The following is a 69298-nucleotide window of genomic DNA, read 5'->3' as shown; positions in this document are numbered from 1 at the left end:
CCCACCCCCCCCCCCCCCCACCCCCCCCCCCCCCCACCCCCCCCCCCCCCCACCCCCCCCCCCCCCCACCCCCCCCCCCCCCCACCCCCCCCCCCCCCCACCCCCCCCCCCCCCCACCCCCCCCCCCCCCCACCCCCCCCCCCCCCCACCCCCCCCCCCCCCCACCCCCCCCCCCCCCCACCCCCCCCCCCCCCCACCCCCCCCCCCCCCCACCCCCCCCCCCCCCCACCCCCCCCCCCCCCCACCCCCCCCCCCCCCCACCCCCCCCCCCCCCCACCCCCCCCCCCCCCCACCCCCCCCCCCCCCCACCCCCCCCCCCCCCCACCCCCCCCCCCCCCCACCCCCCCCCCCCCCCACCCCCCCCCCCCCCCACCCCCCCCCCCCCCCACCCCCCCCCCCCCCCACCCCCCCCCCCCCCCACCCCCCCCCCCCCCCACCCCCCCCCCCCCCCACCCCCCCCCCCCCCCACCCCCCCCCCCCCCCACCCCCCCCCCCCCCCACCCCCCCCCCCCCCCACCCCCCCCCCCCCCCACCCCCCCCCCCCCCCACCCCCCCCCCCCCCCACCCCCCCCCCCCCCCACCCCCCCCCCCCCCCACCCCCCCCCCCCCCCACCCCCCCCCCCCCCCACCCCCCCCCCCCCCCACCCCCCCCCCCCCCCACCCCCCCCCCCCCCCACCCCCCCCCCCCCCCACCCCCCCCCCCCCCCACCCCCCCCCCCCCCCACCCCCCCCCCCCCCCACCCCCCCCCCCCCCCACCCCCCCCCCCCCCCACCCCCCCCCCCCCCCACCCCCCCCCCCCCCCACCCCCCCCCCCCCCCACCCCCCCCCCCCCCCACCCCCCCCCCCCCCCACCCCCCCCCCCCCCCACCCCCCCCCCCCCCCACCCCCCCCCCCCCCCACCCCCCCCCCCCCCCACCCCCCCCCCCCCCCACCCCCCCCCCCCCCCACCCCCCCCCCCCCCCACCCCCCCCCCCCCCCACCCCCCCCCCCCCCCACCCCCCCCCCCCCCCACCCCCCCCCCCCCCCACCCCCCCCCCCCCCCACCCCCCCCCCCCCCCACCCCCCCCCCCCCCCACCCCCCCCCCCCCCCACCCCCCCCCCCCCCCACCCCCCCCCCCCCCCACCCCCCCCCCCCCCCACCCCCCCCCCCCCCCACCCCCCCCCCCCCCCACCCCCCCCCCCCCCCACCCCCCCCCCCCCCCACCCCCCCCCCCCCCCACCCCCCCCCCCCCCCACCCCCCCCCCCCCCCACCCCCCCCCCCCCCCACCCCCCCCCCCCCCCACCCCCCCCCCCCCCCACCCCCCCCCCCCCCCACCCCCCCCCCCCCCCACCCCCCCCCCCCCCCACCCCCCCCCCCCCCCACCCCCCCCCCCCCCCACCCCCCCCCCCCCCCACCCCCCCCCCCCCCCACCCCCCCCCCCCCCCACCCCCCCCCCCCCCCACCCCCCCCCCCCCCCACCCCCCCCCCCCCCCACCCCCCCCCCCCCCCACCCCCCCCCCCCCCCACCCCCCCCCCCCCCCACCCCCCCCCCCCCCCACCCCCCCCCCCCCCCACCCCCCCCCCCCCCCACCCCCCCCCCCCCCCACCCCCCCCCCCCCCCACCCCCCCCCCCCCCCACCCCCCCCCCCCCCCACCCCCCCCCCCCCCCACCCCCCCCCCCCCCCACCCCCCCCCCCCCCCACCCCCCCCCCCCCCCACCCCCCCCCCCCCCCACCCCCCCCCCCCCCCACCCCCCCCCCCCCCCACCCCCCCCCCCCCCCACCCCCCCCCCCCCCCACCCCCCCCCCCCCCCACCCCCCCCCCCCCCCACCCCCCCCCCCCCCCACCCCCCCCCCCCCCCACCCCCCCCCCCCCCCACCCCCCCCCCCCCCCACCCCCCCCCCCCCCCACCCCCCCCCCCCCCCACCCCCCCCCCCCCCCACCCCCCCCCCCCCCCACCCCCCCCCCCCCCCACCCCCCCCCCCCCCCACCCCCCCCCCCCCCCACCCCCCCCCCCCCCCACCCCCCCCCCCCCCCACCCCCCCCCCCCCCCACCCCCCCCCCCCCCCACCCCCCCCCCCCCCCACCCCCCCCCCCCCCCACCCCCCCCCCCCCCCACCCCCCCCCCCCCCCACCCCCCCCCCCCCCCACCCCCCCCCCCCCCCACCCCCCCCCCCCCCCACCCCCCCCCCCCCCCACCCCCCCCCCCCCCCACCCCCCCCCCCCCCCACCCCCCCCCCCCCCCACCCCCCCCCCCCCCCACCCCCCCCCCCCCCCACCCCCCCCCCCCCCCACCCCCCCCCCCCCCCACCCCCCCCCCCCCCCACCCCCCCCCCCCCCCACCCCCCCCCCCCCCCACCCCCCCCCCCCCCCACCCCCCCCCCCCCCCACCCCCCCCCCCCCCCACCCCCCCCCCCCCCCACCCCCCCCCCCCCCCACCCCCCCCCCCCCCCACCCCCCCCCCCCCCCACCCCCCCCCCCCCCCACCCCCCCCCCCCCCCACCCCCCCCCCCCCCCACCCCCCCCCCCCCCCACCCCCCCCCCCCCCCACCCCCCCCCCCCCCCACCCCCCCCCCCCCCCACCCCCCCCCCCCCCCACCCCCCCCCCCCCCCACCCCCCCCCCCCCCCACCCCCCCCCCCCCCCACCCCCCCCCCCCCCCACCCCCCCCCCCCCCCACCCCCCCCCCCCCCCACCCCCCCCCCCCCCCACCCCCCCCCCCCCCCACCCCCCCCCCCCCCCACCCCCCCCCCCCCCCACCCCCCCCCCCCCCCACCCCCCCCCCCCCCCACCCCCCCCCCCCCCCACCCCCCCCCCCCCCCACCCCCCCCCCCCCCCACCCCCCCCCCCCCCCACCCCCCCCCCCCCCCACCCCCCCCCCCCCCCACCCCCCCCCCCCCCCACCCCCCCCCCCCCCCACCCCCCCCCCCCCCCACCCCCCCCCCCCCCCACCCCCCCCCCCCCCCACCCCCCCCCCCCCCCACCCCCCCCCCCCCCCACCCCCCCCCCCCCCCACCCCCCCCCCCCCCCACCCCCCCCCCCCCCCACCCCCCCCCCCCCCCACCCCCCCCCCCCCCCACCCCCCCCCCCCCCCACCCCCCCCCCCCCCCACCCCCCCCCCCCCCCACCCCCCCCCCCCCCCACCCCCCCCCCCCCCCACCCCCCCCCCCCCCCACCCCCCCCCCCCCCCACCCCCCCCCCCCCCCACCCCCCCCCCCCCCCACCCCCCCCCCCCCCCACCCCCCCCCCCCCCCACCCCCCCCCCCCCCCACCCCCCCCCCCCCCCACCCCCCCCCCCCCCCACCCCCCCCCCCCCCCACCCCCCCCCCCCCCCACCCCCCCCCCCCCCCACCCCCCCCCCCCCCCACCCCCCCCCCCCCCCACCCCCCCCCCCCCCCACCCCCCCCCCCCCCCACCCCCCCCCCCCCCCACCCCCCCCCCCCCCCACCCCCCCCCCCCCCCACCCCCCCCCCCCCCCACCCCCCCCCCCCCCCACCCCCCCCCCCCCCCACCCCCCCCCCCCCCCACCCCCCCCCCCCCCCACCCCCCCCCCCCCCCACCCCCCCCCCCCCCCACCCCCCCCCCCCCCCACCCCCCCCCCCCCCCACCCCCCCCCCCCCCCACCCCCCCCCCCCCCCACCCCCCCCCCCCCCCACCCCCCCCCCCCCCCACCCCCCCCCCCCCCCACCCCCCCCCCCCCCCACCCCCCCCCCCCCCCACCCCCCCCCCCCCCCACCCCCCCCCCCCCCCACCCCCCCCCCCCCCCACCCCCCCCCCCCCCCACCCCCCCCCCCCCCCACCCCCCCCCCCCCCCACCCCCCCCCCCCCCCACCCCCCCCCCCCCCCACCCCCCCCCCCCCCCACCCCCCCCCCCCCCCACCCCCCCCCCCCCCCACCCCCCCCCCCCCCCACCCCCCCCCCCCCCCACCCCCCCCCCCCCCCACCCCCCCCCCCCCCCACCCCCCCCCCCCCCCACCCCCCCCCCCCCCCACCCCCCCCCCCCCCCACCCCCCCCCCCCCCCACCCCCCCCCCCCCCCACCCCCCCCCCCCCCCACCCCCCCCCCCCCCCACCCCCCCCCCCCCCCACCCCCCCCCCCCCCCACCCCCCCCCCCCCCCACCCCCCCCCCCCCCCACCCCCCCCCCCCCCCACCCCCCCCCCCCCCCACCCCCCCCCCCCCCCACCCCCCCCCCCCCCCACCCCCCCCCCCCCCCACCCCCCCCCCCCCCCACCCCCCCCCCCCCCCACCCCCCCCCCCCCCCACCCCCCCCCCCCCCCACCCCCCCCCCCCCCCACCCCCCCCCCCCCCCACCCCCCCCCCCCCCCACCCCCCCCCCCCCCCACCCCCCCCCCCCCCCACCCCCCCCCCCCCCCACCCCCCCCCCCCCCCACCCCCCCCCCCCCCCACCCCCCCCCCCCCCCACCCCCCCCCCCCCCCACCCCCCCCCCCCCCCACCCCCCCCCCCCCCCACCCCCCCCCCCCCCCACCCCCCCCCCCCCCCACCCCCCCCCCCCCCCACCCCCCCCCCCCCCCACCCCCCCCCCCCCCCACCCCCCCCCCCCCCCACCCCCCCCCCCCCCCACCCCCCCCCCCCCCCACCCCCCCCCCCCCCCACCCCCCCCCCCCCCCACCCCCCCCCCCCCCCACCCCCCCCCCCCCCCACCCCCCCCCCCCCCCACCCCCCCCCCCCCCCACCCCCCCCCCCCCCCACCCCCCCCCCCCCCCACCCCCCCCCCCCCCCACCCCCCCCCCCCCCCACCCCCCCCCCCCCCCACCCCCCCCCCCCCCCACCCCCCCCCCCCCCCACCCCCCCCCCCCCCCACCCCCCCCCCCCCCCACCCCCCCCCCCCCCCACCCCCCCCCCCCCCCACCCCCCCCCCCCCCCACCCCCCCCCCCCCCCACCCCCCCCCCCCCCCACCCCCCCCCCCCCCCACCCCCCCCCCCCCCCACCCCCCCCCCCCCCCACCCCCCCCCCCCCCCACCCCCCCCCCCCCCCACCCCCCCCCCCCCCCACCCCCCCCCCCCCCCACCCCCCCCCCCCCCCACCCCCCCCCCCCCCCACCCCCCCCCCCCCCCACCCCCCCCCCCCCCCACCCCCCCCCCCCCCCACCCCCCCCCCCCCCCACCCCCCCCCCCCCCCACCCCCCCCCCCCCCCACCCCCCCCCCCCCCCACCCCCCCCCCCCCCCACCCCCCCCCCCCCCCACCCCCCCCCCCCCCCACCCCCCCCCCCCCCCACCCCCCCCCCCCCCCACCCCCCCCCCCCCCCACCCCCCCCCCCCCCCACCCCCCCCCCCCCCCACCCCCCCCCCCCCCCACCCCCCCCCCCCCCCACCCCCCCCCCCCCCCACCCCCCCCCCCCCCCACCCCCCCCCCCCCCCACCCCCCCCCCCCCCCACCCCCCCCCCCCCCCACCCCCCCCCCCCCCCACCCCCCCCCCCCCCCACCCCCCCCCCCCCCCACCCCCCCCCCCCCCCACCCCCCCCCCCCCCCACCCCCCCCCCCCCCCACCCCCCCCCCCCCCCACCCCCCCCCCCCCCCACCCCCCCCCCCCCCCACCCCCCCCCCCCCCCACCCCCCCCCCCCCCCACCCCCCCCCCCCCCCACCCCCCCCCCCCCCCACCCCCCCCCCCCCCCACCCCCCCCCCCCCCCACCCCCCCCCCCCCCCACCCCCCCCCCCCCCCACCCCCCCCCCCCCCCACCCCCCCCCCCCCCCACCCCCCCCCCCCCCCACCCCCCCCCCCCCCCACCCCCCCCCCCCCCCACCCCCCCCCCCCCCCACCCCCCCCCCCCCCCACCCCCCCCCCCCCCCACCCCCCCCCCCCCCCACCCCCCCCCCCCCCCACCCCCCCCCCCCCCCACCCCCCCCCCCCCCCACCCCCCCCCCCCCCCACCCCCCCCCCCCCCCACCCCCCCCCCCCCCCACCCCCCCCCCCCCCCACCCCCCCCCCCCCCCACCCCCCCCCCCCCCCACCCCCCCCCCCCCCCACCCCCCCCCCCCCCCACCCCCCCCCCCCCCCACCCCCCCCCCCCCCCACCCCCCCCCCCCCCCACCCCCCCCCCCCCCCACCCCCCCCCCCCCCCACCCCCCCCCCCCCCCACCCCCCCCCCCCCCCACCCCCCCCCCCCCCCACCCCCCCCCCCCCCCACCCCCCCCCCCCCCCACCCCCCCCCCCCCCCACCCCCCCCCCCCCCCACCCCCCCCCCCCCCCACCCCCCCCCCCCCCCACCCCCCCCCCCCCCCACCCCCCCCCCCCCCCACCCCCCCCCCCCCCCACCCCCCCCCCCCCCCACCCCCCCCCCCCCCCACCCCCCCCCCCCCCCACCCCCCCCCCCCCCCACCCCCCCCCCCCCCCACCCCCCCCCCCCCCCACCCCCCCCCCCCCCCACCCCCCCCCCCCCCCACCCCCCCCCCCCCCCACCCCCCCCCCCCCCCACCCCCCCCCCCCCCCACCCCCCCCCCCCCCCACCCCCCCCCCCCCCCACCCCCCCCCCCCCCCACCCCCCCCCCCCCCCACCCCCCCCCCCCCCCACCCCCCCCCCCCCCCACCCCCCCCCCCCCCCACCCCCCCCCCCCCCCACCCCCCCCCCCCCCCACCCCCCCCCCCCCCCACCCCCCCCCCCCCCCACCCCCCCCCCCCCCCACCCCCCCCCCCCCCCACCCCCCCCCCCCCCCACCCCCCCCCCCCCCCACCCCCCCCCCCCCCCACCCCCCCCCCCCCCCACCCCCCCCCCCCCCCACCCCCCCCCCCCCCCACCCCCCCCCCCCCCCACCCCCCCCCCCCCCCACCCCCCCCCCCCCCCACCCCCCCCCCCCCCCACCCCCCCCCCCCCCCACCCCCCCCCCCCCCCACCCCCCCCCCCCCCCACCCCCCCCCCCCCCCACCCCCCCCCCCCCCCACCCCCCCCCCCCCCCACCCCCCCCCCCCCCCACCCCCCCCCCCCCCCACCCCCCCCCCCCCCCACCCCCCCCCCCCCCCACCCCCCCCCCCCCCCACCCCCCCCCCCCCCCACCCCCCCCCCCCCCCACCCCCCCCCCCCCCCACCCCCCCCCCCCCCCACCCCCCCCCCCCCCCACCCCCCCCCCCCCCCACCCCCCCCCCCCCCCACCCCCCCCCCCCCCCACCCCCCCCCCCCCCCACCCCCCCCCCCCCCCACCCCCCCCCCCCCCCACCCCCCCCCCCCCCCACCCCCCCCCCCCCCCACCCCCCCCCCCCCCCACCCCCCCCCCCCCCCACCCCCCCCCCCCCCCACCCCCCCCCCCCCCCACCCCCCCCCCCCCCCACCCCCCCCCCCCCCCACCCCCCCCCCCCCCCACCCCCCCCCCCCCCCACCCCCCCCCCCCCCCACCCCCCCCCCCCCCCACCCCCCCCCCCCCCCACCCCCCCCCCCCCCCACCCCCCCCCCCCCCCACCCCCCCCCCCCCCCACCCCCCCCCCCCCCCACCCCCCCCCCCCCCCACCCCCCCCCCCCCCCACCCCCCCCCCCCCCCACCCCCCCCCCCCCCCACCCCCCCCCCCCCCCACCCCCCCCCCCCCCCACCCCCCCCCCCCCCCACCCCCCCCCCCCCCCACCCCCCCCCCCCCCCACCCCCCCCCCCCCCCACCCCCCCCCCCCCCCACCCCCCCCCCCCCCCACCCCCCCCCCCCCCCACCCCCCCCCCCCCCCACCCCCCCCCCCCCCCACCCCCCCCCCCCCCCACCCCCCCCCCCCCCCACCCCCCCCCCCCCCCACCCCCCCCCCCCCCCACCCCCCCCCCCCCCCACCCCCCCCCCCCCCCACCCCCCCCCCCCCCCACCCCCCCCCCCCCCCACCCCCCCCCCCCCCCACCCCCCCCCCCCCCCACCCCCCCCCCCCCCCACCCCCCCCCCCCCCCACCCCCCCCCCCCCCCACCCCCCCCCCCCCCCACCCCCCCCCCCCCCCACCCCCCCCCCCCCCCACCCCCCCCCCCCCCCACCCCCCCCCCCCCCCACCCCCCCCCCCCCCCACCCCCCCCCCCCCCCACCCCCCCCCCCCCCCACCCCCCCCCCCCCCCACCCCCCCCCCCCCCCACCCCCCCCCCCCCCCACCCCCCCCCCCCCCCACCCCCCCCCCCCCCCACCCCCCCCCCCCCCCACCCCCCCCCCCCCCCACCCCCCCCCCCCCCCACCCCCCCCCCCCCCCACCCCCCCCCCCCCCCACCCCCCCCCCCCCCCACCCCCCCCCCCCCCCACCCCCCCCCCCCCCCACCCCCCCCCCCCCCCACCCCCCCCCCCCCCCACCCCCCCCCCCCCCCACCCCCCCCCCCCCCCACCCCCCCCCCCCCCCACCCCCCCCCCCCCCCACCCCCCCCCCCCCCCACCCCCCCCCCCCCCCACCCCCCCCCCCCCCCACCCCCCCCCCCCCCCACCCCCCCCCCCCCCCACCCCCCCCCCCCCCCACCCCCCCCCCCCCCCACCCCCCCCCCCCCCCACCCCCCCCCCCCCCCACCCCCCCCCCCCCCCACCCCCCCCCCCCCCCACCCCCCCCCCCCCCCACCCCCCCCCCCCCCCACCCCCCCCCCCCCCCACCCCCCCCCCCCCCCACCCCCCCCCCCCCCCACCCCCCCCCCCCCCCACCCCCCCCCCCCCCCACCCCCCCCCCCCCCCACCCCCCCCCCCCCCCACCCCCCCCCCCCCCCACCCCCCCCCCCCCCCACCCCCCCCCCCCCCCACCCCCCCCCCCCCCCACCCCCCCCCCCCCCCACCCCCCCCCCCCCCCACCCCCCCCCCCCCCCACCCCCCCCCCCCCCCACCCCCCCCCCCCCCCACCCCCCCCCCCCCCCACCCCCCCCCCCCCCCACCCCCCCCCCCCCCCACCCCCCCCCCCCCCCACCCCCCCCCCCCCCCACCCCCCCCCCCCCCCACCCCCCCCCCCCCCCACCCCCCCCCCCCCCCACCCCCCCCCCCCCCCACCCCCCCCCCCCCCCACCCCCCCCCCCCCCCACCCCCCCCCCCCCCCACCCCCCCCCCCCCCCACCCCCCCCCCCCCCCACCCCCCCCCCCCCCCACCCCCCCCCCCCCCCACCCCCCCCCCCCCCCACCCCCCCCCCCCCCCACCCCCCCCCCCCCCCACCCCCCCCCCCCCCCACCCCCCCCCCCCCCCACCCCCCCCCCCCCCCACCCCCCCCCCCCCCCACCCCCCCCCCCCCCCACCCCCCCCCCCCCCCACCCCCCCCCCCCCCCACCCCCCCCCCCCCCCACCCCCCCCCCCCCCCACCCCCCCCCCCCCCCACCCCCCCCCCCCCCCACCCCCCCCCCCCCCCACCCCCCCCCCCCCCCACCCCCCCCCCCCCCCACCCCCCCCCCCCCCCACCCCCCCCCCCCCCCACCCCCCCCCCCCCCCACCCCCCCCCCCCCCCACCCCCCCCCCCCCCCACCCCCCCCCCCCCCCACCCCCCCCCCCCCCCACCCCCCCCCCCCCCCACCCCCCCCCCCCCCCACCCCCCCCCCCCCCCACCCCCCCCCCCCCCCACCCCCCCCCCCCCCCACCCCCCCCCCCCCCCACCCCCCCCCCCCCCCACCCCCCCCCCCCCCCACCCCCCCCCCCCCCCACCCCCCCCCCCCCCCACCCCCCCCCCCCCCCACCCCCCCCCCCCCCCACCCCCCCCCCCCCCCACCCCCCCCCCCCCCCACCCCCCCCCCCCCCCACCCCCCCCCCCCCCCACCCCCCCCCCCCCCCACCCCCCCCCCCCCCCACCCCCCCCCCCCCCCACCCCCCCCCCCCCCCACCCCCCCCCCCCCCCACCCCCCCCCCCCCCCACCCCCCCCCCCCCCCACCCCCCCCCCCCCCCACCCCCCCCCCCCCCCACCCCCCCCCCCCCCCACCCCCCCCCCCCCCCACCCCCCCCCCCCCCCACCCCCCCCCCCCCCCACCCCCCCCCCCCCCCACCCCCCCCCCCCCCCACCCCCCCCCCCCCCCACCCCCCCCCCCCCCCACCCCCCCCCCCCCCCACCCCCCCCCCCCCCCACCCCCCCCCCCCCCCACCCCCCCCCCCCCCCACCCCCCCCCCCCCCCACCCCCCCCCCCCCCCACCCCCCCCCCCCCCCACCCCCCCCCCCCCCCACCCCCCCCCCCCCCCACCCCCCCCCCCCCCCACCCCCCCCCCCCCCCACCCCCCCCCCCCCCCACCCCCCCCCCCCCCCACCCCCCCCCCCCCCCACCCCCCCCCCCCCCCACCCCCCCCCCCCCCCACCCCCCCCCCCCCCCACCCCCCCCCCCCCCCACCCCCCCCCCCCCCCACCCCCCCCCCCCCCCACCCCCCCCCCCCCCCACCCCCCCCCCCCCCCACCCCCCCCCCCCCCCACCCCCCCCCCCCCCCACCCCCCCCCCCCCCCACCCCCCCCCCCCCCCACCCCCCCCCCCCCCCACCCCCCCCCCCCCCCACCCCCCCCCCCCCCCACCCCCCCCCCCCCCCACCCCCCCCCCCCCCCACCCCCCCCCCCCCCCACCCCCCCCCCCCCCCACCCCCCCCCCCCCCCACCCCCCCCCCCCCCCACCCCCCCCCCCCCCCACCCCCCCCCCCCCCCACCCCCCCCCCCCCCCACCCCCCCCCCCCCCCACCCCCCCCCCCCCCCACCCCCCCCCCCCCCCACCCCCCCCCCCCCCCACCCCCCCCCCCCCCCACCCCCCCCCCCCCCCACCCCCCCCCCCCCCCACCCCCCCCCCCCCCCACCCCCCCCCCCCCCCACCCCCCCCCCCCCCCACCCCCCCCCCCCCCCACCCCCCCCCCCCCCCACCCCCCCCCCCCCCCACCCCCCCCCCCCCCCACCCCCCCCCCCCCCCACCCCCCCCCCCCCCCACCCCCCCCCCCCCCCACCCCCCCCCCCCCCCACCCCCCCCCCCCCCCACCCCCCCCCCCCCCCACCCCCCCCCCCCCCCACCCCCCCCCCCCCCCACCCCCCCCCCCCCCCACCCCCCCCCCCCCCCACCCCCCCCCCCCCCCACCCCCCCCCCCCCCCACCCCCCCCCCCCCCCACCCCCCCCCCCCCCCACCCCCCCCCCCCCCCACCCCCCCCCCCCCCCACCCCCCCCCCCCCCCACCCCCCCCCCCCCCCACCCCCCCCCCCCCCCACCCCCCCCCCCCCCCACCCCCCCCCCCCCCCACCCCCCCCCCCCCCCACCCCCCCCCCCCCCCACCCCCCCCCCCCCCCACCCCCCCCCCCCCCCACCCCCCCCCCCCCCCACCCCCCCCCCCCCCCACCCCCCCCCCCCCCCACCCCCCCCCCCCCCCACCCCCCCCCCCCCCCACCCCCCCCCCCCCCCACCCCCCCCCCCCCCCACCCCCCCCCCCCCCCACCCCCCCCCCCCCCCACCCCCCCCCCCCCCCACCCCCCCCCCCCCCCACCCCCCCCCCCCCCCACCCCCCCCCCCCCCCACCCCCCCCCCCCCCCACCCCCCCCCCCCCCCACCCCCCCCCCCCCCCACCCCCCCCCCCCCCCACCCCCCCCCCCCCCCACCCCCCCCCCCCCCCACCCCCCCCCCCCCCCACCCCCCCCCCCCCCCACCCCCCCCCCCCCCCACCCCCCCCCCCCCCCACCCCCCCCCCCCCCCACCCCCCCCCCCCCCCACCCCCCCCCCCCCCCACCCCCCCCCCCCCCCACCCCCCCCCCCCCCCACCCCCCCCCCCCCCCACCCCCCCCCCCCCCCACCCCCCCCCCCCCCCACCCCCCCCCCCCCCCACCCCCCCCCCCCCCCACCCCCCCCCCCCCCCACCCCCCCCCCCCCCCACCCCCCCCCCCCCCCACCCCCCCCCCCCCCCACCCCCCCCCCCCCCCACCCCCCCCCCCCCCCACCCCCCCCCCCCCCCACCCCCCCCCCCCCCCACCCCCCCCCCCCCCCACCCCCCCCCCCCCCCACCCCCCCCCCCCCCCACCCCCCCCCCCCCCCACCCCCCCCCCCCCCCACCCCCCCCCCCCCCCACCCCCCCCCCCCCCCACCCCCCCCCCCCCCCACCCCCCCCCCCCCCCACCCCCCCCCCCCCCCACCCCCCCCCCCCCCCACCCCCCCCCCCCCCCACCCCCCCCCCCCCCCACCCCCCCCCCCCCCCACCCCCCCCCCCCCCCACCCCCCCCCCCCCCCACCCCCCCCCCCCCCCACCCCCCCCCCCCCCCACCCCCCCCCCCCCCCACCCCCCCCCCCCCCCACCCCCCCCCCCCCCCACCCCCCCCCCCCCCCACCCCCCCCCCCCCCCACCCCCCCCCCCCCCCACCCCCCCCCCCCCCCACCCCCCCCCCCCCCCACCCCCCCCCCCCCCCACCCCCCCCCCCCCCCACCCCCCCCCCCCCCCACCCCCCCCCCCCCCCACCCCCCCCCCCCCCCACCCCCCCCCCCCCCCACCCCCCCCCCCCCCCACCCCCCCCCCCCCCCACCCCCCCCCCCCCCCACCCCCCCCCCCCCCCACCCCCCCCCCCCCCCACCCCCCCCCCCCCCCACCCCCCCCCCCCCCCACCCCCCCCCCCCCCCACCCCCCCCCCCCCCCACCCCCCCCCCCCCCCACCCCCCCCCCCCCCCACCCCCCCCCCCCCCCACCCCCCCCCCCCCCCACCCCCCCCCCCCCCCACCCCCCCCCCCCCCCACCCCCCCCCCCCCCCACCCCCCCCCCCCCCCACCCCCCCCCCCCCCCACCCCCCCCCCCCCCCACCCCCCCCCCCCCCCACCCCCCCCCCCCCCCACCCCCCCCCCCCCCCACCCCCCCCCCCCCCCACCCCCCCCCCCCCCCACCCCCCCCCCCCCCCACCCCCCCCCCCCCCCACCCCCCCCCCCCCCCACCCCCCCCCCCCCCCACCCCCCCCCCCCCCCACCCCCCCCCCCCCCCACCCCCCCCCCCCCCCACCCCCCCCCCCCCCCACCCCCCCCCCCCCCCACCCCCCCCCCCCCCCACCCCCCCCCCCCCCCACCCCCCCCCCCCCCCACCCCCCCCCCCCCCCACCCCCCCCCCCCCCCACCCCCCCCCCCCCCCACCCCCCCCCCCCCCCACCCCCCCCCCCCCCCACCCCCCCCCCCCCCCACCCCCCCCCCCCCCCACCCCCCCCCCCCCCCACCCCCCCCCCCCCCCACCCCCCCCCCCCCCCACCCCCCCCCCCCCCCACCCCCCCCCCCCCCCACCCCCCCCCCCCCCCACCCCCCCCCCCCCCCACCCCCCCCCCCCCCCACCCCCCCCCCCCCCCACCCCCCCCCCCCCCCACCCCCCCCCCCCCCCACCCCCCCCCCCCCCCACCCCCCCCCCCCCCCACCCCCCCCCCCCCCCACCCCCCCCCCCCCCCACCCCCCCCCCCCCCCACCCCCCCCCCCCCCCACCCCCCCCCCCCCCCACCCCCCCCCCCCCCCACCCCCCCCCCCCCCCACCCCCCCCCCCCCCCACCCCCCCCCCCCCCCACCCCCCCCCCCCCCCACCCCCCCCCCCCCCCACCCCCCCCCCCCCCCACCCCCCCCCCCCCCCACCCCCCCCCCCCCCCACCCCCCCCCCCCCCCACCCCCCCCCCCCCCCACCCCCCCCCCCCCCCACCCCCCCCCCCCCCCACCCCCCCCCCCCCCCACCCCCCCCCCCCCCCACCCCCCCCCCCCCCCACCCCCCCCCCCCCCCACCCCCCCCCCCCCCCACCCCCCCCCCCCCCCACCCCCCCCCCCCCCCACCCCCCCCCCCCCCCACCCCCCCCCCCCCCCACCCCCCCCCCCCCCCACCCCCCCCCCCCCCCACCCCCCCCCCCCCCCACCCCCCCCCCCCCCCACCCCCCCCCCCCCCCACCCCCCCCCCCCCCCACCCCCCCCCCCCCCCACCCCCCCCCCCCCCCACCCCCCCCCCCCCCCACCCCCCCCCCCCCCCACCCCCCCCCCCCCCCACCCCCCCCCCCCCCCACCCCCCCCCCCCCCCACCCCCCCCCCCCCCCACCCCCCCCCCCCCCCACCCCCCCCCCCCCCCACCCCCCCCCCCCCCCACCCCCCCCCCCCCCCACCCCCCCCCCCCCCCACCCCCCCCCCCCCCCACCCCCCCCCCCCCCCACCCCCCCCCCCCCCCACCCCCCCCCCCCCCCACCCCCCCCCCCCCCCACCCCCCCCCCCCCCCACCCCCCCCCCCCCCCACCCCCCCCCCCCCCCACCCCCCCCCCCCCCCACCCCCCCCCCCCCCCACCCCCCCCCCCCCCCACCCCCCCCCCCCCCCACCCCCCCCCCCCCCCACCCCCCCCCCCCCCCACCCCCCCCCCCCCCCACCCCCCCCCCCCCCCACCCCCCCCCCCCCCCACCCCCCCCCCCCCCCACCCCCCCCCCCCCCCACCCCCCCCCCCCCCCACCCCCCCCCCCCCCCACCCCCCCCCCCCCCCACCCCCCCCCCCCCCCACCCCCCCCCCCCCCCACCCCCCCCCCCCCCCACCCCCCCCCCCCCCCACCCCCCCCCCCCCCCACCCCCCCCCCCCCCCACCCCCCCCCCCCCCCACCCCCCCCCCCCCCCACCCCCCCCCCCCCCCACCCCCCCCCCCCCCCACCCCCCCCCCCCCCCACCCCCCCCCCCCCCCACCCCCCCCCCCCCCCACCCCCCCCCCCCCCCACCCCCCCCCCCCCCCACCCCCCCCCCCCCCCACCCCCCCCCCCCCCCACCCCCCCCCCCCCCCACCCCCCCCCCCCCCCACCCCCCCCCCCCCCCACCCCCCCCCCCCCCCACCCCCCCCCCCCCCCACCCCCCCCCCCCCCCACCCCCCCCCCCCCCCACCCCCCCCCCCCCCCACCCCCCCCCCCCCCCACCCCCCCCCCCCCCCACCCCCCCCCCCCCCCACCCCCCCCCCCCCCCACCCCCCCCCCCCCCCACCCCCCCCCCCCCCCACCCCCCCCCCCCCCCACCCCCCCCCCCCCCCACCCCCCCCCCCCCCCACCCCCCCCCCCCCCCACCCCCCCCCCCCCCCACCCCCCCCCCCCCCCACCCCCCCCCCCCCCCACCCCCCCCCCCCCCCACCCCCCCCCCCCCCCACCCCCCCCCCCCCCCACCCCCCCCCCCCCCCACCCCCCCCCCCCCCCACCCCCCCCCCCCCCCACCCCCCCCCCCCCCCACCCCCCCCCCCCCCCACCCCCCCCCCCCCCCACCCCCCCCCCCCCCCACCCCCCCCCCCCCCCACCCCCCCCCCCCCCCACCCCCCCCCCCCCCCACCCCCCCCCCCCCCCACCCCCCCCCCCCCCCACCCCCCCCCCCCCCCACCCCCCCCCCCCCCCACCCCCCCCCCCCCCCACCCCCCCCCCCCCCCACCCCCCCCCCCCCCCACCCCCCCCCCCCCCCACCCCCCCCCCCCCCCACCCCCCCCCCCCCCCACCCCCCCCCCCCCCCACCCCCCCCCCCCCCCACCCCCCCCCCCCCCCACCCCCCCCCCCCCCCACCCCCCCCCCCCCCCACCCCCCCCCCCCCCCACCCCCCCCCCCCCCCACCCCCCCCCCCCCCCACCCCCCCCCCCCCCCACCCCCCCCCCCCCCCACCCCCCCCCCCCCCCACCCCCCCCCCCCCCCACCCCCCCCCCCCCCCACCCCCCCCCCCCCCCACCCCCCCCCCCCCCCACCCCCCCCCCCCCCCACCCCCCCCCCCCCCCACCCCCCCCCCCCCCCACCCCCCCCCCCCCCCACCCCCCCCCCCCCCCACCCCCCCCCCCCCCCACCCCCCCCCCCCCCCACCCCCCCCCCCCCCCACCCCCCCCCCCCCCCACCCCCCCCCCCCCCCACCCCCCCCCCCCCCCACCCCCCCCCCCCCCCACCCCCCCCCCCCCCCACCCCCCCCCCCCCCCACCCCCCCCCCCCCCCACCCCCCCCCCCCCCCACCCCCCCCCCCCCCCACCCCCCCCCCCCCCCACCCCCCCCCCCCCCCACCCCCCCCCCCCCCCACCCCCCCCCCCCCCCACCCCCCCCCCCCCCCACCCCCCCCCCCCCCCACCCCCCCCCCCCCCCACCCCCCCCCCCCCCCACCCCCCCCCCCCCCCACCCCCCCCCCCCCCCACCCCCCCCCCCCCCCACCCCCCCCCCCCCCCACCCCCCCCCCCCCCCACCCCCCCCCCCCCCCACCCCCCCCCCCCCCCACCCCCCCCCCCCCCCACCCCCCCCCCCCCCCACCCCCCCCCCCCCCCACCCCCCCCCCCCCCCACCCCCCCCCCCCCCCACCCCCCCCCCCCCCCACCCCCCCCCCCCCCCACCCCCCCCCCCCCCCACCCCCCCCCCCCCCCACCCCCCCCCCCCCCCACCCCCCCCCCCCCCCACCCCCCCCCCCCCCCACCCCCCCCCCCCCCCACCCCCCCCCCCCCCCACCCCCCCCCCCCCCCACCCCCCCCCCCCCCCACCCCCCCCCCCCCCCACCCCCCCCCCCCCCCACCCCCCCCCCCCCCCACCCCCCCCCCCCCCCACCCCCCCCCCCCCCCACCCCCCCCCCCCCCCACCCCCCCCCCCCCCCACCCCCCCCCCCCCCCACCCCCCCCCCCCCCCACCCCCCCCCCCCCCCACCCCCCCCCCCCCCCACCCCCCCCCCCCCCCACCCCCCCCCCCCCCCACCCCCCCCCCCCCCCACCCCCCCCCCCCCCCACCCCCCCCCCCCCCCACCCCCCCCCCCCCCCACCCCCCCCCCCCCCCACCCCCCCCCCCCCCCACCCCCCCCCCCCCCCACCCCCCCCCCCCCCCACCCCCCCCCCCCCCCACCCCCCCCCCCCCCCACCCCCCCCCCCCCCCACCCCCCCCCCCCCCCACCCCCCCCCCCCCCCACCCCCCCCCCCCCCCACCCCCCCCCCCCCCCACCCCCCCCCCCCCCCACCCCCCCCCCCCCCCACCCCCCCCCCCCCCCACCCCCCCCCCCCCCCACCCCCCCCCCCCCCCACCCCCCCCCCCCCCCACCCCCCCCCCCCCCCACCCCCCCCCCCCCCCACCCCCCCCCCCCCCCACCCCCCCCCCCCCCCACCCCCCCCCCCCCCCACCCCCCCCCCCCCCCACCCCCCCCCCCCCCCACCCCCCCCCCCCCCCACCCCCCCCCCCCCCCACCCCCCCCCCCCCCCACCCCCCCCCCCCCCCACCCCCCCCCCCCCCCACCCCCCCCCCCCCCCACCCCCCCCCCCCCCCACCCCCCCCCCCCCCCACCCCCCCCCCCCCCCACCCCCCCCCCCCCCCACCCCCCCCCCCCCCCACCCCCCCCCCCCCCCACCCCCCCCCCCCCCCACCCCCCCCCCCCCCCACCCCCCCCCCCCCCCACCCCCCCCCCCCCCCACCCCCCCCCCCCCCCACCCCCCCCCCCCCCCACCCCCCCCCCCCCCCACCCCCCCCCCCCCCCACCCCCCCCCCCCCCCACCCCCCCCCCCCCCCACCCCCCCCCCCCCCCACCCCCCCCCCCCCCCACCCCCCCCCCCCCCCACCCCCCCCCCCCCCCACCCCCCCCCCCCCCCACCCCCCCCCCCCCCCACCCCCCCCCCCCCCCACCCCCCCCCCCCCCCACCCCCCCCCCCCCCCACCCCCCCCCCCCCCCACCCCCCCCCCCCCCCACCCCCCCCCCCCCCCACCCCCCCCCCCCCCCACCCCCCCCCCCCCCCACCCCCCCCCCCCCCCACCCCCCCCCCCCCCCACCCCCCCCCCCCCCCACCCCCCCCCCCCCCCACCCCCCCCCCCCCCCACCCCCCCCCCCCCCCACCCCCCCCCCCCCCCACCCCCCCCCCCCCCCACCCCCCCCCCCCCCCACCCCCCCCCCCCCCCACCCCCCCCCATGCCTTTGGGAGCTCACATGCAGGAGGTGAAAGCAAGGGCCTTCTGCGGCTGCTGCTGCTCCCGAGCACCTGGTCTGCTGAGGCATTTGCAATCTCAGATCAAAGGGGATCAAGATTGGTAGCCATAAACTGACTTCTCCTCCATAAATCTGTCCAAGCCCCTTTTAAAGCTATCCAGGTGAGTGGCCATCACCACCTCCTGTGGCAGCATATTCCAAACACCAATCACACGTTGCGTGAAGAAGTGTTTTCCTTTTATTAGTCCTAATTCTTCCCCCCAGCATTTTCAATGGATGCCCCCTGGTTCTAGTATTGTGAGAAAGAGAGAAAAATTTCTCTCTGTCAACATTTTCTACCCCAGGCATAATTTTATAGACTTCAATCATATCCCCCCTCAGACGTCTCCTCTCCAAACTAAAGAGTCCCAAACGCTGCAGCCTCTTCTCATAGGGAAGGTGCTCCAGTCCCTCAATCATCCTTGTTGCCCTTCTCTGCACTTTTTCTATCTCCTCAATATCCTTTTTGAGATGCGGCGACCAGAACTGGACACAGGACTCCAAGTGCGGTCGCACCACGGCTTTATATAATATGGCTGGCCACGGCAACGTCGTTCCAGTTACTACACAGCCACCCAAGTATTCCCTGCCAGAGGAATACAACCCCTTCCCAGTGCATACTCTCCCCTGACCTGCAACAGGTCTCCGCTGTGGTTGGCAAAAGCTAAAGGACTACCCAAATGTGTATAACAGGAATGGAATTCAGGGAAATACAGAACAGGTAGGGAAGAATACAAAACATATCACCTGCTGTGGCCCAGTGAGGTTCACTTCCTCACTGAAAGGTACTCAACATCACTGATTTATAGATTTTTCCTGCTGTTCATTGGAAGCAGAACCTGACCTGAATGGTTCAAGGTAGTCCCATCTCAGATTTTAAGCAGGGTCAGACCCTACCAAAAAAGCCCACAGTTTGCTATGCAGAGGCAGGCAATGGCAAACCACCTCTGACCTTCCCTTCCCTTGAAAACTCTACAGGGTCACCATAAGTCAGTGGCGACACGTCCGCACATGCCACCAGTTTTATCCTGAACTGAATGGTCCAGGCAAACCCGACATCATCAGATATCAGAAACAAAGCAGAGTCGGCTCTGATTAGCATTTGTGCCCAAACTGGCCACGCTGACCCTGGCGGCAATAAAGAGCTTACAACTTTAGCCACGCTGGGACCACAGTCCAGAAACCGTTCATAAACCGGAATGGGAAAGCTGATCAGCCGGAGCTGATCACACGGGCAAACTCTGCCTCCAGCTTACCAAAGTGCTTAATCTGCTTCTCGTACTTCTCCACAAACGTTTTGTGTTTCTTCTCTTTCTGCTCTTCGGATTCCTCTTGCTGCTCGGGCTTGACGTTGAAGACGCTCTGGAACGACAGTGAGGAGGCCGGTCAGTTCACGGCTGGGACTGCTGAGCGAGACAAATGATGGAACCAACCCCCCACCCCACCCCCGTTCCCACTGAGCTCTAGTGATCTGGAATCTTTATCACGGTCTCAGACCAGCACAAGGTCAAGAGAGCACACCCAATCGCAAGAAAGCAAAAGGCGTAAAGCTAAAAAAAAGAATGGGCACACAGAGACAATGAAACTAACAGATAAAGTACTGCAACGATAACTTTCAAATCTAAGCCTATTTTATGGCACGGACCATCCTACGGTGTATTTCAAGTGCTGCACAAAGCCTAGCAACATTGTATGTTGTATCAGAACTGGTAGCTGTGAGAAGCACAGAAGTATAAAATTGTCCCAGTAATCTCACAGCAGTGGTGAGATGAAGAAGAGTTTGGATTTATATCCCCCCTTTCTCTCATGTAAGGAGACTCAAGGTGGCTTACAAGCTCCTTTCCCTTCCTCTCCCTACAACAGACACCTTGTGAGGTAGGTGGGGCTGAGAGAATTCAGAGAGAACTGTGATTTGCCCAAGGTCACCCATCTGGAACGTAGGAGTGCAGAAACACATCCGGTTCACCAGATAAGCCTCTGCCACTCAGTGGAGGAGTGGGGAATCAAGGCAGTTCTCCAGATTAGAATCCATCTGCTCTTAACCATGACACCACGCTGTGCCCTGTCTCAGAAAAAGATGCTAGTACAGTCAGCTAAGGTGCAGCAATCAAGAAAATTGTGTGTTCCACGTTATAATATAGCCCCAAACAAATATGAGAATTATCATTCATTTTCACATGCTGCCTTTTCCACAACCATTATTTTGTGCATTATTAAACATGGTATTTTGGCGTATTTTTACTTTCAAAGTGATTATGGGAGCGGGGCTAGGTAGGCACTGTAGGACCCAGGCAGGTCTGGCATGTTGAGTTCCGTGGCGGAGGAATATACAAACCTACGAACATCTATTTCTGAGACAGACTGTAGTACATATATTTTTATAGTACTGACACTGGAGAAGCACATGTTCTAATAACCTTTTTCAGCCTGGGGGCCCCTTCAGAATTCTACCATAAAACGGCTGCCACAGTTTATGGCCAGTCATACAATGAAGATCTCGTGCAGGGTCGGGGTTGCTGCCGACATAACGTTTTAGAATATCTGCACAGAAGCCTGGCTGGGTAGGAGCCCCACCTGGGCCCGGACACTTTCTAAAACACCCAGTGACTCCAGGAAATGTGTCCGTGAGTGCCGTGATGCCCACAGGCACTGTGTTGGGAACCTGGTCGAGATGATCGGGAGTGCAGAGCTTAAAAGCAGCTAAGGGGTGGCATGCAAAGGAGGGGAGGGAGGGGGCCCGGCATCTGGACATGGCCCACCCACCCTAGCAGAGGGAGGGGGAAGGGAGGGAGGGGGAAGGGTGGCATGCAAGGGGTGGGGTGGCATGCAAAGGAGGGGAGGGAGGGGGCCCGGCATCTGGACATACTGCTGATTCATAAATGCGAGTTTCCTCCCTTAAGGAAAGGGGAGAGTTCTGAAAACGCAGGTGTTCATTTGCTGACGGCTTTGACCCCCAAGGTAATTTCGGAAGAGCGGCTCCACGACGGAAGTCCCTCTCTTCCACCATTGCTGCTTTCTCTGCTCCCTCCACCCCCATCTTTGCCTTGCCACTTTGCAACCCTGGCAGCAGAGCATTTTCCAGAAGGAGACAAGGTATTTCTACCTGCACCAATTCTTGCACAATTGAGTTACACCAGTTCAGGATTCAAAACCGCTCGGCTTAGGCAAGAGGCCTGCATTCAGCCGGAAGAGACTTGACATCGTTATTTGGCCAGCTGATCGTTCAAAGGAACAGCAGTGGCACAGTGGTTAAGAGCAGGTGCACTCTAATCTGGAGAACCAGGTTTGATTCCCCGCTCTGCCACTTGAGCTGTGGAGGCTTATCTGGGGAACCACATTAGCTTGTGCTTTCCAACACATGCCAGCTGGGTGACCTTGGGTGAGTCACAGTTCTTCGGAACTCTATCAGTCCCACCTACCTCACAGGGTGTTTGTTGTACGGGGGAGGGGGAGAAGGGAAAGGAGATTGCAAGCCCCTTTGAGTCTCCTTACAGGAGAGAAAGGGGAGGGGGATATAAATCCAAACTCTTCTTTATCCCAAACCGTATCTAAAACAACTCCATTTCAAAAATGAGTTGCAGAACAGCGTCCCAGGGGAGACAAGTATTCAAGAAAAGCAAAGGTCCTCCAAAGTTCATGCAGAGCTCCTGGTCTTTTGGATTTTGTCTCTTTCATTTATGAAAAGGTTTGCTCTGCTGATTCGTAAAATATTGCTGCTGTAACTGGTACACTAAGGCCCTTTCCGCACATGCAGAATAATGCACTTTCAATCCACTTTCACAATTGTTTGCAAGTGGATTTTGCCATTCCGCACAGTGAAATCCAGCTGAAAAGTGCATTGGAAGTGGACTGAAAGTGCATTATACTGCATGTGCGGAAGGGGCCTCATAGCTCCATTGGCATCAGACTTCAAAGCAAGGCCTTTTCAATACTGGCCCCACCACTATAGAACAATTTCCCCAGGAAGGTTGCACTTGGCCCTTTCACTTTTGACCTTTAGGAGGCAGCTGAAAACAATTTCATTTACAGTCCCGTTTGATTAAAGCAGCCCCAAATTTTGAACTTTTTTTTTGTTTTATGTGTATGCTATTTTTCGTATTTTCTCTTATGCTGCTGTAATCTGCTCTCTGTAAGAAGAAACATGGCTAACAAATACTCTAAATTGTTCAATAAATACAATCACCAAAACAGAAAAAGTCATTTGAATGCTATGGAGGGGCCTAGATCCAAACTCTGCAAGGGTGTTACAAAATCTCCAGTTCATTCACAACATTTGCTTTCGCAGCAGAGCAAGGGCCCAGCTCAATGCGGGGAGCCTGGTTCACCTTACTGAAGCCGTCTTTGCTGAGTGTGTCTACGTTCCATGGCATGGTCTTCTCCTTTTTCCTGAGCGTCTCGGCTTTTCCTTCCCAATTCTTCTCTTCTTTCTTGAGCTGCTGGGCTTCGGCCTGCAATCTCTGCAGTTCGCTCTTGGAACCCTCCGAGCTAGACAGCTCCAGCTCTTTCATCTTTTTCTGGCACTCGGCTAGTTTCCGTTTGCAATCCCGGCACCCCTTGTCCACCTCCTCCTTCTCCTTCTGGAACTGTTCCATCCTCTCCACCCGGGCCTGGAAAACAATCATTCAGACACAGATGTTCACCTGATCTCTCACGCACAGGTGGCAAACTCGCGCCCCTCCAGATGTTATGGACTACAGTTCCCATCATCCCATGCCAGCATCATGCTGGCAGGGGATGATGGGAGCTGTAGTCCATAACATTTGGAGGGCCGCGAGTTTGACAACTATGGATCAACACAGTCTACCTGAAGAATCCCCAACCTTTTTGACCCTGCGGACACCTTTGGAAATCTGGCACGGCGTGGTGAGTGCAACCACAAAATGGCTGCCACAAGGGCAGAGTTAGCCACAAAATGGATGCCACAACTTACCTTCAGTAACAGAGGGAATATTTTTGTGCTGTTGTAGCAGCTGCTGCCTAGCAAAGTTTTTAAAAAATCTGCACAGTCAGCCAACTCTCTAGCCCCAGTGGGAAAAAACCCGCCCATTTTCTACAAACACTCACTTGGCAGTGCGAAAGGTGTCAGAGGGCACCATGTTGGGGATGCCTGATCTACCTGAAAAAACTCAGCGTGCGGACCATCCTCTCTTGAATATATCCCATTCTTGCTGGGTTCACCTTGGCCTCTGAAGCGCCATCTCACCCTGCCTATATTAACAGCACAGCCCACGCGATATCTTTGATCAGCAGAAGGCAGCAAGCTCACTTCTAGTCGGGGATCAAGGAACGGTCCTGTTTACTAGACTCTCAACTCACGTCTCCCAAAATCCTTCACCACTAACGGCAACCCGGCCCTCTCTCAAGATCTCCCTTACGGGCAAACAATTCAGAGGGGGCCGGGGCTGCCAATCACGCAGAAAAAAAATACAGCCCAGGTGTTCTGTCAAAAAGGAGAGGCTGGATTTCCCCCTTGCAGCTGCCGGTTTACTGATCCGCAGAATATTTCTAAGCCCCCACCCCCAAATTTTTAACAAGTGGTCATCTATGGAAGCCGAGATGCACGCAGTGGACAGAAAAGGCAGCCAGGCAGATAGGAATGGCTGCTTGTAAAACCTAGAATAGCTATGCCCCCCATGAACGAGCCCCCCCGCTTCCTTTAGAACTGCCTTTCAGCTCATGCAGAGCGAAGGAAGCTGGGGCTTGTTTCCCCAAAGCAGAAAGGAATTCTGACTGGTGGCAAAGGACCCAGTTCAATTCACCCAGATTGCGCCAGCCGTCTCTCTGCACCAGTGCTTGGTGCACCTGCAGCCCTCCTCCCTCCATACAACCCTGTGAGCCTACGATGATGACGATGACTGTTATTATCATTTAATTTGGTTTAACATCCAACTGCCAGTTCTTTCGCTGGTTTTGGCCTTTCGTTACAATTCAAGCCTCACCCAGAGGACTAAGATGTTGTGATGTACCGGTGTAGTAGTTGTATTATTATTTAGAGTCACTATGCTGCCCCTCTCTGGTCAGGCAGACATTCATTGGCTACTCTACCACTTAGGATAGCTTTTTGAGCAGAGCCGGGGCTTTTCCCATCTGTGGAGGGGGGTTCCTGAAGAGGGGGGTGGGGGGCCTCCTCAGAGATCATCAGGAAAATAAATTCCACCTAAACATTAGGAAGAACTTCCTGACAGTGAGGGCTGTTCGACAGTGGAATGCACTGCCTCAGAGAGCGGTGGAGTCTCCTTCTTTGGAGAGGCTGGATGAAGATATGTCGGGAGTGCTTTGATTGTGTGTTCCTGCATGGCAGGGGATTGGACTTGATGGCCCTTGGGGTCTCTTCTGACTCTAGGATTCAGGAGGCGCTGCCAGGCATCTTGGAGATGCCATGGAGAGGGAGGGTCTGAATGGCCGGCATCTTTGTAAGGAGGGGAGATCTGCCGTTTTACTTTTGGTTTTGAACTGAAAATGTTTTCACTGTTACTGTGGACCACTTTGAACCACGAGGAAAGGGGGAATATAAATGTTTAAATAATAAATAACCCCTGCCCCACCTTCTGCAATTCAGCATCCAATTCGGACGCTGTCCTCCCTGCCTGACCATCTGGTGCCCACATGGTCCAAAACGTGTGCTTCTCAAGCAACGTCATAGAACGCAGCTGCTACAGTGGTCCTTTGGAAAGGTGTCATAAAGCTAAAGAGACTGGTGTTTGTTAAATGCTGCCCACACAAACGCAATATCCAGAAATGGACACGTGGACATTTTGGTCTCTTAGTCACTGCAAGAAACCAGTATGGAATTGCTGAACGAGAACTTATCAAGTCTGATTACATACAATGCGGACACCAGAGTCGTACTGCGTCTAAATGGTGCCCAAATATGACCAGCCCCCGTGCCCCACTTACGGCAGCCGGGGGGATGCTAAGCGGCAGGCAGGTGCCATGGCAGCAGGCCGGCTCCTGCCCTCCAGGGGCCAGCCTGCCGGCATGGTGCCCACCTGGGCCGCCCACCGCCAAGCCCCCCCCCCCCCTCGCCTCCCTGCAGGCCAGCTGCAGAGAGGCCTGGTGCAGGGACCCGGCCAGTGCCCGGCACCCCCCCCCCAACACAACGGCATGCGCCCGGGGACATGAGATACCCCATAGGCAGTACGCCCTTGATGGACACCATCGGGATTATTTAGGAAAAAATAGGTTTTACTGCAGGCATTTAGTGACCACAGCAATAAACACAGCTGTATCATAGGCAGTTTCTTGTGACCGGGTCACTCGGTTCTTGCGTCACGTGCACATACGGATTCTACACAGACATTCGTCAAACCTGTTGCTGCCCTGCGGAGTTCATCTTTTTCTATTTTTTTTTATTCTTCTCTGCTCCCGTAAATTTGTGTCCAGCAAGGACAACACTTTGTGAATCGAATGGCAGACTTCACAGAAACGCAATCCATAACAAAGCTACTAAAGGCTTTGAAATGCCATCGGACTTTTTATTGCATATTCTTTCAAGTAATATGCCCTGGCTGCAAAATTTACCTAGAGGTCTTTTGCAGTCCACAGAACTAAACCATGCCTGCAAAGGATGCCTACACTTTATCAGTGACTTACTATTCAGAGTGTGCAAAAATCCTCCCAGATAAGATTCAAGAGTGGTGCGTAAAAGGTTACCAAGAGCACCAGTTATCAGATTAAGCCCCGGGCGCATACATCGGTTCAGTCACATTTTAAACACCATTTTACAAAAGACCTGGGGGACAGAGACAAGCGACTAGAAGATCCTGGGCAGGAACTGTGATTTCACAAATCCTCCTAGCCTCTGAAAGGGGTAAAAGGACTCATATTCCTTCCTTCCCTGGAGTACAGGAAAGAATGCTGTCTGCACAAATGTAAGACTGTTACAGTGGAAGCAGGCAAAGAAAGCATCAGCCTGGGAGCAAAATGAAGTGACATTTCCTGGCGAAGGGACCCAGTCAAGGACACGCCAAAGCAAAGAGGCCGCTCTCTCTCAGTTCTCTCTAAACCTGTGCTTATAACACTGAGTCCAGGTTTGCACGCCTGAGAGAGGGAGATACCCCAACACCCAGGGAGAGAGATGCTCATGCTTTAATCCACCAGGCTAAATTCTCCAGCTTACTTAGGAGGTCAGAGCAGGTGATTCTCTCCTCTAACCTCACGGGCCATGAATAGTTTAAGCTGGGGCTTAAGCACAGTTAGCATCAGGCGGCCTTTGACATTTGGGGTCACCACCCTCGCTCTTTTCGTTCGCACCGCTTCTCAGAAACTGGCAAAGGTGTCGGTTTTGATCTGGAGATGGGCGGGGCTGCTAGTCTTCTGAACCAGCCTCCGTATCTCATACCTTCCGTAAGAAAAAAACCTTGGACTCATTTTGCATGTTTAAAACAAGGGTAAACAAAGAAGCCAAATAGTTTCCAGGCAGGTGCCATCTACTGTAACAGGAGGCAGGTTCTGTTTCTTGTTTGGCTGAACCCCAGAGGACAAGAGCAAGAATTTCAGAGGAAGCTTCTTCTGTGGGGGCAACTGCTCATGAGATAAAATCTGGCCTCTCATACTAACTCTCATACTGAAATATCTTGTTTCTGAAAGGTCTCCAAGTTCCCGGTTGCTTTTAGTCTGTTGCCAGCATGCAAAACAGCTAATCTCAAGGAAAAGATGAACAGGATGCGTTAGTTTTCCTTGCGTGAGTTTAGAACATATATAGATGAACAACCTGTTAAGAATATGGTAATGCAGAAATACTCCCATCCACAGCATGCCTGAACAGCACACTGAACTATTGGGCACCAATATTAGGTCTCTGAGACTAAGAACTTAAGGTAATAATCAGCTTTTTAACTCATCACACTTAAATTACATTCTGAAGGGCTGTGGAAATACACAATGGAGCCATACCTGCCTTTTCCACTTAGTTCTGCAAACCAGGTGGAATTCCCAGATTTGTAAGGGGAAAATACGACCCTTTTTTTTTGGAGGGGGGACGTTATCTGTGGTAAAATACCCTCCCCAACCTTACCTGAGATGCCTGTAAATGCAATTCAAAAAGGCAACATTTTGGGTTGCTGGCAAATCAGTCACGTTTTGGCCAAATGGCTTTCCTCGGTGGCCAAAATGAAAGCATCTAACTTCCAAAAGTTACTTCAAATGGCACCTGGGCACTCACACACAATTAGAATAGTCAATAAGCGATTGATATTTTGTCCCAGTATGTATTAAATTCTCAGAAGGATGACATAAGCCTGTTATAGCAAGGTTTTATTGTATCTCAGGCACCTTCTGCACACGCAAAATAATGAGTTTTCAAACCACTTTCACAACTGTTTGCAAGTGGATTTTGCCATTCCGCACAGCTTCAAAGAGCATTGAAAGCAGTTTGAAAGTGCATTATTTTGCATGTGCGGAATGAGCCTCAGTCATAAGATACCAACCATGAGTCTGGGGTAAACAATAAAGTACATTTGTCTGCCCAGAGACAAGAATTATCTAGCTGTAACTATTTCTGTTGTGTATGTATAAACTAATATTTGTAATGCAGGCTATTATGTTTTGAGAAATTTGAATGGGAACAGAGAGAAAAAGACATGCAGACTCAAAGTGGTTTAAACAATTCTCTTTGCTCCCATTTTACCCTTGCAAATGCAACCCTGTGGGGTAGGCTGGACTGAGGGCGTGTAACTGGCCCAATGCCACCCAGGAAGCTTCCACAGAAGACTGGGAATTCAAACCTGGTTCCCACAGATTCCAGTCTATCCATTATACCACACTGGTTCTTGCTCATAAGCCAAGACTGGCTCTTTAGATCAGTCTACAGTATAGGTGTCAAACTCGCGGCCCTCCTGATGTTATGGACTACAGTTCCCAACATCCTCTACCAGCATGATTCCATCGTTGAATTACTCTCACCATTTTAAAAATTCCTTCATGTCTAGTTGGGTATTAGAAACTTTAATTTTTTATTTACCACTTTGAAACATTTTTGTGCCTCCTTCCCACCTGATCAGGGTCTCCAGGGAGGCAAACATGACAACATTTGATCATTTTTTTAAAAGCATAAAGTATTTCAATAAGAACACAGACACACCAACAGAATCAGGGAAGAGGGCCAACAATGGGGAGCCTGCCAAACCAAAGGTCTTTGTCTGTCAAAAGGGGAAAGGGCAAGGAAAGAGCTTTCCTTTATCCATCACGGCAATTTCTTTCTAACTTACGGGGGGGGGGGGGGGGGATTTACATAAAAATTATTACTTGTGCCTAAACTGGGGAATATTTTATAATTTAATTATTTTAATTGTGATTTTGTACGTTTTTTTAAAAAATAATTTTAATTTTACTAGCTAAAGAAATAGCGAAAAAAGGAAAAGGTAAAAAATAAGCAAACAATAGAAAAATAATTATAATGAACACACATACATACTTATGGAATCAAAATCAAATATAGTTTATATCAGAATTAAGTATAAAATGGATCTGTACTTATACTTTATTGAAAAAGATAAACTAACATGAACAGGTATAATGGATAAGAACAACCACAACTGTCAATCATTGAGACAGCTAACTAATCTTAACTATATTCTTATTTTCTTTGGGGTGTTGTGGGCTTTCCGGGCTGTATGGCTTATTTTCTTTATTCACTCTTATTACATGCATGTGTGTGTGAATCTATGTTCCTGTATATGTGTCTACACACACAGAGATATGTAAACACGTATGTGTATGTATATACATGTACACGTATTATATACATATGTATACTTACATATACGCATACGTGTGCATATACATACACACATTAAAAATTAAGAGACAAATACATATAGTTATAGATACCTAAAAAACAACTATTACAAGATGGCCCAAGAAGCCAAAAAAAAAAAAAACTGCAAGGATTGTCATGCCCTTATAGAAAGCAGCGGTGCGACCGCACTTGGAGTCCTGTGTTCAGTTCTGGTCGCCACATCTCAAAAAGGATATCGAAGAGATAGAAAAAGTGCAGGGAAGGGCAACGAGGATGATTGAAGGATTGGAACACCTTCCTTATGAGGAGAGGCTGCAGCGTTTGGGACTCTTTCGTTTGGAGAGGAGACGTCTGAGGGGGGATATGATTGAAGTCTATAAAATTATGCATGGGGTAGAAAATGTTGACAGGGATAAATTTTTCTCTTTTTCTCACAATACTAGAACCAGGGGGCATCCATTGAAAATGCTGGGGGGAAGAATTAGGACTAATAAAGGGAAACACTTCTTCACGCAACGTGTGATTGGTGTTTGGAATATGCTTCCCCCCCCCCCACCCCCCCCCCCCCTTGCCCCCCCCCCCCCTACCACCCCCCCCCCCACCCACCCCCCCCCCCCCCCCCCCCCCCCCCCCCCCACCCCCCCCCCCCCCCACCCCCCCCCCCCCCCACCCCCCCCCCCCCCCACCCCCCCCCCCCCCCACCCCCCCCCCCCCCCACCCCCCCCCCCCCCCACCCCCCCCCCCCCCCACCCCCCCCCCCCCCCACCCCCCCCCCCCCCCACCCCCCCCCCCCCCCACCCCCCCCCCCCCCCACCCCCCCCCCCCCCCACCCCCCCCCCCCCCCACCCCCCCCCCCCCCCACCCCCCCCCCCCCCCACCCCCCCCCCCCCCCACCCCCCCCCCCCCCCACCCCCCCCCCCCCCCACCCCCCCCCCCCCCCACCCCCCCCCCCCCCCACCCCCCCCCCCCCCCACCCCCCCCCCCCCCCACCCCCCCCCCCCCCCACCCCCCCCCCCCCCCACCCCCCCCCCCCCCCACCCCCCCCCCCCCCCACCCCCCCCCCCCCCCACCCCCCCCCCCCCCCACCCCCCCCCCCCCCCACCCCCCCCCCCCCCCACCCCCCCCCCCCCCCACCCCCCCCCCCCCCCACCCCCCCCCCCCCCCACCCCCCCCCCCCCCCACCCCCCCCCCCCCCCACCCCCCCCCCCCCCCACCCCCCCCCCCCCCCACCCCCCCCCCCCCCCACCCCCCCCCCCCCCCACCCCCCCCCCCCCCCACCCCCCCCCCCCCCCACCCCCCCCCCCCCCCACCCCCCCCCCCCCCCACCCCCCCCCCCCCCCACCCCCCCCCCCCCCCACCCCCCCCCCCCCCCACCCCCCCCCCCCCCCACCCCCCCCCCCCCCCACCCCCCCCCCCCCCCACCCCCCCCCCCCCCCACCCCCCCCCCCCCCCACCCCCCCCCCCCCCCACCCCCCCCCCCCCCCACCCCCCCCCCCCCCCACCCCCCCCCCCCCCCACCCCCCCCCCCCCCCACCCCCCCCCCCCCCCACCCCCCCCCCCCCCCACCCCCCCCCCCCCCCACCCCCCCCCCCCCCCACCCCCCCCCCCCCCCACCCCCCCCCCCCCCCACCCCCCCCCCCCCCCACCCCCCCCCCCCCCCACCCCCCCCCCCCCCCACCCCCCCCCCCCCCCACCCCCCCCCCCCCCCACCCCCCCCCCCCCCCACCCCCCCCCCCCCCCACCCCCCCCCCCCCCCACCCCCCCCCCCCCCCACCCCCCCCCCCCCCCACCCCCCCCCCCCCCCACCCCCCCCCCCCCCCACCCCCCCCCCCCCCCACCCCCCCCCCCCCCCACCCCCCCCCCCCCCCACCCCCCCCCCCCCCCACCCCCCCCCCCCCCCACCCCCCCCCCCCCCCACCCCCCCCCCCCCCCACCCCCCCCCCCCCCCACCCCCCCCCCCCCCCACCCCCCCCCCCCCCCACCCCCCCCCCCCCCCACCCCCCCCCCCCCCCACCCCCCCCCCCCCCCACCCCCCCCCCCCCCCACCCCCCCCCCCCCCCACCCCCCCCCCCCCCCACCCCCCCCCCCCCCCACCCCCCCCCCCCCCCACCCCCCCCCCCCCCCACCCCCCCCCCCCCCCACCCCCCCCCCCCCCCACCCCCCCCCCCCCCCACCCCCCCCCCCCCCCACCCCCCCCCCCCCCCACCCCCCCCCCCCCCCACCCCCCCCCCCCCCCACCCCCCCCCCCCCCCACCCCCCCCCCCCCCCACCCCCCCCCCCCCCCACCCCCCCCCCCCCCCACCCCCCCCCCCCCCCACCCCCCCCCCCCCCCACCCCCCCCCCCCCCCACCCCCCCCCCCCCCCACCCCCCCCCCCCCCCACCCCCCCCCCCCCCCACCCCCCCCCCCCCCCACCCCCCCCCCCCCCCACCCCCCCCCCCCCCCACCCCCCCCCCCCCCCACCCCCCCCCCCCCCCACCCCCCCCCCCCCCCACCCCCCCCCCCCCCCACCCCCCCCCCCCCCCACCCCCCCCCCCCCCCACCCCCCCCCCCCCCCACCCCCCCCCCCCCCCACCCCCCCCCCCCCCCACCCCCCCCCCCCCCCACCCCCCCCCCCCCCCACCCCCCCCCCCCCCCACCCCCCCCCCCCCCCACCCCCCCCCCCCCCCACCCCCCCCCCCCCCCACCCCCCCCCCCCCCCACCCCCCCCCCCCCCCACCCCCCCCCCCCCCCACCCCCCCCCCCCCCCACCCCCCCCCCCCCCCACCCCCCCCCCCCCCCACCCCCCCCCCCCCCCACCCCCCCCCCCCCCCACCCCCCCCCCCCCCCACCCCCCCCCCCCCCCACCCCCCCCCCCCCCCACCCCCCCCCCCCCCCACCCCCCCCCCCCCCCACCCCCCCCCCCCCCCACCCCCCCCCCCCCCCACCCCCCCCCCCCCCCACCCCCCCCCCCCCCCACCCCCCCCCCCCCCCACCCCCCCCCCCCCCCACCCCCCCCCCCCCCCACCCCCCCCCCCCCCCACCCCCCCCCCCCCCCACCCCCCCCCCCCCCCACCCCCCCCCCCCCCCACCCCCCCCCCCCCCCACCCCCCCCCCCCCCCACCCCCCCCCCCCCCCACCCCCCCCCCCCCCCACCCCCCCCCCCCCCCACCCCCCCCCCCCCCCACCCCCCCCCCCCCCCACCCCCCCCCCCCCCCACCCCCCCCCCCCCCCACCCCCCCCCCCCCCCACCCCCCCCCCCCCCCACCCCCCCCCCCCCCCACCCCCCCCCCCCCCCACCCCCCCCCCCCCCCACCCCCCCCCCCCCCCACCCCCCCCCCCCCCCACCCCCCCCCCCCCCCACCCCCCCCCCCCCCCACCCCCCCCCCCCCCCACCCCCCCCCCCCCCCACCCCCCCCCCCCCCCACCCCCCCCCCCCCCCACCCCCCCCCCCCCCCACCCCCCCCCCCCCCCACCCCCCCCCCCCCCCACCCCCCCCCCCCCCCACCCCCCCCCCCCCCCACCCCCCCCCCCCCCCACCCCCCCCCCCCCCCACCCCCCCCCCCCCCCACCCCCCCCCCCCCCCACCCCCCCCCCCCCCCACCCCCCCCCCCCCCCACCCCCCCCCCCCCCCACCCCCCCCCCCCCCCACCCCCCCCCCCCCCCACCCCCCCCCCCCCCCACCCCCCCCCCCCCCCACCCCCCCCCCCCCCCACCCCCCCCCCCCCCCACCCCCCCCCCCCCCCACCCCCCCCCCCCCCCACCCCCCCCCCCCCCCACCCCCCCCCCCCCCCACCCCCCCCCCCCCCCACCCCCCCCCCCCCCCACCCCCCCCCCCCCCCACCCCCCCCCCCCCCCACCCCCCCCCCCCCCCACCCCCCCCCCCCCCCACCCCCCCCCCCCCCCACCCCCCCCCCCCCCCACCCCCCCCCCCCCCCACCCCCCCCCCCCCCCACCCCCCCCCCCCCCCACCCCCCCCCCCCCCCACCCCCCCCCCCCCCCACCCCCCCCCCCCCCCACCCCCCCCCCCCCCCACCCCCCCCCCCCCCCACCCCCCCCCCCCCCCACCCCCCCCCCCCCCCACCCCCCCCCCCCCCCACCCCCCCCCCCCCCCACCCCCCCCCCCCCCCACCCCCCCCCCCCCCCACCCCCCCCCCCCCCCACCCCCCCCCCCCCCCACCCCCCCCCCCCCCCACCCCCCCCCCCCCCCACCCCCCCCCCCCCCCACCCCCCCCCCCCCCCACCCCCCCCCCCCCCCACCCCCCCCCCCCCCCACCCCCCCCCCCCCCCACCCCCCCCCCCCCCCACCCCCCCCCCCCCCCACCCCCCCCCCCCCCCACCCCCCCCCCCCCCCACCCCCCCCCCCCCCCACCCCCCCCCCCCCCCACCCCCCCCCCCCCCCACCCCCCCCCCCCCCCACCCCCCCCCCCCCCCACCCCCCCCCCCCCCCACCCCCCCCCCCCCCCACCCCCCCCCCCCCCCACCCCCCCCCCCCCCCACCCCCCCCCCCCCCCACCCCCCCCCCCCCCCACCCCCCCCCCCCCCCACCCCCCCCCCCCCCCACCCCCCCCCCCCCCCACCCCCCCCCCCCCCCACCCCCCCCCCCCCCCACCCCCCCCCCCCCCCACCCCCCCCCCCCCCCACCCCCCCCCCCCCCCACCCCCCCCCCCCCCCACCCCCCCCCCCCCCCACCCCCCCCCCCCCCCACCCCCCCCCCCCCCCACCCCCCCCCCCCCCCACCCCCCCCCCCCCCCACCCCCCCCCCCCCCCACCCCCCCCCCCCCCCACCCCCCCCCCCCCCCACCCCCCCCCCCCCCCACCCCCCCCCCCCCCCACCCCCCCCCCCCCCCACCCCCCCCCCCCCCCACCCCCCCCCCCCCCCACCCCCCCCCCCCCCCACCCCCCCCCCCCCCCACCCCCCCCCCCCCCCACCCCCCCCCCCCCCCACCCCCCCCCCCCCCCACCCCCCCCCCCCCCCACCCCCCCCCCCCCCCACCCCCCCCCCCCCCCACCCCCCCCCCCCCCCACCCCCCCCCCCCCCCACCCCCCCCCCCCCCCACCCCCCCCCCCCCCCACCCCCCCCCCCCCCCACCCCCCCCCCCCCCCACCCCCCCCCCCCCCCACCCCCCCCCCCCCCCACCCCCCCCCCCCCCCCCCCCCCCCCCCCCCCACCCCCCCCCCCCCCCACCCCCCCCCCCCCCCACCCCCCCCCCCCCCCCCCCCCCCCCCCCCCCACCCCCGCCCCCCCCCCCCCCCCCCCCACACCACCCCCCCCCCCCCCCCCCCCCCCACCCCCCCCCCCCCCCCCCCCCCCCACCCCCCCCCCCCCCCCCCCCCCCCCACCCCACCCCCCCCCCCCCCCACCCCCCCCCCCCCCCACCCCCCCCCCCCCCCCCCCCCCCCCCCCACCAACCCCCCCCCCCCCCCCCACTCCCCCCACCACCACCCCACCCCCCCCCCCCACCACCGCCACCCCCCCCCCCACCCCTCCCCCCTCCCACCCCACCCCCCCCCCCTCCCCTGCCCCCCCCGCCACCCCCCCCCCCCCCCGCCCCCCCCCCCCCCCACCCCCCCCCCCACAGCATATTCCAAACACCAATCACACGTTGCGTGAAGAAGTGTTTCCTTTTGTTAGTCCTAATTCTTCCCCCCAGCATTTTCAATGAATGCCCCCTGGTTCTAGTATTGTGAGAAAGAGAGAAAAATTTCTCTCTGTCAACATTTTCTACCCCATGCATAATTTTATACACTTCAATCATATCCCCCCTCAGCCGTCTCCTCTCCAAACTAAAGAGTCCCAAACGCTGCAGCCTCTCCTCATAGGGAGGGTGCTCCAGTCCCTCAATCATCCTTGTTGCCCTTCTCTGCACTTTTTCTATCTCCTCAATATCCTTTTTGAGATGCGGCAACCAGAACTGGACACAGTACTCCAAGTGCGGTCGCACCACGGCTTTATATAAGGGCATGACAATCTTTGCAGTTTTATTCTCAATTCCTTTCCTAATTATCCCCAGCATAGAGTTTGCCTTTTTCACAGCTGCCATGCATTGAGTTGACATTCCCATGGAACTATCAACTAAGACGCCCAAATCCCTTTCCTGGTCTGTGACTGATAGCACTGACCCTTGTAGCTTGTATGTGAAGTTTGGATTTTTTGCCCCTATGTGCATCACTTTGCATTTTGCTACATTGAACTGCATTTGCCATTTCTTAGCCCACTCACCTAATTTATCAAGGTCCGCTTGGACTTCCCCTCTTATTCCTTCATTGCTGAGTTTTCTCAATAGTCTCTGGTGAGGAACTTTGTCAAAAGCCTTTTGGAAATCCAAGTAGACAATGTCCACTGGTTCCCCCTTATCCACATGCCTGTTTACACCCTCAAAGAACTCTAGTAAGTTTGTAAGACAGGACTTGCCTCTGCAAAAGCCATCCTGACTCTTTCTCAGCAGGTCTTGCTTTTCTACATGTTTTATAATTTTATCTTTAATGATAGATTCTACTAATTTACCAGGAACAGATGTCAAACTGACTGGCCTGTAATTTCCCGGGTCCCCCCTAGATCCTTTCTTAAAGATTGGTGTGACATTGGCCATCTTCCAGTCTTCAGGGATAGAGCCTGATTTCAGGGATAAGTTGCAAATTAAAGTGAGAAGATCAGCAATTTCATGCTTGAGCTCTTTAAGAACTCTTGGATGAATGCAATCTGGGCCTGGGGATTTGGTAGCATTTAGTTTATCAATGGCTGCCAGAACTTCTTCCTTGTCTACCACTATCTTCGCTAGTTCCTCAGATTCGCTTCCTAAGAAGCATGGTTCCAGGGTGCAGGAATTTTCTCACACCTCCTCTTGGGTGAAGACAGATGCAAAGAATTCCATTCCCAGTTTCTCTGCAATCTCCTCTGTCAATATTTAGTTAACACCCTTTGTTCCTTTGTCATCTAACGGGCTCTACCGCTTTCCTCTGTTAGCTAGTTTCCTCTACTTTTGATGTACTTGAAGAACTGTTTGTTGTTGGTCTTGATGTTCGCGAGCCATGCGCTTCCTCATAATCCTTTTTTTTGCCTCCCTTACAGCTAACTTAGTTTCTCTTTTGCCACCATTTGTGTTCCTCCTTACATTCTCTTATCAGTCAGGAACTGGACTTCCATTTTCTAAAAGACATTTTCTTTTTTTCTGATAATTTCCTCAAGCTCTCTTGTTAACCATGGTGGCTTTTTTTTTGACTGGGTGCTGCCTTTCCTAACCTGCTGAACACATTCCAGCTGAGCTTTTAAGACTGTGTTTTTAAATAACCTCCAAGCATCTTGGACAGTTTTGACTCTCTTGATTTTCCGTTTCAGCTTCCTGCACACTATCCCCCTCATCTTTGAGAAATTTCCCTTTCTGAAGGTGAATGTAACTACGTTAGTAGTTGTCACTTGTTCGCATGCAGAGATACTGAATCTGACAGCATTGTGGTCGCTGTTCCCTATCGGCTCAACAACACTGACTTCCTGCACCAGGTCCTGGGTCCCACATAGAATTAGATCTAGGATCACCTCTCCTCTGGTTGGTTCCACAACCATCTGTTCTAAGCCACAGTCATTTAGCATATCCAGGAATGCTCTCTCCTTACTATGACCTGAAAAACGATTGTCGCACTCAATGGATTTGCACCCAATCCCCTGGGGCCCAGTATCTGAAGAGGAAGTGTGTCTGTGGATAGAGGGCTCTCCCCTCCCCCCCCCACATATACACTAACCCCGTGATGGCGAACCTATGGCACGGGTGCCAGAGGCGGCATTCAGAGCCCTCCCTGTGGGCACGCGTGCCATCATCTCCCCCTTCCCCCCTCACCCAGCCAGAGAAACACATTGGGAGTCACGCTGCACAGGCTGGCCGTACACAAGGCGCTCTGCCGTCTGGGGCTGAGCTTCAGGGAAGTCCTCTTGAGTCGACCTGATTTGCTGTAAGTACCATCTACCACCCACAAATACCCACCCTCCCCCACAAAGCTTAGGAGACTGGAGGCTGGCACGCTTTTCTTGGCATGTAACTTTTGGGACCAAACTAAAACTTTGGGGGTAGGATTAAAAAGCAGCAGTCCGGGTAAGGGGCTTCCATTGGGAAGAGTGTGTCTGCCGAGAACAGGGCAGGCACAGTCTACCCTGATTGGAGTGAACTGTTTGTTAAGGGTCCCCCTCCCCTGGGAGAGAGAGTGATGGGGCTTTTTGTACCTGGGAGCCCAGGGCGGGGAGGGGAGATCTTGCAAGGTCCCTAGGCTCGTGACACCAATCCCGTTCCCACAGGATCAAAGCAAAAAGACAAAAGGCATTTCACACCGATAAAGAATCCATTTCAAAACATTCTCCATGCTTTTATTTTTCTGTTCCTGTTTCATTTTTGCTGGAAGTCAAGGGCTGTGATGACATGTGAAGGAAAAACCGCAGATCAGATGGCTGCTCCACAAATGTAGCTTTTCTGAAGTTATCCCACCCCTTGCACAGCATTCTTGCCTTCCTTGACTGCCTTTTTACTTCTGTTTTGTGTTGGGGGGTTTATTGGGTTTCGGAAAGTGAAAGTTTTACTTCGCTCTCCCCCCTGCATCCCTCCCCCTTCTCCTGCCAGGCCCCCAATGTGATAATAGTGTAATTATTTCAAGGAGATTATTAGCATTAAACTTCAGATCAGTTTTGGGGAAGCAGTGTAGGTAATCCTGTTAAGCGCTGTTAAACCCCACTGATTTTCATGGAAAGAACTGAAGCACGATCCTTTACCTGGGAGTAAGCTCGGTTGCTGGCAATGGGGCTTGCTTCTGAGTAAACTCTCCTAGGGTCGTGATTCACCCATTCAAAGCATTGCATGGTTGCTTCAAAGCAAAGCCACCGACTACCACCAAGCTTACTCCTGAGTAATGCGCACCTTGGAGCCAACCGTTTTATCCTAAATTAAAACCTCAGTATACAGGTTAAATTGCCGTGTTGGCACTTTGCGATAAATAAGTGGGTTTTGGGTTGCATTTTGGGCACTCGGTCTCGAAAAGGTTTGCCATCACTGCACTAACCTCCTTCTGAGGAGCCCAGACATGGATTCAACTGTGCCACCACCAGAAAGGACAGTACATTTTCTCCTCAGCAGGCGGAGCCAAACCATCAACTTTCCAGCCCCAGATTTGTAGCTGTCCTTCTCAAAGAGAGATCACCCCCTTCCCCCCGCTTCCCCCTGCTTCCCCAATCATCCAGAAGAAGAAGAAGAAGAGTTTGGATTTATATCCCCGCGTTCTCTCCTGCAGGAGACTCAAAGGTGCTTACAAGCTCCTTGCCCTTCCCCCCTCACAACAAACACCCTCTGAGGTAGGTGGGGCTGAGAGAGCTCCGAGAAGCTGTGACTAGCCCAAGGTCACCCAGCTGGCGTGTGTGGGAGTGCCCAGGCTAATCTGAATTGCCCAGAGAAGCCTCCACAGCTCAGGCGGCAGAGCGGAGAATCAAACCCGGTTCCTCCAGATTAGATACACAAGCTCTTAACCTCCTATGCCACTGCATTGGTGCAATTCTCCCAGGCTTCAGGTGGAGACGTAGCCAGCCTTTAGCTGCAAACAGCACAGTTGCGAGTGGGTTGCAGCAATACACTCCCCAGGAAGTGGGGCCTAGGGCTCTAGCCAATGGACAGCGAGGTGGCAGAAGTGCTGGGGTTGTGTGTGGCAGAAGTAGCAGGTGGGCCGCAGAAGCAGCAGACGAGCAATGGCTGGTGGGTGGGAGTGCAGGAGCCTCCTGGGGGAGGGCAATACCATGCTTAATAATGCAAAGAACGATGGTTTTGACAAAAAGCTGTGCGTCCAAATGAATTTTAATGTTCATAGACATTCAGGACTATTTTCTAATGCGGGGCACGCGACTTTTTCTTTTGCCGAAACACTACTTTTTAGTGTCTCTTTTACTGAATTTGTAACTATAATAAGTGACATTGCTTCAAAATTTGTAAATATAAAGAGACATTACTTAAAAAAACCCCACAAAAGCAAACATCTTGATTCAGAATAATTAATCATATATTATTATTATTATTATTATTATTATTATTATTATTATTATTATTATTATTATTATTATTATTATTATTATTATTATACACATAACAACACAGCACAAGTGTCTGGAATTCATCTCTGAATTATTATTATTATTATTATTATTATTATTATTATTATTATTATTATTATTATTATTATTATTATTATTATTATTATTAATTGTATTTATAAACCAATTCTCCCCCCAAAGGGCTCATAGGGAAGGTGAACAAAACAAATAGATAGAGCAATAGATAAAATCAGTAAATAATCATTAAATATGGCTCTATATGTTAAAATCAACCCCATTAAAATGCAGCATCCTAATCAAATATACTGATGGCGTCCTACTAGAAATCCCCTAACAAAAAGGGGGGAGGGGGAGGGGAGAGAGGGAACAGCAGGGTCCACAGATGATACAGTGAAAAGGGAGGAGGGGGGGGGCATCTACGCCTGGACTCCCAAGGGGTCTGGTGGAACAGTTCATTCTTGTGGCCCTGCGAAATTCATTAAGATCCCGCAGGGCCCGTGTAACCTCAGCTTGTGGGTTCTGTGGGGCAGTACTTGGAATGAGTTGCAACAACAATTTTTAAACAACAACATGGCTTTACTTTTCTTTACAATTAACACTCCTTAAAACATCAACATTTAACGCTACAATCTAAGGTCCCAGTCTAGGTTGCATTTCAAGTCCTTCTATTTACAGTCTACTGATATTGCCAAGTCCAAATCTTCTTTGCAAGTTGGCTGGCTCCTGAAGACTCCAAGGGCTTGATGAACAGGTTGCAACATGATGAAGGTCTCCAGGAGAACTCTCACCCATTACAACCACAAAAGAAAACCCTGAAACAATAAACTCCAACATTTACAACACAGCAAAACAACAACTACCTTCCCAGTAGTTCCCAAATAATATTGGGTAAATTACCTTAACAAGGTGTTAAGGGCTTATAGAAATCAAGGTCCGAGTCTGGTACCCTTGTCTTCTCCAAAGAGCTCTGAGTTCTGCAGCATTCTGCTTCCCTTCAGACTCCACCCCTTTCTGGGTCAACCCATTCTGGGCATGGGGGTTACACCCGCATAGCTGGAGGTAGAGCGTTCCACCAGGCAGGGGCCAGAGCTGTAAAAGCCCTGGCCCGGGTGGAGGCCAGCCGCATCATTGAGGGGCCAGGGATCACCAGCAAATTTGCCTCTGCTGAGCGCAGAGGCTGATTTGGGACATGTGGTGCAAGACGGTCCCAGGCCGCGCAAGGCCTTAAAGGTCAAAGCCAGCACCTTGAAAACGAATCGGAATTCAATCGGAATTCAGATTAATTAATTAATTAATTATTAATCAATCATATATTATGCACCAGGCCCCTCGGGGATAGGGTGGTATAAAAATCTAAATAATAATAATAATAATAATAATAATAATAATAATAATAATAATAATAATAATAATAATAATAATAATAATAATAATAATAAAAATAATAATGTGCTTACTGAATAACTTTCTTATATTAATTATAGCTGAAAAAAGAAATCTGAATGTTATTAAAATAATTAATCTTATACCAATGAAAATCTTAACATCAGTACTTGACCATTTACCAAATGACCTCCCATATTATCTATTTTTGAAACTGGATTTCTTCTAAATATGCAACCCATTGCTCCCATTGATTTCTAAAGCAATCATTACTTTCTAATTCATCGTAACCTGATAGTTTAGCTATTTTGACTAGATCCAAAACTTTTCTTTGCCAATCCAAAATTGAGGGTATTAGGGTGAGTGAGGAAAATGATATTCAGATACATCGGACTATATTTCCTGAAAAGAATTCCCCAGTCTTTCAGAATCAGGTGTTTTAGGGACCAGTTGATTCCCCCAAGAGGTGACAGCCAAGCCGTTGCATTTGCTGCCCAAGAAAATAAGTGCCTCGTGCCGGAAGAAGACACATGAGGGTACTGGGATCCGATTCAGAGCTCAATTTTGTGAGAAGGGCTGTCTTCTTGTGTTGCCAGTCATCCGTGCCTGACCAGCTTTGCTCTGGGATGAAGGCACCTGGAGACCAGCTGGGTCATTCTAGTGTCATCTTTCCAAAGATGAGAGAGAGAAGAAACATCTTTTCCCTCACAAGAGCTGTCCTTTGGCTGCCACAGGAGCAGCAGAGAATTCTCCTTGAAGAGACAGAAGGGGAGAGAGGAGGTTTTGCAACTTTGTTCGGCATAATGATCGGCACAGTGCGAGAGAGTTTGTAAAAGAACCCTGCTGGATCAGACAATTTGTCCATCTAGTCCAGCATCCTGTCTCATACAGAGTCCAGGTAAGAAGGCAAGGTAACAAGTTCAGGGTAGCAGGTACTGGAACAGATCCGGAGCAAAGCAACAGTAAAACCAGCAATATGCCTTGCTTCTGCAAGGAAGCAGCTGCTAGCCTATGTTGCTTCAAACTCTACTGGGACAGCTGACTACACACTCAGCTAAGTAGAGTCTGGAAGAAGAAGTTGGATTTATACTCCACCTTTCTCTCCTGTAAGGAGACTGAGGGTCACTATCCACTCACCATAAGCCGCGGGGTCACCTCTGTAAAAGCCACGGGGGTCCTGGACGCTCCCCACATCTCCGGCGCTCACTGCGCGGCTGCCAGGGATTTACCTCTCTCCCGCCTCCTGGCCGCGCGGCAAATTAGCTCCGCTAAAAACAGCAACTTTTTTAAAAACCCCGCGGGTGCCGCTGGGCCAGGGGAACCTCAGCTGTTTGCGCTACTGGGTTGATTCGCTGCCAGACGTATTCACGGCCAATCAGGGAATACAGGGAGCGCCATCTCATTAAGTGGGGGTGTCCCCGCCTAAAAGTGCGCCAGAGGGATGACGTAGACACATAAGTTGACACCCATTGCACTTTCGCTGAAATTGAGACGCAGTACACAAAATAAGACGCCTCAACATTGCTTTTTTTTCTTGCTCGAGCTCCATGGTTAAAGCGGGTTTGCAGCGCTCATTCAAGACATTGCCACCAACGGAGTGCGCTTTTCTTTCGCTTTACCGTCTCAACACATTTGCTTACATCTCGATCTCGCCGTAGAAGGTGTGCAGCGCCTTTCTGATGATCGCTCGCATCGCACGCATCGCACGGAACCAATCGCCAACCAAAAGCTGCCCAGCCAATCGAGACGGAGACCCCGCCGGGATGCACGCGGACGCACAAATTCTCCAGCCAACCGGAACGCTTCTATTCCCCCCCCATTTCCATGGAACTTCTGCTCTTTGCCGTCTCAGCGCACTTCCTGCGGTGGGGAACAAATGTCTCCGTGGTCAGAAGCCGCGGAGGTTTTTCACTGCGGGGTCACTGCGGCGTTGCGATTTGAAGAGGTAAGTGGATAGTGGTCCTGGAGGTGGCTTACAAGCCCCTTTCACTTCCTCTCACAGACACCTTGTGAGGCAGGTGGGGCTGAGAGAATCCTGAGAGAACTGTGACTAGCCCAAGGTCACACAGCAGGAATGTAGGAGTGCAGAAACACATCTGGTCCACCAGATAAGCCTCTGCCACTCAGGTGGAGGAGTGGGGAATCAAACCCAGTTCTCCAGATTAGAATCCACCTGCTCTTAACCACTACGCCATGCTGGCTCTCAAGTAGCTAGCAGAGATCCTGTTGTTACCCACTGCCCAGGTAACAAAGGAAAGTGATTTCAGTAAAAGGCAGTGAAAGGAGAGAACGCAGGAGCCAAGGTTCTTCGAAAGCAAGTGGATTCTTAATCGCTCATTCAAAGGTTCCCAAAGAAGGACCGCTTACATGACTGCGCGTTGACCCCTTTTATACAGATACAATAAAGCTAGGTAAAGGGGGCAGGTCCCTGTACCTTTTAAACAAAAGAAAACATTTGCAGTACAAAGAGAACAGCCTAGTTCAAATGTTATGAATGAAATCGGGAAGTCTCGCTACGGAGCGTCCTCTCGCATGTCATCTGTTCAACTGGGAACACCCAAACCCCACCCAGGAAATTCATTAGCCAACCATTCCCACCACAACCTGGTTGAGGAATCGTACCTAACCCTTGTCCTAGGGCAGTGATAGCGAACCTTGTCGAGACCGAGTGCCCAAATTGCAACTCAAAACCCACTTATTTGTCGCAAAGTGCCAACACGGCAATTTAACCTGAATACTGAGGTTTTAGTTTAGAAAAAAACGGTTGGCTCCGAGGTGTGCATTACTCAGGAATAAACTTGATGGTAGTTGGTGGCTTTGCTTTGAAGCAACCGTGCAACTCTTCCTACGGGTGAATCGTGACCCTAGGAGAGTTTACTCAGAAGCAAGCCCCGTTGCCAGCAAGCGAGCTTACTCTCAGGTAAAGGATCACACTTTAGTTCTTCACATGAAAATCAGTGGGGTTTAACAGCACTTAACAGGGGTACCTACACTGCTGTATCAATAGGTCTAGATTGAGGGATGTAATTGTACCTCTCTGTTCTGCATTGGTGAGACCTCACCTGTAATATTGTGTACAGTTCTGGGCACCGCAATTCAAGGAGGATATTGATAAGCTGGAACGGGTCCAGAGGAGGGAAACCAGAATGGTAAAAGGTCTGAATCCATGCCTTCCAAGGAGAGACTAGGGATGTTTAGTTTGGTGAAGAGAAGGTGAAGAGGTGACATGATAGCCATGTTTAGATATTCAAAGGGATGTCATGATGGTGAGGGAGCAAGCTTGTTTTCTGCTGCTCCAGAGACCAGGACCAGGAGTAAGGGGTTCAAGGTGAAGGAAAAGAGATTCCACCTAAGCATCAGGAAAGACTTCCTGACAGTCAGGGCTGTTCGACAGTGGAATGCACTGCCTCGGAGTGTGGCGGAGTCTCCTTCTTTGGAGGTTTTTAAACAGAGGCTGGATGAACATATGTCGGGAGTGCTTTGATTGTGTGTTCCTGCATTGCAAGGGGGTGGACTTGATGGCCCTTGGGGTCTCTTCCAACTCTGCGATTCTATGATTCTAGTGCAGTGATGGCGAACCTATGGCACGGGTGCTAGAGGTGGCACTCAGAACCCTCTCTGTGGGCACGCACACACAGAGTTTTGGCTCTTCGCGTGGGGCGTGGAAAATCACCCCCCTGAATTCCCCACCCCCACGCCAATATCTAGGGCTGGCCTCAACACCTGAGCACCCATGCGCACACCGTGGCACCAGGAACCCCATGGCGGGCTGGCCTGGTGCCGGGGTGTTCCTCGGGTGACTGCTGCCCGAGGTGGGGGGGGGCGCAGAGGAGGCAGAGATGCTAGAGAGGCACAGAGTGGTGTGTGCGGGACTTGCTGGAGGCTAGAGCAGGCTGGCCCCTGCTCAAGCGGGTGGGGCGGAGGAAGAGGGAGCCAACCAGTTTTTTTCTAAACTAAAACCTCAGCATTCAGGTTAAATTGCCAGGTTGGCACTTTGCGATAAATAACTGGGGTTTGGGTTGCAATTTGGGCACTCGGTCTCGAAAAGGTTCGCCATCACTGTTCTAGTGTAAACTGGATCATTCTCTGACCAAAAGGGATTGGCAGCCCAGTCGGGGGGGAGGGGGACAGATCTCCCTGTGGAGCCAGCGCAGCCTCGCACCACCACAGGAGCCCACCCCACTGCCACAAGGGACAAATGCACCAGCAGAGGGCCCCTCGGCCCCGCTGACACAAAAACTGGAAATCCTGACTGGGGTGGTGGTGGTGAGAGGGGCTGGGGGTGTTCCCAGGGTGGAGCCAATAGTCCACTCCCATCTGGGATTTGAAGCCATTTGCGCTGCGGCCCTGGCAGTGGACTTACACCACCCATGGGCCCGGCATCGGCCGCCTTCACAGTCTGGATTGGGTTGTTGTAAGTCTGCCAGGATGGTCCGATGTGGAACGGAGCTGAATACTTTAATTGCAATGTAATCTAGCAATCCAGCCGGTTCGCACCACTTCGGCAGAACCGGTGGTTAAAACGGTGCTTGTAAACAACCACTTGTGAAATTATTTGAATCCCACCACTGAATCTAGGCCAGGGGTAGGGAACCTTTAACACTCAAAGAGCCATTTGGACCCGTTTTCCACGGGAAAAGAAACACTTGGAGCCGCAAATAATTTTTGACATTTAAAATAAAGATAACACTATATATATTGGCCTACCTTTAATTCCGCTCATTCTGAGTAGCTTATTGATGCGGCCCTCCTGCTGGCCTGCAGGGCGGGCAAGGATGGGGCCAGCAGCTCGGCCTCGCCGGCCGCCGGGAAAGCCCCGCCCTGCTCAAACAGGGCGGGCGAGAGGGGAAGCCCGCGGTGTGGCCCAGCTGGCCGCGGGCAATTGGTGCGCCCGCCCTGCTGCCTGCAGGGCGGGCAAGGATGAAGCCGGCAGCTTGGCCTCGCCGGCCGCCGGGAAAGCACCCGCCCCGCTCGAACGGGGCGGGCAAGAGGGGAAACCCGCAGCGCAGCCCAGCTGGCCATGGGCAATTGGTGTGCCCGCCCTGCTGCCTGCAGGGCGGGCAAGGATGGGGCCAGCGGCTCGGCTCGTGGAGCCGCAGTGCAAGGGCAGAAGAAACACATGCGGCTCTCGAGCCGCCGGTTCCCTACCCCTGATCTAGGGTATCTGTAGGTGGCCTTGCCACCTTGCCTTTTAGGATTTCTATCACAGACACTTAACTACTGGACTCAAGTCTAGCAGTTCTACTGCAGACGAGCACAGCTTCCCTCGGGAAACGGAGAGAGAGACTCACATGAGCTGACAAAATCCTCAAGAGGAAAAGTCTGTGCTTGAACCAGACCTTTTTTGGTCATAAATTTCATCGGGCATTCTCCACCACCACCTTCGAACATTCTCTGGAGTTTGGATGTTCATATCAATTTGATTCCAGTGGGCTTTACGGGCACCTGACTCTCTGCCAGCTTGTAAACTGACAATTGGCTGTGGAGCATTCAGCAGATATTTGACATTAAAAATACACAGAGGAACATTTCAGGGAGGCCAATGCACTTTAGCTCCATCTAGCAGTTGTCTCGCCATGCCATTCGAGAAAGAATCCCATCCCAGAACAAGAAAGAGCACGGTTCGATTTAGTGAAAGAGAGCAAATGTTTTGGCTAGTGAAAGGCAAAGCTTAGCAGAGAAGGGCAACGAGGATGATTGAGGGACTGGAGCACCTTCCCTATGAGGAGAGGCTGCAGCGTTTGGGACTCTTTAGTTTGGAGAGGAGACGGCTGAGGGGGGATATGATTGAAGTCTATAAAATTATGCATAAGGTAGAAAATGTTGACAGAGATAAATTTTTCTCTCTTTCTCACAATACTAGAACCAGGGGGCATACATTGAAAATGTAGCTTTAAAAAGGGCTTGGACAGATTTATGGAGGAGAAGTCGATATATGGCTACCAATCTTGATCCTCTTGATCTGAGATTGCAAATGCCTTAACAGACCAGGTGATCGGGAGCAACAGCCGCAGAAGGCCATTGCTTTCACATCCTGCATGTGAGCTCCCAATGGCACCTGGTGGGCCACTGTGAGTAGCAGAGTGCTGGACTAGATGGACTCTGGTCTGATCCAGCAGGCTAGTTCTTATATTCTTATGTTCTTAACATTGTTGAAAGCCTGAAGCTTTCTGCCATACCTGCTTGCAGACTTGCAACTCAGGAATTTAATGACTTAGCAGGTGATGCTTTTCTATAAAAGGGACGGTCCCCAAAGCCGAAGTTGAGTCTTTCCTCCCAGGGTGCTATTGCAACCTGTTCCTCTCTAATAAACTTACTAACTTCTTGAAATCATTTTCTTTGTCTGTCTCTTTGATTCTCTAAATCTGAATTGGGTAACTTATCCTGTTCCCTCTAACCGGGGTAACACTGAGTGCCTCTACTTGGTCACCTGGGAAAAGTGAAAGTAACTTTCCATCAGCCTGCTCATCCACCCATGGTGCCTTAATGCTTGATGCCAAGCTCCCAACTGACCGGCAACACGATGTAAATCCTTGTGACAGGGCGGCAGCTGCTGCCAAAAAAATATATTTAAAAAAATCTGCACAGCCAATCAAATCTCCAGCAACCAATCAGAAGCCTTGCCAGGTACAAGCTCTGCCCGGCCCACTTCCAAAAAGCACTTGATGCTGGTGGGTCCCATAGCACCTATGTTAAGGTGACCAGATTTTTACTCCTGTAACGTGGGGCGCGCTCACCTGCAGGAGCACACTGCCTTTTGCGGCGTTCCCCGGTCAGGAAACAGGGAAGCTCCCCAGAAGGCAGTGCGGCAGCGCAGGAGGCGCACGCGGCCGCAGGAGCGCATTGCCTAATTGGGACAATTTTAAAACCCCGCGGGACGCGGGACACATTGCTATGTGAAAGGGCGTGAGTGTCCCGCCAAAAGCGGGACGGCTGGTCACCTTAGCCTATGTGAACCAGGGGGCATTCATTGAAAATGCCGGGGGGGAAGAATTAGGACTAATAAAAGGAAACACTTCTTCACGCAATGTGTGATTGGTGTTTGGAATATGCTGCCACAGGAGGTGGTGATGGCCACTAACCTGGATAACTTTAAAAGGGGCTTGGACAGATTTATGGAGAAGTCGATTTATGGCTACCAATCTTGATCCTCTTTGATCTGAGATTGCAAATGCCTTAACAGACCAGGTGCTCGGGAGCAACAGCCGCAGAAGGCCATTGCTTTCACCTCCTGCATGTGAGCTCCCAATGGCACCTGGTGGGCCACTGCGAGTAGCAGAGAGCTGGACTAGATGGACTCCGGTCTGATCCAGCTGGCTTGTTCTTATGTTCTTATGTTCTTATGTGCACGATCCCCGGCCTTGATATTTTCCCTGCCACCTTTCCTGCCAGTTTGTCACCCCTCTGCACCAAGCACTCTCCTCTGCCCAGAGGGACCACTATTCCCCCCCCCCCCCCGTTCAGAGACAACCTCTATTACAAAGCTGTCTCAAAGGTAAATGATGGAAAAGAACAGTGTTACCCGCCGACAGGGCATACACTTAAATTAATAAGCGCAGAGAACAGGTTGGAGAGATGTGGTCTTTTTGCTCCCCGTATATTGCCCAAAGCCTCTGCAATGATTCTTTGTAAGGGCCTAATTGCATTATCGATTGCTGGCTTAGGCAGCCAGCTGTCTGATTAAGTGCTCTTTTTGTCTGGGAAGTGAGAATGAATTTTCTTGCTCTGATGACTTGTTCAGTTGCTTCCCCCACCCCCCACCCCACTTCATTGTGCTCCTCCTTTTCTTGAGCAGGAGGTCTCGAGCAGGGATGTCAGCTTGCAGGTGGGACTTGGGAATTCTCTGGAATTACAGCCCGTCTCCAGACTACCGAATTCGGTTCCTTTGGAGAAAATTGACGCTTTGGAGGCTGGACTGCACGACGTTGTCTCCCACTGAGGTCCTTGTCCTCCCCAGGTGTCGTTCTCAAATCTCTAGAAGTTTCCCAAACTGAGTCAGCAGTGTGATGCGGCAGCCAAGAAAGCCAATGCGATTCTAGGCTGTATCATTCGGAGTATAGTGTCAAGGTCGAGGGATGTAATTGTACCTCTCTATTCTGCATTGGTTAGACCTCACCTGGAATATTGTATACAGTTCTATCTATCTATCTATCTATCTATCTATCTATCTATCTATCTATCTATCTATCTATCTATCTATCTATCTATCTATCTATCTATCTATCTATCTATCTATCTATCTATCTATCTATCTATATATCTATATCTATCTATTTGTCTATTTTATTTATTTATCTATATTTATCTATCTATCTATTTCATCTATCTATCTATCTATCTATCTATCTATCTATCTATCTATCTATCTATCTATCTATCTATCTATCTATCTATCTATCTATCTATCTATCTATCTATCTATCTATCTATCTATCTATCTAATTTAATATATTGCCCCATCCCCGAAGGGCTCTGGGCGGTGTACAACATAAAAACCATATATAAAATCATCATAATCAGACTTCCATAAATATAATAAAAACAGCAGTTGTGTTCTAAGATGGCATCCCACCTAAACCTAATCCTCCTAGAACAGGGGTGGCCAATTATTTTTTCCATGGGGCCGCATAAGAAACAGAAAATATTGTGGAGGGCCGGGTCAAAAGGCAGGGGGGCGAGGCGCTTTTGAAAGCCCCGCAGAAGCCGGCAGCCAAGGCAACCGGCTTCTGCGGGGCTTTCAAAGACACCTCGCTCCCCAGCACGGCAGGGGGGCCAGTCAGGGTCATCTGGCGGGCCGGATGTGGCCCGCGGGCTGTATAATGCCCAGGTCTGTCCTAGAAGGAGGAGGGAGAGGTAGTGGGTCCTGATGGTATTAGGACCTATAGGTCTCAATAATGGGTCCCGATGATATTGGGGACCCATGAACTGGGGGGCGGGGCACAACTCAGCGGCTGGTTTCTCCAAAAGCCCGGTGGAACAACTCAGTCTTACAGGCCCTGTGGAAATCACCAAGGTCCCGCAGGGCCCGAACAGCTGGAGGGAGAGTGTTTCACCAGGCAGGGCCAGGAGCTAGAGCCCTGTGAAGGTTACAGGGTCTCGAAAGTGGGAGGCCAGCCGCATCATTGAGGGGCCAGGGATATCCAGTAAGTTGGCCTCCGCCGAACACAGAGGTCGAGCTTGGACATATGGGGTAATGTGGTTACACACACAGAAAAGGGTAGATTCATTAACAAAACAGCTTCACCCTCCCTGTGTAATATTTACAACCTCAGGGAATTCACTGCCTCCTCCTATGTTTAATTTCCTTTGATTTGTCTGTTGTTCCCTTCACTGTTAAAGGGATCCAGCTTTACCTTCCTGCATTCAGGAAACCGTTTATGAGTTTGAGCAGAAACGCAATTACTGCAGGTTCCAGCAGCTGAGCATCAACTTGATTTAGTTTCAAGGGAAGGGAGAGAGAGGTTTGCAGAGAACACAGGTAACCAAGGAGATTCCCTGGCGAGCACCTGCTTTCTTTTCCCTTGCTGGAGTGGAAGAAGCCGGAGTTTGTTTGTTTGTTCATTTATTTATTTTATTCAATTGGTACACCTCCCTTTGTACAAGGGCTCAGAGCGGCTTACAGCAGCAAATTATGTATAAAATTTGATTAAATAAACAATTAAATAATCAAAACAATTAAACAATCAAAACAGTTATAATTAAAATCCAACCTAGTCTAATTAAAATATATTTAAATGAAAATTGACTAAAAGCTTACTTTCAAATCAGAGTTAAAATAAGACTGGCGACAGACGTCATTTAAAGCAGATCGGGAATTAGGGTTTGGGTAGGCAACGAGTGCAATTGGGAATAGGGAATTACAATTTCAGTGTCAGTTTCTGATTTTTGGGCCTCATCCAAAAGCCTGGCAGAATAGCTCTGCCTTACAGGCCCTGTGGAATTGCATCAAATCCCGCAGAGCCCTGACGTTAGGTGGCAGAGTTGTCTCCGTATCCTCTGAACTTTCCACTCAACTCCACAGCAAGCAAGTCTAAAGCCAGTTAGACCCTAGTGCTCTGCCCTGCTGTGAAGGTAACTACAGAGGCCAGAGATTAAACCTGAAGCCTCTGGGATGCAGAACTGGGACTCTTCCACTGAGTCACAGTCCCTCCAAATGGGTTCTATATATATATATCCTATATATATATAGGATATATATATATATATATAGGATATATATATAGGATATATATATATATATATATATATATATATATATATATATATATATATATATATATATATATATAGATAGATAGATAGATAGATAGATAGATAGATAGATAGATAGATAGATAGATAGATAGATAGATAGATAGATAGATAGATATAGATATATATATAGATAGAGAGATAGAGAGATAGAGAGATAGAGATAGAGATAGAGATAGAGATAGAGATAGAGATAGAGATAGATATTATATCTATCTATATCTATCTATCTATATCTATCTATCTATCTATCTATCTATCTATCTATCTATCTATCTATCTATCTATCTATCTATAAAAAGACTTTATATATAAGACTATATATATATATATATATATATATATATATATATATATATATATATATATATATATATATATATATATATATATATATATATATATATATATATATATAAGACACTATATATATATATATATATATATATATATATATTTATATTTATATTTATATTTATATTTATATTTATATTTATATTTATATATATTTATATTTATATTTATATATATTTATATGTACATTTGTGCTGAAACTCCAAGTAGCTAAGTTTTAGCAGAATAAGGACCAGAACCAAGATCTACGAATCTCTCTTCTGATCCCACTGGGTGAAGGGGGAGAAGGAGGGATGCCTCAGCTGGCTTGCGGGTCCGATAAGCCCCCTGAAGGGCCCAGTCCCCCCTTCCCCCCCCCCCCCCCGAGCCACATGGATCAAGGACGTAGGTAAGGGGTTTTTTTCTCGGGTTCAACCTCCCCATTACATGTCTGAAGCTCCGCCCCCCATTTGTGGGTTTTTAAAATATTTTGAAGTTTTTTGTTTTTTGGCCTGCAGGGGGCGCAAGTTTTAGGCTAGCCCAGGGGTAGGGAACCTGCGGCTCTCCAGATGTTCAGGAACTACAATTCCCATCAGCCTCTATCAGCATGGCCAATTGGCCGCAGGTTCCCTACCCCTGGGCTAGCAGCACCAAAAATTCAGGGATGTTTTGGGAGACTCTCCTGATGATACTACCCAGGTTTGGTGAGGTTTGGTTTAGGGGGACCAAAGTTATGGACTCCCAAAGGGGGTGCCCCCATCCCCCATTGTTTTCAATGGGAGCTAATAGAAGATGGGGGTTATACATTTGAGCATCCATAACTTTGGACCCCCTGCACCAAACTTCACCAAACCTGGGTGGTATCATCAGAAGAATCTCTGACTGATACCACCCAGGTTTTGTGAAGTTTGGTCCAGGGGGTCCAAACTTATGGGCTCTCAACCAGGGTGCCCCATCCCCAATTGTTTGCAATGGGAGCTATAAAAGATGGGGCTACACATTTTAGGGTCCATAACTTTGAACCCCCTGAACCCAACTCCACCAAACCTGGGTGGTATCATTAGGAGAGTCTCCTAAAGATATCCTGAAAGTTTGGTGCTGCTATCTTAACAATTGCACTCCTGACAGCAGGCACCCCCCCCCCCAAGTTTCCCCAGATTCTCCTCTTAAATCCACCCCCTTTGGCATGGATTTAAAGGGAGAATCTGAGGTCCCCAGTTTAAACATTGAAAGTGATGCTGTTCCAGGGTGGGGGATAATCCACCCCAAAACAGCATTACTTTCAATGTTGTTTTAACTGGGGACCCCAGATTCTCCCTTTAAAGTGGATTTAAAAGGAGAATGTGGGCTCTTTAGTTTAAACACCATTGAAAGTGATGCTGTTTGGGGGTGGATTCCAGCATCACAGCGGCTGCCCGGAGGGGGGGTGCGCGCAAAACTCAGATTTTGCACTGGGTTCCATTTTCCCTAGCTATGCCTCTGCCCAGAGGGGAGGGCAGAAGGGGCTACCGGCTGCCAGCTGGGAGCCCAGCTGGTGGAGGGTTGGGGGAGGGCAGGGCAGGGGAGTCTGCCGTCCCTGGCCTCGGAGAGCTGCTTTTATAAGTACCAGGGCGGGGCTTGGGGAGACGTGGCCACGCCCCCAGAGGCAGGGGTGGGCCACGCCCCCAAACTCCCCCATTAAAAATCTATATCTACGTCCCTACACGTGGTTGACACCCTCGGCTTTGTTTCCTGTCCCACCTCGAACACCCTGTTGAATTTAGAAGAGTTTGGATTTATATCCCCCCTTTCTCTCCTGCAGGAGACTCAAAGGGGCTTACAATCTCCTTGCCCTTCCCCGCTCACAACAAACACCCTGTGAGGTAGGTGGGGCTGAGAGAGCTCCGAGAAGCTGTGACTAGCCCAAGGTCACCCAGCTGGCGTGTGTGGGAGTGCACAGGCTAATCTGAATTCCCCAGATCAGCCTCCACAGCTCAGGCAGCAGAGCTGGGAATCACACCCAGTTCCTCCAGATTAGATACACGAGCTCTTAACCTCCTACGCCACTGCTGCTCTTTCTTTACACTGTACAGGAGTTGATTGTGTCTGATACAAGATGCTGAACAGAGGGCGGGAGGCTCAAGGAAAGAGGCTGTTTCGCCGAAGGAAGATTTCCATTGAAGCAAATGCTGCATTTTGGCCGGCTTCCCAGACTTGAAAGGGGGAGAAACGGCATTCCGAGGGAAACTTCAGTCGCCCCTCCAGCTCGGCAGCGTTGGCAAGTCCTTCCATCTTCCTAGCACCAAAGAGACCCTTACTGGGACTGTGCACATTAAACCTGGCATTCACGTGTCAGTGAATGACCAAATCAGCAGGAAAAGCCTGGTGTCGCTCCGTGTAGGATTGCCCGACTCGTCACCCAGATCAACGGGTGGAAGTGAATTGCAGAGTGATGTAGTCTGAACAGCAACGGAGACAGCATGTCGTTTTGGCAAGTGAGAGATGCAGGGGACAACTCTGCCGTCCTGTTTCCCCCCAAGCCCTTTTATTGACAGTTGACAAGAGAAAAAACAAACAAGGCAGGCAGGCAGGCAGGGGAAACACAATACAATGGACAGGGCAAAGAGCACGGGGGTCTGAGCAGAGGATTTGGTATTTGCACGTACACACATTGGAGCCAGAGGGTCTGCAATGTCAGCAGTTTTTTCCGAAACCACATTTGGAAAGGAAAGGTCAGTTGCACGTGGGAGACCCCTTTCCAAGCAGAATGGCTGCCGTACTTGGGAGCCTCCCGGGCGCTGGAAGACCCCTTCCCAAACAGAATGGCTGCCGTACTCGGGAGCCTCCCGGGCGCTGGGAGACCCCTTTCCAAGCAGAATGGCTGCCGTACTTGGGAGCCTCCCGGGCACTGTGCCCCCCAACAGAGTGATGCTTCTCCCAACGTGGTTCTCCACTGAATGGCTCCAGAACTGCACCCGGATGCGCACACGTTCACAGAGTTGCTCTGATGCACCCCATGCTCATAGGATTGTTTCCAGCTCATTGCAAAGGGCTGATCTTAGGGGCAGGGGGAGGACTGTATCAGCAACCAAAGCGGCTCTGAATCAGAGGCGAGCGTCTGGGAAAATTTCCACATTGCCAGTCACAAAGCAGTCCGCCTGTCCAGCCACTGTCCCCTTCCCCTGCTACACATACCCCGTGCCAAAATCCCCCTCGGATTAGAAGAGCAGACTGGAGCTTTGTTGTGTCATTCGGATAATTTTGCTTAATGTTTCCCAGCTACAAAATCTGCCGTTGTGAGCGCAGACTTCTGTCTAGAGTAGCCCCATGGGGAAAGATGGCAGGCACACTGCTACATGTGATGGGTTTGAAATCTGAATTCTGCTTGGGTGTGGGAGTGTGGCGTGTTCAAACCTCCTTCAAGAGACATAAGCCTCCAGTTACACATCTGAGGAAATACATATTTAGAGATCAAGCTGAGTTTTTGGAACTCAAGGGAATATAGCTGGGTATAATTTTCCAAAGGGCTGACCTCTCTATCTACAGGTATGCTGAGCTACAAGACCCTGGCTAGCAGAAGGTTCAGGCTAGCTTCATCTTATTATAATTAGGATAATTAGGAAACTCAATGCATGGCAGCTGTGAAAAAGGCAAACTCTATGCTGGGGATAATTAGGAAAGGAGTTGATGATAAAACTGCAAGGATTGTCATGCCCTTATATAAAGCCGTGGTGCGACCGCACTTGGAGTCCTGTGTTCAGTTCTGGTCGCCACATCTCAAAAAGAATATCGAAGAGATAGAAAAAGTGCAGGGAAGGGCAACGAGGATGATTGAAGGATTGGAGCACCTTCCTTATGAGGAGAGGCTGCAGCATTTGGGACTCTTTAGTTTGGAGAGGAGACGTCTGAGGGAGGTCTATAAAATTATGCATGGGGTAGGAAAATGTTGACAGAGAGACTTTTTTCTCTCATTCTCACAATACTAGAACCAGGGGGCATCCATTGAAAATGCTGGGGGGAAGAATTAGGACTAATAAAAGGAAACACTTCTTCACGCAACGTGTGATTGGGTGTTTGGAATATGCTGCCCCAGGAGGTGGTGATGGCCACTCACCTGGATAGCTTTAAAAGGGGCTTGGACAGATTTATGGAGGAGAAGTCGATCTATGGCTCCCAATCTTGATCCTCCTTGATCTCAGATTGCAAATGCCTTAGCAGACCAGGTGCTCAGGAGCAGGAGCAGCAGCAGAAGGCCATTGCTTTCACCTCCTGCCTGCCTGGTGAGTCTCCCGAGAAGGCACCTGGTGAGAGCCACTCAGAGTAGCAGAGTGCTGGACTAGATGGACTCTGGTCTGATCCAGCAGGCTAGTTCTTATGTTCTTATGTTCTTATCAGACCACGGGAACTGACCAGGGTCAGCCCTGGTTAGTATTTGAATGGGAGATCACAAAGGATGGTTACTACTCAGGGGTGCTACCCAGAGGTGTAGCAAGGGGGGAAAGCGCCCTGTGCACTGGTGTGCCCTCCGCCCCCATCCCGCCCTGGAACACCCCTGTCACCCCGGAACCCCTCTACCACGCTCCTGGAACGCCCTCGCCACACCCCCACAGGGCGCATGCCCGGTGTATCAGGCCCCCTTGTCCCCTTGGAGCTACGCCTCTGGTTCTACCCATAGGCAATGACCAAAAAAATCTCTTGTCTCAACCTGGATGGCCCAGGCCAGATGGATCTTGGAAGCTAACCAGGGTTGGCCTTGGTTAAAACCTGGTTGGGAGACCACCAAGGAAATCCAGGGGCACTATACAGAGGCAGGCAATAACAAACAATCTCTGTTCAACTCTTGCCTCCACACAGACGGCCCTGGTAAAACTTGGAAACTAAGCAGGGTTTGTCCTGGTTAATACTTGGATGGGAGACCACCAAGGAAATCCAGGGTTGCTATGCACAGGCAGGCAAGGGCAAACCACCTTTGTTTGCCTTTTGTCTTGACCTGGATGGCCCAAGATAGCTGGATCTCAGAAGCTAAGCATGGTTGCCCTTTGCTAGTACTCGTATGAGAGCCCACCAAGGAAGTCCAGGTTTGCTAAACAGAGGCAGGCAACGGCAAACCACCTCTGTTTGTCTCTTGCCTTGAAAACCCTGCAGGGTTGCCCAGAGCTGACTGTGACTTGATGGCCCTTTCCATACACACATCAGAACATGAGTTGGGACATGATAGTTATGCTTAGGAGCAGCAGCGGCGTAGGAGGTTAAGAGCTCATGTATCTAATCTGGAGGAACCAAGTTCGATCCCCAGCTCTGCCGCCTGAGCTGTGGAGGCTTCTCTGGGGGATTCAGATTAGCCTGTGCACTCCCACACACGCCAGCTGGGTGACCTTGGGCTAGTCACAGCTTCTTGGAGCTCTCTCAGCCCCACCTACCTCACAGGGTGTTTGTTGTGAGGGGGAAGGGCGAGGAGATTGTAAGCCCCTTTGAGTCTCCTGCAGGAGAGAAAAGGGGGATATAAATCCAAACTCCTCCTCCTCCTCCTCCTCCTCTTCTTCTTCTTCTTCTTCTTCTTCTTCTTCTTCTTCTTCTTCTTCTTCTTCTTCTTCTTCTTCTTCTTCTTCTTCTACTTCTTCTTCTTCTTCTTCTTCTTCTTCACATATTTGAAGGGATGTCATGTTGAAGAGGGAGCAAGCTTGTTTTCTGCTGCCTCAGAGACTAGGAAACGGAGTAATGGATTCAAGGTGCAGGAAAAGCGATTCCACCTAAACATTAGGACAAACTTCCTGACAGTCAGGGCTGTGCGACAGAGGAATTCACCGCCACCGAGAGTGGTGGAGTCCCCTTTGGAGGTTTTTAAACAGAGGCTGGATGAAGGTATGTCGGGAGTGCTCTGAGTGTGTGTTCCTGCCCGGCAGGGGGTCGGACTTGATGGCCCTTCGTGTCTCTTCCAACTCTATGATTCTGAGCTAGCAGCTCTAGTCTGACCTGTCTTTTAGCAACTTACTGGCTGTATCCCTCCAGGTTCCCATTCACCCAACCTGTGTCTCCTGTCTTTGCAACCTGCGCCACAATCTCAGGGTGTGTTACAATAAAAACCATACAAAATCGCACAATAAAAGCACATCCTAAAAACGCTAAAACAATCTAAAATCGCAAGCTCTCTTGGAGTTTTGGGGCCTGGCGAAGACCTCTTCCCGTGAGCATTTGGTTTGGAAGGGGGCCCCCAAGGTGTCAGTACAGGTGTGGATTGTCAAACCAAATGCTCAGGGGAAGAGGACTGTCTTCGCCAGGCCCCAAAACTCCAAGAGAGTAGGTGCTTGGTGAACCTAGAGCAGTGATGGCGAACCTTTTCGAGGCCGAGTGCCCAAACTGCAACCCAAAACCCGCTTATTTATCGCAAAGAGTCAACACGGCCATTTAACCTGAATTCTGAGGTTTTAGTTTAGAAAAAACGGTTGGTTCCGAGGCGTGCGTTACTCGGGAGTAAGCTTGGTGGTAGTCGGTGGCTTGGCTTTGAAGCAACCGAGCAACTCTTCCAATGGGTGAATCACGACCCTAGGAGGGTTTACTCAGAAGCAAGCCCCATTCCCAGCAACCAAGCTTACTCCCAGGTAAAGGATCGCGCTTTAGTTCTTCGCATTAAAATCAGTGGGGTTTAATAGCGCTTAACAGGGTTACCTACACAGCTTCCCCAAAACTAGGTCTTAGGTTTAATGCTAATAATCGAGTCCAGCGGCCCAGGCCAGCCTAGATGTGTGTGTGTGTGGGGGCACTCTGTTTGAGCGTGCCCACAGAGAGGGCTCTGAGTGCCACCTCTGGCACCCGTGCCATAGGTTCGCCACCACTGACCTAGAGGGAGGGCATTCCACAGTGCAGGAGCCACTGCAGAGAAGGTCCTGTGGACCACCCTCACGCCCTCACCTCTGACAGTCAGGTGGGCCTTCCCCTCTGATTTCAGTGCCTGGGCGGGAATAGATGAGCCAATGTGCTCTATCAGTATCATATATAACGCCAGCCGTGCACTGTGCTCCGGCGATACAACCCCAGCTGAATCACAAATCACATCAAGCGCAGACTGGATCCACGATGAGACACATCCTTCGTGGTGGTTGTTCGCAGCAGTTAGGGAATGATTTCGGAGTATTCTGGGGGTTGGATGATGTTACCAAAGCATGTGGCTTTGTCGGAGCTTCCCACGCCACACGGGCAACGTTCAAGCCGTGTGGGAGGAGCAGACAGCATGGCTACTGCCCACACAAGCCTCATGCAGCCAGAGAGGAGTGGGAAGAGAAGATCACACCCCTCCATCAACACAAGAACGGGCTCCAGCGCTCGGGATGAGCATGCACTCCCTGTTATTGAAGGGCACTCTGTGTGGGGCCATACCCCAGCTGGGTATGGAAGCTTTTGTCTGTCCCGTGCAAACTGCAGCCACATCGTCGTTCACTGAGAGTCGGTGTTTTCAATATGAAACAATTCTTTCATAATATCTGAATTGGTTGCAGGTTATCAGTCTTGTTTATCCAGCAGTGGCGTAGGAGGTTAAGAGCTCGTGCATCTAATCTGGAGGAACCGGGTTTGATTCTCTGCTCTGCCGCCTGAGGTGTGGAGGCTTATCTGGGGAATTCAGATTAGCCTGTGCACTCCCACACACGCCAGCTGGGTGACCTTGGGCTAGTCACAGCTTCTCGGAGCTCTCTCAGCCCCACCCACCTCACAGGGTGTTTGTGGTGAGGGGGGAAGGGCAAGGAGATGGTCAGCCCCTTTGAGTCTCCTGCAGGGGAGAAAGGGGGGATATAAATCCAAACTCTTCTTCTTCTTGTTTGCTCAGACTGGCAGCTCTCCAGAATCTCCAGCTTGCCTGGGTTGGAGGCGCTCCCACGTGAACACAACAGGTGGGGGACACTATATTTCCCTCCCTTCCACCTATTCACTGTAGGTTCCATGCCACCCACTGTCAGGAATCCACCCGCCCACCATTCTGTGCAGGTTGCCCAGTGTGTTAAGAACATAAGAACATAAGAACAAGCCAGCTGGATCAGACCAGAGTCCAGCTAGTCCAGCTCTCTGCTACTCGCAGTGGCCCACCAGGTGCCTTTGGGAGCTCACATGCAGGATGTGAAAGCAATGGCCTTCTGCTGCTGCTGCTGCTCCCGAGCACCTGGTCTACTCAGGCATTTGCAATCTCAGATCAAAGAGGATCAAGATTGGTAGCCATAGATCGACTTCTCCTCCATAAATCTATCCAAGCCCCTTTTAAAGCTATCCAGGTGAGTGGCCATCACCACCTCCTGTGGCAGCATATCCCAAACACCAATCACACGTTGCGTGAAGAAGTGTATTAGTCCTAATTCTTCCCCCCAGCATTTTCAATGGATGCCCCCTGGTTCTAGTATTGTGAGAAAGAGAGAAAAATGTCTCTCTGTCAACATTTTCTACCCCATGCATAATTTTATAGACTTCAATCATATCCCCCCTCAGACGTCTCCTCTTCAAACTAAAGAGTCCCAAACACTGCAGCCTCTCCTCATTAGGAAGGTGCTCCAGTCCCTCAATTGTTGTGGGCAGATACTCTACGTGCCCAACAGGGTACAAAGTTCCCCACGCATGCTTCTCTCTTTGACAGCAAGCATGACTGTCATATAGATCTACAACAATGTGTTCATTATTGCCCGGCCGTTGCAGGGAGCTTCCTTTTCCTTTTGCGTGTTGCACATGCGCAGATACACAGGTGCAGCCGATAGGATTGAGGGACAATCGGCGTGGCTGCAGGGGTTCATTCCTGAATGCCTGCGCAGTTACGCATGTGTTGCAGGAAATAAAAAGAGAGAAGCATCCCCATGCGAAGGAGCGAAAGCAACCTGGATTGTTTCCTTGGGCTCCAATCGCTGCCTGAATGGGTGAAGGGCAGACATGCGAATAGGAAAAAGGAAAACTGGTTCCTTTATGATGACTGCAACCTGCTATGCATCTGCTGTGCGGAATCCACCTCTGTCCAAGACTTCACTAACTTCTCAGTGAAGTTTACTTCCCTTTCCTTTTTAGCGTCTCTCTCCCTCCCAGGGGCGTAATGAGGCATCCCTGGGCAAACTGTAGCCCTGGGCAAAACCTGAGTTGGATGCCCCACCCCATGGGCGGCCACTCCACCACGACCAATTTTCTTTTTGCACCAGGACATTGGTGCCTGCAGGGGGTGCCTTTTTATACATATCAGCACCATAATTTCAGCGTATCATCAGGAGACTGTCCTTATGATACCCCCCAAGTTTGGTGAGGTTTGGTTCAAGGAGTCCAAAGTTATGGACTCCCAAAGGAGGTGCCCCATCCCCCATTGTTTCAATTGGGAGCTAATAGGAGATGGGGGCTACAGTTTTGAGGGTCCATAACTTTGGACTCCCTGAACCAAACCTCACCAAACTGGGTGGGTAGCATAAGAACAGTCTCCTGATGATACGCTGAAAATTTGGTGCCGCTAGCCTAAAAACTGCGCCCTCTGCAGGCCAAAAATGGAAAACCACTAAAATACCCAAAAACGAACCCAGCATTTTGATGCCCCCCACAAGGTGATGCCCTGGGCAGCTGCCCACCTTGCCCAATGGGCATTACGCCAGTGCTCCCTCCCGTCTCCTGATATCCTCTTCAAGTTTTTCACCTGATCCTTCTGAGGCTCAGCCCCTCCCAGTCTGAGGAGGAGAGGTCTATCAGCAGCTACTTGCCACGTTCATAAAGGGCAGCTCCGCATTCAGCTGCAAACTCAACCTCTGAATCCCAGTGCCGGGAGGCCACGTCAGTGGAAGGCCTCCACGACCTGCTGTCATTCCTCCGGAGCAGGGGTCTTCAAACTACGCCCCTCCAGATGTTCATAGACTACAATTCCCATGAGCCCTACCACTTGGCCGTGCTGGCAGGGGCTGATGGGAACTGTAGTCTATGAACATCTGGAGGGCCATAGTTTGAAGACCCCTGCTCCAGAGGGACTGATTGGCCACTGTGTGAGAGAGGACGCTGGTTTGGACAGATCACTGGTCTGGTCCAGCAGGGCTCTTCTGAGGTTCTTAAGAGCTACCTTCTCAGACCATAATAAACCTTGACCTGGCTGAGTGGCTTCTTCTCCATTTCCCTCACAAGCAACATTTGTTTCTGGGCCAAAATAAAGACTGCGGCATCATGTACAGCCCTGTGCTCCCAGTTTCATACAGGGAGCCAGCATGGTGTAGTGGTTAAGAGCAGGTGCACTCCAATCCGTCCTCCCACCTCCCGCCAAGTCGCCTGCCCAAGCCGCCTGCCACCAAGCCCCTTTCCCCTGCCGGCCTGGAGGCGTGCTCCTGCCCTCCACGGGCCCTGGGGAGGGCAGGAGCCGGCCTGCAGGGAGGCCAGGGTAGGCGCAGGGCTCGGTGGAGGGCAGCCCAGTAGCCAGCCTGCTGCTGGAGTGCCCCCGAGCCCCGCCCTTTCCCAGCCTCCCTGCTGGCTTCTGTAAGTGGGGCGCAGGGAGCCGGGTGGGGCACAGGGAGCTGGTCATGCCCCCAGGTGCCATTTAGGCCCGGTACGCCACTGTTGGCCACAGATGCAGACGAAACAGTAGGAGCAAAAACTACCAGAGCACAGCCATACAGCCTGAAAAACCCACAATAGTTCGACGTGGCCCTTTCCCTGTGCCCTCCCCTCAGTTGGAAGGGGCGTGTCCCTTCTGCTTGGATCAGCATCTCATTCCAAAAATTTAAGAGTGGTTCCCCAGATCAAAAGAACATCTTTTGATGAAATAAATACCATCTTTATAGTTGGGAAAGGACACGTGGGCTTTCCCCACTCACCTTCGGCTGCGCGCCGCTCTTGCGCCCCCTCAGCGCGCGTCATTCCTGGCGGGGTCATCAAAAGGTGCCGTTCCTTCAGTGCCAGGAATGATGCGCGCTGAGGGGGCGCAAGAGCGGCAGCGTCGGGGCGGCTGCGTGGTTGCCGCCCTTGCAAGTGGGGATCGCCGCTGGACCCCGCGCTACTTTCCCGGAGTAGCGCGCAGCAGAAGGTAAGTGGGGAAAGCCCCATGGAAAACGCACCAACAGTAACTGTGGCTGTCACATTTCGAGTTCCCGTCCAGAAATCCACCTGCTGCACCCTACCTCTTTTTTGGCGGGGTGTGTGTGTGTGTGTTCACTCCGGGTCGCAGTTCAGTGGGTGCTACATGCCTTTTGGGACAGATCTTGCTGCTTCTACTACCCATGAAAGCCAGAACTGATACAAAATATTTGAAAGCCAGAAATATATTTTAATTGCTGGGTTATTAGGGGACTTTGACTCACGGGCCACCACCCCCCCCCCCCACCAGCTTTGAAGGACATGAAAGGCAGAACATAAAAGGCAAAAACCATGATGTGAATTAATGAACTGCAGAGCATGCATTGATATTCTTGGGTCATTATGACTGAAGGTTGCAATGTGGAGCGACAAAGCCAAAATCTGGATCTGAGTCTGGTTGCCTCTTAGAGGCTAAGTTTTTTGGGGTATGAGCTTTTAAGAGTCAAAATTCCTTTTTGTCAGAGCTTTGACTCTTGAAAGCTTATACCCCTAAAATCTTGTTGGTTTCTAAGATACCACTGGACTCGAACCTAGATGTTCTTCTGCATTCTAACATGGCTACCTCATGAAACTATCTTCAAGGAAAAAATCCAAGGACTTGTATGGTCGAAGGCTTTCATGGCCGGAATCACTGGGGTCAGTGGTGGGATCCAAAAATTTTAGTAACAGGTTCCCATGGTGGTGGGATTCAAACTGTGGCGTAGCGCCAATGGGGCTGGGCGAGGCATGACGGGGGCGTGGCCGGGCATTCCGGGGGCGGGGTATGCCTGGGCGGGGCTGTGGCAAGGATGCAGCCACTGTGCCGGTCCTTGGGCGGTAAACAAATGCACGCAGGCGCAGGCTGCCACGCACGCCGGTGCACCTCCTGCTAGACTGCTTCAAGTTCGGCGCGCTACTGCTGAGAGGAGGGACGTAACTAAGGCAAAAATCACATGGCAAAATCCCCAATTAGTAACCCCCTCTCGGCACACACAAATACTTAGTAACCTACTCTCAGGAACCTGTGAGAACCTGCTGGATCCCACCTCTGACTGGGGTGCTGCATCTGAAGATGCCAGCCACAGTTGCAGGAGAAACGTCAGGAGAGAATGCTGCTAGAACACGGCCATACAGCCCGGAAACCACACAGCACCCCATCCAAGGTCTTATTTACCGGAAGAGGGGTAAATACTGTTTCTGTGGGCTCCAATGTGAGCATATACTTGACCATGCAAAGTTATTTTTCCTCAAGCTTTTCTGGGCTGTTTTCTTGCAGAGGGTACCTGGTCACAGCCTTTGATGGCACTTTGATGGCTCCTAATATGGCGAAGGACACTTAGGGTGGCAAAAAAAGGGAGACAATTAAGGCAGCAGAATTTGGGGGACAGGAATTGTGTGCTGTTTTGCTTGGAGAGGAAAGGAGCAAGTGTCATCTTTTGTTTTATTTATTTTATTAAATGTACACCCCACCCATTCCCAACCAAAGTCAGGCTCAGGGCGGGCCTTCAAGAATTTAAAACATAAATAACAGAACAAATAATACAATAAAACTTTATAGTAGGCTAATACTAATACTAAAACCTAAACTTGAATCTACAGATGGCAGACAGTAAAACAGCAGCACCCAGCCTACAATGTGTGTCTCCCCATTTCGCACATAGTCCTTTTACCTAAGAATTTCCAAATTAGTATAAGATTAGGATATCCTAATCAGGATTGGGTCCGGTTCATACTGGGATCAAAGAGGAGCTGGGATTGCTACCTGTAGGCAGGCAACAACTGGCTACCTCTGGTCATCTCTTGCTTTGAAAACCCTACAAAAGCAGCATAGTCCAATATTATCCCGTCAAGGGAGACAGTAGAACATCCATTGATCAGGGAAATGGGAAGTGCAAGGCAATGCAAGAAGGCCAAATTTAATTTCTGCCAGATGATCTCGATCAGGGGTGTCCAACTCTGGCCCTCCAGATGTTCATGGACTACAATTCCCATCAGCCCATGCCAGCATCTAGATCACCCCTGATCTAGAGAATTGGGGGGGCACCCTAAATGCAAAACCTGAACGAGCAATACTGTGACGGGGAGACAGTAACACCCCCCTCCACCCGTAGCCTCATTCCGGGAGCTCACACCCAGTTCATTCATAGCGAGCAGTGTAAAGAAGGAGGATGAATTCCTAGAACAAGCACAACACAATCCATCAGCAAACGCAGAACATGTCTAAACGTCATTCTCCCTTACCCTTAATGGTCATAGCAGAAGTCCTAGCTTCTCTTTCCATTTTTGTTTTTGAGCCGATGACTTTCACAATATTGTGTGTTGCAGCAACAGTATCTTTCCTATTTGAGGGCCTTCAGGAAAATGCTGTAGCCCATTTAATTGAATCACCAGGGATGGTTTGTTGTTTAAGGAATTCCCCTCTGCCAAAGGTGTTGCATATCTACTACTGGCATTTGTAATCTGCATGGTCTAACATGTGGACAGCGCTCCCATGTTCATACAGCTAAGGGTCGCTGTGGATCTCAACTGCCAACAGACTACTGTAAACGGTCCAGCCCTTGATGTCGTTCCATGGCATCAGACCATAAAGACAGCCATACTGGATCCAACCAATGGTTCTTGTAGTTCAGCATTCTGTTTCCAGGGGTATCCAGCTAGATCAGGGGTGGGCAATTATTTTTTCCATGGGGCCGCATAACAAACAGAAAATATTGTGGAGGGCCGGGCCAAAAGGCAGGGGGGCGAGGCGCTTTTGAAAGCCCCGCAGAAGCCGGCAGCCAAGGCAACCGGCTTCTGCGGGGCTTTCAAAGGCGCCTCCCTCCCCAGCAAGGCAGGGGGGCCAGTCAGGGTCATCCGGCAGGCCGGATGTGGCCCGCAGGCCGTATAATGCCCAGGTCTGAGCTAGATACTTAAGAAGGCTCATAGGCAGACCCGTGGTCAGCTGTCCCCATGCTGATAGATCCCTGGCAGCTGGGAGTTGTGGGTTTTCCAAGCTGCGTGTCCATGGTCTGGTAGTTTTTGCTCCTAGCATTTTGCCCGCATCACTGGTTGGCATCTTCCGAGGCCTGTCACGATAATATGTGCCATGGAAAGAAACACCGCAACATGTGATAAGCTGTGTGACGTCCCTCTGAAGATGCCGGTTCGCTAGATTGGAATCCACCTGCTCTTAACCACTATACCACGCCGGGAAGACACAAACATTATTTCCAGTTTCCCCACAGTTGGCTGCAACTGATCCCCCAGACTCAAAGCCCTTCACGGCCTTGTATCTGCAAAACTGTCTCACCCGCTGCGCTCCAACAGGCCAGCTTCACCCAACTTCTGCAGATGCCAGCTTGCAAATGGACAACATCAGCAACTGCCCAGAGAGGAGTCTTCTTTGTTGTGGCCCCTGCCTGAGGAGGAGAAGAAGAGTTTGGATGAATACCCCACCTTTCTCACCTGTAAGGAGTCTCAAGGCGGCTGACAAACTTCTTTTCCCTTCCTTTCTCCAAAGCAGACACCTTGTGAGGCAGGTGGGGCGGAAAGAGTTCTGAGAGAACTGTGACTAGCCCAAGGACAACCCAGCAGGCTTCGTGGGTAGGAGCAGAGATACAAATCCAGTTCACCCTATAAGAGTCCGCTGCTCGTGTGGAGGAGTGGGGAAGCAAATCTGGTTCTCCAAATTAGAGTTCGCTGCTCTTAACCCCTACACCGCACGGCCAGGAAGGTTTCCTCAAACTATGCAAGACTAAATTGTTCAGGAGGGATTTTTCTCCGCGGAGAACAGGGTAGCATTGAACAATATGATTCACAGATTGACTGGGATAAGTTAGGGGGCACTGTGGTTTGTACCATTGTGCACAGTTTGTGGTGAGTTGGTTCCCATTGTGCAATTTTGCGTCATTCCGTGTGTCGTGTTAACGCTTATGCTTTGCTTCAGTTCTGCCTTTTTAGACCTCTGATCGGATTTGTAACCCCGATCCTATTGAATCGCGTATTGAACATCCTGTCCTGTTGATTGTATCGATTCACTTGTGTAGCCCGCCTCGAGTCCTAGGGAGAAACGTGGACTATGAGTAACAAATAATATTTTTTTTTAGAAAAATAAAACCACTGGACAAGCCTTCCACAATTCACACAGCCCAGGATGACACCACTGAACGATCCCGAATGGTTTAACCTGGAAGTCGGGTCATCTGAACGGGGCACACGTGAGCCCCATAGGGAACAAAAGAAACACAGAGCCGGAGGGGGCCTCAAAGATCATCCAGTCCAACCCCTGGACACAGCAGGAAATCCACAACTACCTTCCCAGTAACACTTCCCATTGACCTCTGTATTGTGCCCAGAGGCAGGCAGAAATCCTCTGGCATCCTTCGGCAATCAACTTAACCTGCCCCGAGTTGTAAAACTCATGCATTTACTCCCTGTTGTCGTTTATGGCTTTTCAACGCGCAACTCCATAAACAGGGAGGTTCCCTTTGTGCCAGAAAAGGACATGCTCAGAGGCGCCACAGGACGGGTTGCCAATCTTCAGAGGAGACCAGACATCTCCCCCTGACGTCGCAAATAATCATCTGACAAGTAACGTCACAAATAAATTATCCCCCCAATAGTGGAACAACAGCCACACAACCCGAAAAGTAGACCCACAATTCCCAAATAATTCTCTCTCCCTGGGAGCAAAACAGCTCCCTGGGACCGAATGGCAGACACCAGGGCCCACCCCCAAATCTTCAAGTGGGAAACTCCCACAAGGTCCGTTGGGCGGTGGGGCGGGGGGGGGGGGGGGGGAACACATTTGGTCAAGGGTTCAAAACTGACTTGTATGTCCATTTGTATTATTTGTGGAAATGTGTTTGTAATGTAGGCTATAAACAGCCCCATCTGTGTTGTTGTTTTTAACTGGATGGATGGATGGATAGATAGATAGATAGATAGATAGATAGATAGATAGATAGATAGATAGATAGATAGATAGATAGATAGATAGATAGATAGATAGATAGATACACACAGACACACACATCCATCCATCCACACACACACACACACACACACATACCGGTATACTGAATCTTTTTACTCATAATAGTGAAGTCTCTGCCCCTCTTTGGTTTGCTTTACTGCATGTATCCCCTGTGCGGACAGAAACGGGCTGTGCGCTTTGCACGCGCTCAGAGGCACTGTGCCCCTTTGGGGTTTTTTTTTGGGGGGGGGGTTGGAGGGGCTGGGGCCGCTAGGCAGGCAGGCAGGCAGGCAGGCAGGCAGGCAGCGGACCGGGAGCTCTTCCCGGGCCGGCTTCGTCGGGGGGGGGGGGGCTGCGTTTGGGGGGCGCCTGCCGCGGGAGCGCGCCTGCCGGCGGGCACCAGCACCACGGCGCGCCCTTGCCGGACGCTGCTTCTTGGCACTGGCCCGCCGCGGGTGGCTGGGCTGGCGGCGGCGGCGGCGGCGGAGCGGAGGACCGACCGGGCGGGCGGGGTGGGCGGGCTGGGGCTCCCGGGCCCCGAGAGGGGAAGCCCCCTGCCGGCCCCGCCCGGAGAATGCCGGCGGCGCCCGAAAGCACAGCCCGGTAAGGCGCCCCTCTCCCGCCGGGCCAACGGGACTGGGGGGCCGGGGAGGGGGGGATCCCGAGCCTGCGGGGAGGGGGGCTGCGGCCTCGGGAGCGGGGAAACTACGCCGGGGGCGCATTCACACGAGACGCGCGTCCCCCCCAGAAGCGGGCGGGTCGGGCGCCCTTTGTTGGAGAGGGTTCGGGGGTCCCGTGTTGAACTCAGCGGGGGCCAAGCCCCGACACGTGTCCTGGGCGGGGGGGGGGGGGGGGGGCGGTTGGTGCGCGCCCGGCAGGCCAGATGCGAAGTTCTGGGGTGGGCTGCAATGCCGGGCTTCCCCTTCTCTCCGGCTTAAGGGCGCGATCCCTAAGAGCTCCCGGGCGACGTGCGTGCGTGCGTGCGTGTGTGTGTGAGTGTGAGATGCCCCTTCCTGCTCGTGCCCGTGGGTTATTTGTACACAAACGCTGCCATGTGCAGGCCAGGCGGTGCCCCCCCCCCCCCGCCTTGGGGTTGCCGCTGTTGCTGAACCCCCCACCTCCCCCCCCGCCCCGGCCCAGCCGCTCTGCAGACCCCTCCCCGGCGCGCGATGGGTGTGCGCAGAGGCATGCCAGGCTGCCCAAACAGCTCTGCGCCCCACAACCCCGACCCCCCAACCCCCCAACCCCCCCCCCCCGTCGCAGGGGTTCTCCTACAAAGGTGGGACTTCGGGGAAGGACCCTGCAGCAGCAGCAGCAGCGGCAGCAGGCAGGTTATGCAAGTTAAGAAGTGGGGGGGGGAGGGGGAGAGCAGCACTCAGCTGGCAGCTTGGGGGGCATCCCTGAAAGGCGGCACTGGGGCGTGACAGTTGTGAAACCCAACCCCCCCCCCCCCCCCCCCCGGAAATACCCCTGCCCCATGCCGGACTCAAATGCATGGCTGTTCGTTTTGGAGCTTGTGCCCAGAGGAGTGGGTGCCCGGGCAGGGGGGCGCCGCAGGGGGGCATCCCATTGGCACGCACTGGCACCGTGGCACTGGCACCGCTCCCTTTGGCTTGAGGGAGCCGCTTGTTTTTCTCAGGAGCCGCCTGGGCGCTGGGGCTGGGCATCTTCCGCAGAGCCGGGCTCTCCTGCTTTCCCAGCAACACCAGAGGAGGAGGAGGAGGAGGAGGAGGAGGAGGAGGAGGAGGAAGATCGTGTGCTGCATTGCAAACCAAGCCAAGCCCTTGGCACTGCCAGGGGAGAGCAAGAGGCAGAAGTCTTTTTTGGGGGGGGGGGGAGGGTGCTCATGTGGCACCAGCCCCCTTTGCCCTGGCAGCGCCCCAAACCCAGAGCCATCCTGTTGGTCTCCCTCCGGGCAGTGTTGGGTGGCACGGGCTGGGAGGCTCTTCTGGGGAAACGGCTTGGGGATCCCTGCCTGCCCACTGTGCCAGCGCGTGAACGGAGCGGCGCGGGTGCCTGCTGCTTTGCGGCTCAGCAGTGAGTAGCTGCGGGCATGGGAGGCAATCGGTTAGCAGTGGCAAATGGGATGCTTGGAACTGTGACCCATCTCTGCCGGGGCTCCTGTGGATTTGTCAGTGAGCTTACAACTGTGCTGGTGCGTGGGGCTTTCCGGTGTGGTGTGGTGGTTAAGAGCAGGTGCGCTCTAATCTGGAGAACCGGGCTTGATTCCCCGCTCTGCCACTTGAGCTGTGGAGGCTTCTCTGGGGAACCAGATTAGCGTGTGCACTCCGACACATGCCAGTTGGGTGACCTTCGGAACTCTCTCAGCCCTGCCTACCTCACTGGGTGTTTGTTGTGAGGGGGGAAGGGAAGGGAGATTGTCAGCCCCTTTGAGTCTTAGACAGGAGGGAAAGGGGAGATATGACTCCAAACTCCTCCTCCTTCTTGCAAGGGAGCCAGTGTACTGGTTAGGAACACCAAACCCTAATCTGGAGAACCGGGTTTGATTCGCCACTCTTCCATACGAGTGACAGACTCTAAGAACCGGGTTTGATTCGCCACTCCTCCTTCACATGATCAGCGGACTCTAATCTGGAGCACCGGATTTGATTCCCCACTTGTCCACACGAAGCCGGCTGGGAGACTTTGGACCGTCCCGGTTCTCTCAGAACTCTCTCAGTCCCACCTACCTCGCAAGGCGTCTGTTGTGGGGAAGGGCAGATGATTGCAGGCTGCTTTGAGACTCCTTAATGGTGGAGAAAAGCAGGGTGTCAAAACCAACTCTTCTCCCTCTTGATTTG

General features: G+C 63.7%; 1 protein-coding gene across 1 annotated transcript; it reads right to left on the bottom strand.

Moving 5' to 3' along the window:
- Window positions 1–18978: 18978 nt before the first annotated feature.
- On the bottom strand, window positions 18979–43602 carry CDC37 (cell division cycle 37, HSP90 cochaperone). The gene is made up of 5 exons (XM_048487456.1): window positions 43580–43602; window positions 40331–40336; window positions 25076–25086; window positions 22092–22373; window positions 18979–19128 (listed from the first exon to the last, which is right to left on the bottom strand). Exons 4-5 carry the CDS (start codon window positions 22356–22358, stop codon window positions 18979–18981), a joined length of 417 nt encoding a protein of 138 aa, XP_048343413.1. The 5' UTR covers window positions 22359–22373; window positions 25076–25086; window positions 40331–40336; window positions 43580–43602.
- Between the last annotated feature and the right edge of the window lie 25696 nt (window positions 43603–69298).

Source organism: Sphaerodactylus townsendi, linkage group LG03 (assembly GCF_021028975.2).
Source record: "Sphaerodactylus townsendi isolate TG3544 linkage group LG03, MPM_Stown_v2.3, whole genome shotgun sequence".
NCBI lineage: Eukaryota > Metazoa > Chordata > Lepidosauria > Squamata > Sphaerodactylidae > Sphaerodactylus > Sphaerodactylus townsendi.
The sequence above is the reverse complement of the archived record's forward strand: the minus strand, read 5'-3'. Positions and strand labels throughout refer to the sequence as shown.

What these genes read in the sequence shown, in the direction of transcription:
- CDC37 (XM_048487456.1), bottom strand. Translation starts at nt 22,358, where the DNA reads ATGGAACAGTTCCAGAAGGAGAAGGAGGAGGTGGACAAGGGGTGCCGG. An exon ending in GCAAAGACGGCTTCAGTAAG is followed by an intron (nt 19,129 to 22,091) that starts GTGAACCAGGCT and finishes CTGTCGTTCCAG; the next exon opens with AGCGTCTTCAACGTCAAGCC.